Source organism: Cibotium barometz, chromosome 43, assembly GCF_041138505.1.
Source record: "Cibotium barometz isolate CiBa-2024 chromosome 43, ASM4113850v1, whole genome shotgun sequence".
Classification (NCBI taxonomy): domain Eukaryota; kingdom Viridiplantae; phylum Streptophyta; class Polypodiopsida; order Cyatheales; family Cibotiaceae; genus Cibotium; species Cibotium barometz.
The window spans coordinates 14480503-14552591 of NC_141088.1; the positions used below are offsets into that span (position 1 = coordinate 14480503).

The 72089-nt window shown below is 37.1% G+C and overlaps 4 protein-coding genes and 1 pseudogene across 4 annotated transcripts; 1 reads left to right on the top strand and 4 right to left on the bottom strand.

Annotated features, from left to right (window-relative positions):
* The first annotated feature begins 6832 nt into the window (after positions 1 to 6832).
* On the top strand, positions 6833 to 9374 carry LOC147613564 (uncharacterized). The gene is made up of 4 exons (XM_086781189.1): positions 6833 to 6957; positions 7501 to 7689; positions 8823 to 8862; positions 8980 to 9374. The coding sequence occupies exons 1-4, from the start codon at positions 6955 to 6957 to the stop codon at positions 9045 to 9047; spliced, it is 300 nt and encodes a 99-aa protein (XP_086637315.1). The 5' UTR covers positions 6833 to 6954; the 3' UTR covers positions 9048 to 9374.
* Positions 9375 to 33095: 23721 nt separating this feature from the next.
* LOC147613565 (uncharacterized) lies at positions 33096 to 38149 on the bottom strand. The gene is made up of 3 exons (XM_086781285.1): positions 37075 to 38149; positions 36936 to 36980; positions 33096 to 33302 (listed from the first exon to the last, which is right to left on the bottom strand). Exons 1-3 carry the CDS (start codon positions 38147 to 38149, stop codon positions 33298 to 33300), a joined length of 1125 nt encoding a protein of 374 aa, XP_086637411.1. The 3' UTR covers positions 33096 to 33297.
* On the bottom strand, positions 33508 to 34812 carry LOC147613566 (uncharacterized; annotated as a pseudogene).
* Positions 34886 to 36550, bottom strand: LOC147613567 (uncharacterized). The gene has a single exon (XM_086781134.1). It carries the CDS (start codon positions 36548 to 36550, stop codon positions 34886 to 34888), a length of 1665 nt encoding a protein of 554 aa, XP_086637260.1.
* An 11630-nt stretch (positions 38150 to 49779) lies between the features above and the next one.
* LOC147613568 (uncharacterized) lies at positions 49780 to 51471 on the bottom strand. The gene has a single exon (XM_086781190.1). It carries the CDS (start codon positions 50935 to 50937, stop codon positions 50278 to 50280), a length of 660 nt encoding a protein of 219 aa, XP_086637316.1. The 5' UTR covers positions 50938 to 51471; the 3' UTR covers positions 49780 to 50277.
* Positions 51472 to 72089: the final 20618 nt, after the last annotated feature.

The following is a 72089-nucleotide window of genomic DNA, read 5'->3' on the forward strand; positions in this document are numbered from 1 at the left end:
GGGAGGGGAAAAAGTAATAACACCTATCTTGTTTAATCATGTAGCATGTGGAATGCTTGGATTGTGATAGAGTTTTGAAGGATTAGTTCTTTAATTGACCTCTACTTAGAATTGGAGCAACCATCAACAAGCTTTATCTCCACTTCTAAACGTTTGGCTAGCATGCCAAGACTATCGATTCTCTCCTTGGTTATCTTGCTTTGGGTGTTAAAATCCTTGCTAGAGGGTAAGGAGGTCTAGAAAGCATTGAAGTAAAACCACTAGGCCAAGAGCATAGTGTTTTATTGTACATATTATTTTGCATACTAAAGTTATTTTTAGGTACAAGATGAAAGTATGTACACCATTTTCTAGAGTATGTTCTAGAATATATACACCCACAATTTATCATCCATGCTATTGGCTCTAGATAAACACGTAGATCCTTACAATCTATCATCAATGTTGTTTCCTCTATATAAAACTGTAGAGCCCCATGATTCATCAGTTTTACCATCTATTTCATTTTATCTCATGAAGAGAGGCATAAGGTGTCTTACTTAACACTATCAGCATGCTTTCCGCCAATGTCTAAATCAATCACAGAATGTGTCCAATGGTAGGAATTACAGATACGCTATTGATTATATAGCAACAACATAGTTGATATTGTATTTTTAAATTATTTGAATATGAAAGTCTAGTGACAATAGAAATATTTCTAGTTTTAACAACTAGAGAAAAGTAATAAATAGTCTACATCACTACAAGAAGAAATCACCATACACTTTTGTGAAAGAAAATTTAAACGTGCTTGATGGTGTTAAATAAGTGAACCAAAGTTCCATATTCTGGTATGAAAGTTATATGATTTTTTTCTTTTGTATAGCATGTGAAACATAAGGGTTCTACTCCATATTCTTGTATGAAACTTGCATGGATTTTTTTCTTTTGTATAGCATGTGAAACATAAGATTTCTACTCCGTACATGTCAATTCTTGTTATATCATGCTTTTCACATAAACACATAAATGGTGACATGTACCATGTCATGCATATGCACATATTTGATTAAATCATATTTCTTATTCAATAAAAGCACTTTTTAAGATAGTCCTTGCTTAAGGAATTATGTGTGAAATAATTTACATTTAGCTAAGTATGTTTAAAAAATGTAAGGATTACTAAAAATAATTACACCTAATTATATATTCTTGATTTCACAAGAAAAAGTTATTTTTTCATGGAACACCATAGACGCATACATTATCAAGGTCTAGTATATCTTTTATGTAATATCTACTTATAGTAATACTTATTGATTTTAGATGTACAAAATGAGATGTTTTGGAATCTCATAGGGAATTATTCTAAGTTATTCATATTTATTCTATGTAGTTTATTATATGTCGTATTGACTTCTAAATTGATTTAAATATTTTCCATTCCCAAATTTGAATAAGAAAACTATACTTACTTTTAAGAAAACTATAGTTACTTTCAAGAAAAAAATTATATACTTCATAGTGACTTTACATATACTTCCTACCAACTTTTTTATATATAATTTGATATGTGTGATATCATTTTGCATCATTTACTTTGTATTATAGGCTAGAAACCATTATATACTTCATAGTGACTACATATACTTCCTACCAATTTGTTGTATATGATTTGATATGTCTCATGGTGAATTTTTGCAAATCAACTCAGAAGTGAGTGGAATTGGACATTTGGAATCTAATCTTCGAGACCTTTCCAATGATATATAGCATGATGGAAAATTTTGCATATTCACGAAGTCCCCAAATTTGGTGATGACATGGTTGAATATGTAAAATTTTCCATCATCATGCTATATATCATTGGAAAGGTCTCGAAGAGTAGATTCCAAATGTCTAAACTCCACTCACTTCTTCTGAGTTGATTTGTAAAAATTTCACCATGAGGTCATTTTTGTAGAGAGAGAATGTGTACAAATCCTCAAAGGGCCCAATTTGAGTCCAAATTTTCTCTACTGGTACAAAAAGTCATGGCCAAGATTATGTTCTTAAAACTTTTTTTAGCACTAAATTTTTTTAAACTAATATCTTATGTTGAGACTATTTAATTGATAGAAAATTCTTTTAAATAATATAGTTAAAGAGAAATGATTTCTTTACAAAGGTCTCTAAAAAGCAACAAATGTTGGTACATATATGACATATTTGTAAGAATATGCTTATCTATTTAGCACATTAAAACCTAAAATACTAATTAATTTAATGAAGGTGATTTTTTAAAAAATCTTTGTATGTTGTATTCATTAAAACATATCTTAAGGAATATGCAAAATAATTATTATATGTTTTTTGGCGTGTTCCTCAATTTGAGTCTGAATTTTTCTTATTACTGGTACAAAAATTCATGGCCATGATTATCTTCTTAAAACTTTTTTTGGCATTATATTTTTTAAAACTAATATCTTATGTTGAGACTATTTAATTGATAGAAAATTCTTTTAAATAATATAGTTAAAAAGAAATGATTTCTTTACAAAGGTCTTTAAAAAGCCACAGATGTTGGTACATATATGACATATTTGTAAGAATATGCTCATATATTTAGCACTTAAAAACCTAAAATATTAATTAATTTAATGAAGGTGATTTTTTTTTAAAATTCTTTGTGTGCTGTATTCATTAAAACATATCTTCAGGAACATGCAAAATAATTATTATATGTTTAATTAAATTTATTAAAAGGAACATGTCAAAAAATATTCGTTGTAGATTTAAATCAATAAAGTATCATATGTAAAGGAACATAAGAAAAAAACTTTCATTTTGATGCTATAAGCTCATGGCATTGCATAAGCACCAACAAGGGGGGCGAACAACAGAGGTCGACCATCAAAGTTCTTCATGTGACTAAGGGATGGCACATAATAGTAGTAGGCGATGTGTAGCTAGCATATCTAAGGAGATGATGGGTGGCCTGGATTAGGGCACAAGTGGAGACTACTCCGAAGGTGGCTAATGGGTAGTAGACGTGCCAACAAGCTGACGATCTAATGGGCACTAGTGTTGACGTTCAAAAGATAGAGATGATCACACAGTAAGGACTTCTTTGATATACCATTTGTTAGTACAAGGTTGATGAGCTATGGTGGCTTGAAGAAAACATGTTGCTCATAGATAGAGAGAGATTTTTTAAGAGAGAAACATTGTGCTCATATAGAGAGAGAGTTTTTAAGAGAAACGCTATGCGATAGAGAGAGAGAGAGAGAGAGAGAGAGAGAGAGAGAGAGAGAGAGAGAGAGAGAGAGAGAGAGAGAGAGAGAGAGAGAGAGAGAGAGAGAGATATTATTGTTGCTTGATTAATTTTCAATGAAGTACATCTATCTTTTATAAGTATAAAGGTTCTCTTTCTCACATCATTGCTTATGTCACATCACACACAAATATCTAGCATTAAATTTAAAGATTAAAAGTGCACTTAAATAAAAGTGCGCTCATCTAGCATTGAATTTAAAGATTAAAAGTCTTAAAATATCTAGTTATTGAACCAATCAAGCAACATAATTTTTCAATAAAAACTAGTTGATTCGATCCATCAAGCTGGTATGCAAACTATCAAGTGATTGGGAAATTGGCTAGGGAAATCGACCAACTAGCCAGTTTGCTAGCTAAGAAAGTCTATGGTACTGATTGAAAAGTTTATAGCAGTGAGATCAAAAGTAAGTATGCTAAACAAATGTGGTGACAAACTAATTACTTGTTATTTAGGCATTGAAACCTAATTACACTAAAACATCATGGTGACTTGTTTAATGTAACCAATTACGTTAAACCAAAATGGTGGCTTGTTTAAATATTAAAACATAGTTAAAACCTAATTATGTTAAACAACCAACTTACACTAAATTAGCACCAGCGACACATGTTGTGCAAGGGGAAACAATGAGAAATGCGTGACATGGTCATTCTAATTAATCATTACAACCTAATCACACTAAATCAACACCGATGATGTGTGTTGTGTAAGAGGAACCAATAGGAAATTGGTGACATATTCTAATTGACTTTTAGTACATAATTCTAGGAGGTTTTCGGTGAGATCAATGCCTATGCAAGTATCCTAAAGATCGATGGAATGTCAAGAAGACATATCACCTAACCTAGGAGCATAATAATGAGGATGATTGAGCCATTTTATTCACTCAGCTCCATTCTGTAATTTGGTCCCTAGCTCATGACCTTAGTTTTTCTCATTAGTATATAGAGGTGGATGCCATCCTATTTAATATGTACATATTCTTTTCTCATGTGCATTTACACACACACACACACACACACACACACACACACACACACAAGATTTCCATCCTTGTCTTATTTTGTTTGCTTACCAAAACATGAATTTAAGCGTAGCACATTTAAATACTTTTAATGGTTTTAAGTTTTAGATTGAATAAATAGTTTCAAGCTTTTATTATCGTTTAAAGCACATCTATACAACACTCATCTATAAACAAAGCACATTTAAACATCAATCATCTATATTGTTTGATATATACTAAAATAAGTAACAAATTTGAGAGTAAATTGTAATATTGATCATGTACCAACATCTACCTCAACGTAGCTCAATCAACTAATGTTAACCAAAATAAATATATCCCCAACATCTCTAGTAAAGTTAGTAAAAAATAGCTATTAGAAGGAGGAGATGAGAGTACCTAATAGAAAGTAAAAGGAAATGTAGACATAGAAGGGAGGTGAGGAGTAGAGAGGACTATTAATAACAACCCTATTAGAAAAAGAGCCATTATAAATGCCATTTAGTAACACAAAATGCTTATAGCTATTTGAGTTGCTTAGTCAAGTTTAACACTTCTAGAGCAACATAAATTGCTTATTGTTGTTTATGCCACTTAGTCAAGTTTAACACTTCATTGTTTATTCCACTTAGTGAAGTTTAACACTTCGTTGTTTATTCCACTTAGTGAAGTTTAACACTTCTAGCAACATAAATTGTGTATAGTTGTTTATGCCACTTAGTCAAGTTTAACACTTGCAACATCACAATCCTAAATGTCGTTTAGTAACACAAATTGCTTATAGTTGTTTGTGCTGCTTAGTCAAGTTTAATACTTCTAGCATTACAAGCCTAAACCATTGGGTAAAATGTTGTCCTTATAGTGAATTACATCACCATTGTGTTATAGCCACCACCAAGTAGTGCTAAGTAATAAATTTGATCTTTTTGTTAATTGCATCGTTCAAATTTCATATAATGAATTTGCTCTATTTGCCATCAATATAGTAATATGTGTGTTATGAAGGAAAAATGTACACTATAATACAATGTGTACTATATTATTATGTGTGAGGAATGAACATCTTTTCTTGGTTTAAAGCTAGGTCACTAAATAATTTGCTAGCATGTGCACTCCACATAGATTAGTGCAAGCATCTATGTGTATGTGCATGTGTGTGTTTGTTTGCATGTGTATGTGTTTGTATGCATGTGTATGTGTTTATATGCATGTGCGTGTGCATGTGCAAGTTTAAGTGCATGTGCATGTGTGTGTGTGTGTGAGTGTGCATGTACCTGTACATGTACATGTGCATGTGCACATTCGTGTTGTGCGCGTGCCTATAGAACTTGAAAATAAATGTGTTTTCTTCTTATTACCTAACTAATTCTAACTTCTAGTTCTATAGCCTTTACACTTTTTTGGAAGGTGTCAAAGTATCTTATGACTAAAGTTGGCTCAAAGACATCATGACCTTATCCAAGTACATACTATAAAATGAAAAATATCCAAGAGTCATATTTATCTCATATGTGCAAGCCTTATACTTGAATAAGCATCATTGAATTAAAAATCTCACGAATATGATTATTTTATTTGTATAAGTACACAGTGTTTTTCCTAGTAAATGAAAAATACTCAAGAAGCAAGTTTGGAAATCTAATCCATAATCACTTTTATAAAATTCTTTATAGCGTGACAGACAAGTATAACACCTTGGCAATGCTCTCTCTCTCTCTCTCTCTCTCTCTCTCTCTCTCTCTCTCTCTCAAACATACACAACCTCATATAGATCACATGACTCTAGGTGTAAGATCTCATTCTTTGAAATAATTTGATGTGATAGCAAGAAAGTATATTCTGATAGTGATCCTAATGCTAGTGATTTCCTTTCAACTTTAAATGCAACTTATAATTATTGGGTGTCTCTTGTCCAATTTAAGAATCTTTGTACACAACCAAAAGGAAAAATGATTTCATTCCTGTCTAATGGAGTTTATTATTTGTAATTATTAAGGAAGTTAGAGACAAAGCCTCATAAAATTATCTCAAAATTTTCAAAAAATTTGGATCGAACCTACTTACATAAGATACTTTGCTTGTTGAGGGACATAGGTATGCCTACATCTTTCCATTTCAATGTTTTGTGCCAAAAGGAAAGTAGCACTCCTTCACATCCCATGAAGTGAGGGCATTATTCTTCTTGGGGGGTTCCCACTAGATGGTCCCAAGCCCAAAAGCATTTGAATTGCAATGGTCTCCATAATGTGTGGAGCTTGGCTTAAAAGGATCACGTGAAGTTAGATCTTTCCGAATATGTGGGAGTTTAGGTGCGATTTTCTAGTGAGGTAAAGATCCAAATGATAGCGGGGGTTGTAAGGAGGATGCTTAAGGTGATATATGATGGGGCAAAGTGAAAAGTGCAATGGAGAGGAGCATCATGTGAGCTAGAGAGCACCCAGTGAAAAGAGCACGTTGAGAGTTACGGCTCCATGGGCTCTCTATAAAAAGAGGAACTCGATATAGAAGGCTTACATAGGAATATCATCATCCCCAAAGGGAAGCACTTGTACACGCACTTTACTACTCTTGGCTTCTATATTGTACTATTTCCTTTACTGCAAGAACTTGCAAGAGGGACTTGAGGGCAGTGAGTCTATTATTCGTCCAAATGGTGAGCTCTCTCACTCTTTCTCTCTATCTCAAACTCAGTTACACATAATGCTAATGCTTATTCGAATTTAATCATCATTATTATTACATATAATGGTAATGCTCAGCCAAATTTAGACATTATTACACGTAATAGTAATGCTACGAGCATTAAATTTCAGCGAGTTGTTACAAGGTTTTTTTTTAAAAAAAATCAATTTACTGAGCACATGCGTTAATCATGTGACAAGATGGCAAGTGATCATTTTATGTAAAGTTAGAGAAAGATTATAAAAGGCAAGCAATGAATAAGTAGGTGCAGGGTTAGAAGCTAATGTTCTTGGATGGGTATGGTCTACTTTGTGGACCATGGTGTTTAATGTATAAGGGGGGTGTAAGGAAGGGAGGTGTGGGTGTGTGTGTGTGTGTGTGTGTGTGTGTGTGGTCTACTTTTTGAACCATGATGTTTAATGTATAAGGGAAGGGGGGTGGGGTGATTTAAAAATTAATAATAATGAAGATTTTTTTTTTTTTTGGGGGGGGGGGGGGGTGAGGAATTTTTCAGGCCATGATCTTTATCCGCGTGAAGAGGAAGAAGAGCACGTACTTCGTGCACTGCGACCCCTCCGAGACCATCTTGGAGGTGAAGGCCAAATTGCAGACCCTGAGTGACAATCCCATTTACACCCAACGCCTCATCCTGCTCGCAACGCACCAAGTGCTTGACGACGCTAGGACCCTAGCGGAACACAAGGTCTCTCTCTCTCTCTCTCTCTCTCTCTCTCTCTCTACCCCACCCCCCCCCCCCCCCCACACACACACACACTCACTCACTCACTCACTCACTCACTGCCATTGTCCTTGCCTGGATTAATTAGCGGCTCAAATGACACAGTTTTGGGTTATCAAGGGCACATCTATTCTAAAGCTTCATTAGGTACATCTTTTCTACTACCTTAGGATCAAAATCTTTAAGCTTCTTTATTATTATGAAGGGCACACCTATTCTACTAATTTAGGATCAAAAAAAACTTTCCTATTAGATTGTGAGGAATGAGAGGATTCCTTAAATTCTCTCTCTCTGCACACCTATTCTACTAATTTAGGATAAAAAAAAACTTTCCTATTAGATTGTGAGGAATGAGAGGATTCCTTAAATTCTCTCTCTCTCTCTCTCTCTCTCTCTCTCTCTCTCTCTCGTGGGGGGAGGGGGGGTTATGGATCAGCCAGGTGAATAAGGCACTCGAGTTCAATTTCGGCAAGTGAATAAGGCACCTTGAGTTCAATTTCGGCCCATCGGCCCACCCAAAAGGGGGGTGTTTTCCTAATCGTCCAAAAAGAAAAACTTCACTCTCTTTCTCTCAACTTTGGTTGAGTAACCTTTCAAGAGTTCTTGGGATAGTTTCCTATGACGTTGAAACAATTCCTCTCTCAAAAGAAGAAGGGGGAAAGATTGTGTTTAATAAATATTCTTCTTGTTTTATTTAGCATAAAGTATATTTATTCTATGTATAGATTGTTCCAAATAAGTATTCTTCTTGTTTTGTTTAGCATAAAGTATAATTATTCTACAGTGTTAAAGTATATTTATTCTATCTGTGTGCGCTTGAATTAGAAACCTCATGGAAAGTCTCAAAATTGGAGTGCAAATATGTGTTGAGTGCCATCCTCTTTGCTAATAGTTGTGAGGAAATGAACATGTCAACATTAATAGAAACCATATAAAATGATAATTTTGGCGACTAGAATTGGTAGCATTATCAAAGCTAACAATCAGCATTCAATGTAATCAATTTATAAATGTCAATCTTTTGTTGATTTGTTTCTTGACTTATTGAGCCAATGATATATATAACCTACTTACTCTTGGAAATTTTAAAAATGTAGGTCGAGAATGATGCTGTGATAGCAATGACACTTAGAAAAAGTATGAGCCTCTCTCTCTCTCTCTCTTCAAAACTTTGTTTCTTTAACTTTAATTTGGTGAACTCACGGTCCATTTATCATATTGAACTTATGAGATTCAATATTTATGGTGGATTAGGTACTGGAGAATGGGAAGATATTGACATCCAAAAAGCAACTTACCAAGGTTTATATCCAGACAATTAGATGGATTAGTATCTTATTAATTATTGATATATGGCAACTTTAGTTATGTCACAATAACTTGATGATATTTGGACTTCAATACATATATCAGTAGTAGAAAATGTACAAAATGGCAACTCCTCTATAGTTTATGATAACATTTGAAAGATGTTTTTAGGCTTGGTAGCTAGAAGGTCACTCTAAACTATATACTTGTAGCTTTTAGGGTTTCATGCTTCATCTTTAGAAGGGGAAGCTTGTACATCAATTTTGTATTTACGCATAATCGGAAAGGATTTTAATCGCTATATTGAGGTTTATCCATAAGATTATCATATTATTTTAAAATTCATGCTTATTTATGAAGATGATAGCTGTTGATATAAATTAAGGCTAGAGGTAATGGCTATGCTCTTTTATGGTGCAAACAATTTTGAGTTTTGCAACATGTTAAAAGAATTTTAAGTGTTGATATAAATTAAAGATAAAGGCAATGGGTATGCTCTTTTATGGTGCAAATGATTTTGTAACATGCTAAAAAAATAAAAATTCCAATGTTGATATAAATTAAAGGTAGAGGCAACGGCTATGCTCTTTCACGGTGCAAATGATTTTGTAACATGCTAAAAAAAATTAAAAATTCCACACCAACACTTTTGCATAGCCATAAAGTTGACAAGCACAAAAATTTTAGGAGTTTATGTATTTTTATATAGTGTATGAATGTGTCTTCTTCTAGAAAGGATCGTTTTTTGAACATTTTGTGGCAAAGTAAATTCTAGTAACCTAAAATTTTTTCATTAAAAGTTTATGAATTTTATAAGAACTTAGATTCAGCTGCATGTACACATTATTGTAACTAGTCTTTTAATCTCTTTGATAATTATACTTAGATCTTTTCTATATCTTATCACCTAGATAAGAAAATAAATGCTCTAGTCATTCATTTGAGGCTTGTACCAAATGCTAAAATGGATACAAATGAAAAAACTATCTATGTTATCTCCCTAGGCTTGTGTTTCTAAAGAAAAGGGATAACCAAATTTTTTGAAGGATCTAAAATGATTTTGTGTGTTTGGAAATTTATGAGAATAAAAACAGTAGGTAATGCTGTAATAATATAAACAAGCCTAGGGTCGACTTTAATTGCTCTCCATCTAGCATACATAATTATATACAATTTGTATATCTAATTCCCTATGAGATACATCTAGACTTGTTATGTTCATCTACATATATACAGGGTAAGAGTCTCTTGATTTTTAGAGTATGATAAGAGAGAGTAAGAGTCTCTTGATTCTAGAGTATGATGAGAGCTCTCTTGATTCTAGAATATGATAAGAGCTCTCTTCATTCTACAATGGTTCTCCTTGTTAACACAATCATTATAGATACACAATCTCTTTCATAGACAGTAATTCTTTTGGTATGAGATTAACTTCATTGGTTCTCCTTGTTAACCCAATCATTATAGATACACAATCTCTTTCATTAGCCTGTAATTATTTTGGTATTAACTTCATTGGTTCTCCTTGTTAACCCAATCATTATGGATGCACAATCTCTTTCATTAGCATTTGTAGTAGTTAGCCACATGCAACTACACTTTTGTCGTTGCGGCTTGATAAGACCTAAGGTGTCCCACTGGGTATGGGGAGGAGGACTTGCTCCTCCCTCTTCTAGCTAACACCTGGAAGAGCTAGCACCAAGTTATTGTGGGTGTTGAAAACACCACAATGCTACCTGTTCCTACTTCTACTACTTCACACCCTCTTATCCTACATAAACTCAAGTGTTCTTTCCACACTTAGAGTTTTCATGAACCATTGCTCACTTTTCGTGCTTAGAATTCTTTGTCTCACATTAAGTGACCACGCTCAAAATTCTTTGACTCACATGCTTTTGAAGGTGGTTTAATAGTTAAGGCTCATGGATCAAGGCCCAAGGTTCACAAGGCATGTACATTCTCACCAATCTAAATTATAAGGCTCCTCATTTGTGACTTTTTTGGCTATAAAATTAGACACATTCTAGAAGAGGTAATGAGTAGGCAATAAGAGATTAACACAAGCATGAGTCACACCATATGATCTAGAAAAGTTTACTAAGTTAGAACATCAACATAAAGATCCAAGGAAACTAGAATTCACACATCAAGTAGAAAAGCAATAAGTTACAAGAATAAGGATATCTCTATCATCTAAGAAAATATTTTATCTAAAAATTTACCTTACAAGTGAGAACAAGTGAGCAAGGAGTTCACAACATTTACATCCACTTTATTATCACATGTTTCCCTTTAAAAATCTAATGGCATGACATCACATTCATATTTTTGCACTTCACAATAGCATATACATCATAAATATCACAATACCCTTTCCATTTTCTTCCTTAATAGTATCAATTAGGTTTATAAGAATATCAATGAGAAGAAGAAGCTCTTCTACGACAATCCCATTGATAGTGTCCCATTTGTTAGCACCCATAGGAAGTAATATGACAAAGTTCAGGAGAGCTAGGATTTCTTGCCATGTTTCCTGCATACTTCTTTCATAATCTTGCAATTGATCAAGCTGGAATTGATCCATCCTTACCATGAGTTGAGGCATCACCACATCAAAGTGCATTGGAGATAGCCATACATGGTTGTGATTCATTAGAGGCTAGGATCATGAGAAGAAGATGTAACCACCATTATAAGCAAAGTCGGCCTTCAATCATGAATACTCTTGAGCTAATTCATATACTCATGAATAAGATTGATATCCTTCAATCATGAATACTCTTGATCCAATTCATATGCATGTTAAATACTTTCATTAGCTTTACTAACACACAAATAAGCCCCACCATATTACTTTGTATGAAGCATACCAAGCCAAATAATTTGTATTCCTTTCATTCTTTTACAATAATGACCCCTCTACACAATCTATCTCATAGCTAAATATCTTCTTTATGTAAACTCAAAAAATGATTTGTAAAATCTCACTGCAAAGATCTTATAGAGTAATAAATGTTTGATTTTTGAAGCACTTAAAAATTCCTTCAATTGCAAAAGTTATAGCTAAAATAGTGAAGCTAGGTGCCCCAAAACATCGATTTTGGGAAGCCTTTCCATATTAATTGTGAATGACCACTTCTAACGTTAAAGCTTGAGCTTACCAAATGAACCAAGGTTTTGAATAAAGACATTGATTTAACACTTCCAATTACATCTATCAATCTGAAAATGCCTCCTTTGGTGGTGCTCTTTGGTCCAAAAAGTTACATTTTGAGACATCTTCAGCCCCTCTCTACACAATAGTTTGATTTAGAGCTCAATATATTATCATATCCCCTTACTGAAAACAATATTAGTTGTTATGATTTATCCTTTTTAGTGTCTTTAAATCCCCCACAGCAATCTAGAAGAAGTCTTCTTCAATCAATGGTAGTGAAGACACTAAGATCGATGACTTTGAGGTAAAGTTCCTCTCAATCTCCCTTAAACTTGATGAGATCTCGTAAATGAATCTAAAATATATACAATCTCATCAATCTAAATTCTAGGATTCCTTAATTGTGACCTTTTTTGGGTGTAGAATTGTTAAATTACAATGATAAGCAAGGAACAAAACTCAATTACACAGATCCTAGAAGAGGTAATGATGAGTAGATAATAAAAGAGAACATTAACACAAGCATGAGTCACACCATATGATCTAGACAAGCTACTAAGAATATCACCATCAAGATCCAAGGAAACTAAAATTCCATTATTAATAATTAAATCACAGATCAAGTCGAAAAGTAATAACATACAAGAGTAAAGGTAGTAATAACATACAAGAGTAAAGGTAGTAATAACATAATACAAGAGTAAAGGTAGTTCTATTATCTAAGAAAACTTTTTAGCTCAATATGTTAATATGCTAATATATGCCTTACAAGTGAGAAAGAGGGTTCCTTATATAGGAGATTTCTCACTCTCTTCTCAGTAATTACATTAAGAGATAGAAGAAGCATTCACCTTCAGATTGCCTAAGAACGGATGCCACTATCACTTATCCTTCTTGGCTAGTTATGGCTCACCCTAATCCTCCTTGAAACACATCCAAAAAGAGATTACCTGGTGAACCGCAAGTGTCATGAGTATCTTTTCAATGGCCGAACTCGTAACCCTTGAGGTCTCCAAGCTCTACAACTCCTTGAGAATCAATTCCACCGCGTCTCCCACCATGAGTATTGTCACACCGTTGCGTTGCACTACAGGTCCTCGTTCCTCCTCTCACCTCACTTCACTCACACACACTGACTAGCATGCATTAGGGAGAGAGATTAGCAAGAGCAAGTCTTAATTGCACAATGGGAGAGTATGTTGTATTATGAGAGAAATTCACTTATATACATGGCCATAAGTGTTCACACTCACATCAACGAGGAGCGTATGCTCTGATGTGCCAGATGTTGGAAATAGGGTTGCACAAATACACACACATACCACAATATGTCATCAAAGAAGACAAGGAATGGTTGAAGCACTTTTTTCATTAAGGTTGGAAAAGTGGCATGTGCATTGCATGATCCAAAGGGCATCACCATGAAGCAATAGAGACCCGTCTCGTTTCTAAATGTCATCTTGTATTCATCACCATTCTTCATCCTAATTTGGGTGGTAGCCCGATCTCAAGCCAATTTTGCATGGCCGGACGGGCACTTTAGGCTCATAAGGGGCCTAATGCTATTACAATGACTACTCTCATAATATATTCATGTACATCACTTGTTAGGACTTCATCCTAACTTGCTACCACACACTCTTGAAGCGAGAATTGCCATAAATACTCCGTCACACCATTACGGGCGCCCGTCCAAGTTGTAGCTATTGGCACTATTGCTTTATATCTTGAATGTATGACCCGTTGGTGTATCTACCATGACTCCTTGATGTAAGATAATGGTGGTAACTCTTGTTAATCCTAGAATTAGATTAACATTCCCCCCTTCTTGAGATGACGATCGCGTCCATGTGATCGCGTTGATCAAGACCTTTGTGTGGGGAGAATGAACAAGCTTGTTGATGGCATTGATGTTGAATGACATTCAATGGTCTTTGTTCCTCTAGAGGAAATAAGAAAAGCTAGTTAATGAATGAAGAGGTTAGTTGTGTATTGGGAATTTCTAATGGGGTGGGGGGTTTTTGCGAATGATTGTATTTTTATATTTATGTGAGCCCTTTTTTTTTGTTTTTTTTTTGCCCACTGTTTTTGGCAATCAGCGGCAAAGTTACATGTGATTTTTGTTAGTGGGGACACTAAGAGATGTTAATAATGGGAGATAAGAGAGAAGGATCTGGAGGAACGTAGACTTAATCATCAGAACGAGATAGTGATTCTCAGTTCCTCATTTGATTCATTAAAGAAACATTCATCATTTGAAGTAATTGTCTTGTGATGATGTCCCTTTGTGTGGCAGGATTCTTGTCAAATGTTGTTGATTAGGACCTAATCCTATCTTTTTCTGCCCATGTGCTTTTAATGTTTTTATGCATAATTAAGTGCTCTTAGAAGTAGTTTTTCATGAAGTACAAGAATTGAGTCATATAGACTCTTATTGAACTACTCAGTGTTGAAGTAGCGACTTGTTGGTGAGGATTGAAAGAATTACGTCGACTTGCGAGGCTAATATAGAGATCTTCATTAGGGATTGAAAATCATTGAGTTGTGAAGATGGTGGCGTCGTTTGGAGAGGTTTGTAATTTGAAGGAAAATTTCAAGCGATGGGTTGTACCATTGATCAGGCTTTCACCCACCATGGCCCCCCATCCAGAGATGTACCTGGAAGTTGTCAATGGTGAGGCTTTGGTGCAAATGTTCTCTAGTGCATGAGTATGGATATGTACTCATGGAGCAGCTACTACATTAATTTAGCCAAAAGAATAGTAAGCAATAAGCTTAACAAATATATAGTGGCTATGGTGTGATATGGCTTAATCCATGATGAGGCTTAAATCGTGAAAGTGCAGGTTCTTAAGCCGTGAGATGGAACTCCTTGATTGTGCATATTTTGATCCTCTTTTCTTTTCTTTTCTTTTTTTTTTTCATTTTTTCATTTTTTTCATCTAGGTCATGATTTACAAACAACAGCTTCTTGTGCGCTCATTTCTCATTCCGAGAGGAGTGACAAGAGCATTGTTATTTTATTCTTGATGTGCTCTTAAGTCTCCGTATTTGATCTTGAATTTGTTGTTGAAATGATGTCGAGGTAGTAGAGAAAATTGCTGATTGTTTGCTTGAACAGACAAGCTCTTGTGTTGGTGCTGAATGCATGAGAGTGGCTGAGTGATTTGCTTCTTGTTGCTTGGGCCTCCATTTTTATCGAACTTTAGGTGAAGTTGCTGGGGTTGAAGTCTGTGTGAGGTTTTCTTCACATTGTTCAAATTTGAGAATTTTTTCCCTGTTTCGCAGCACGTTTTTGAGGGTGTTCCAAAAGGAACTTTGTATGAGAGAGTTGTAGTATTTTTGGAGTATTACAACTTTGTTTCCCTGAGTCATCCATGATTTTGTCGTTTAGACCATCAAAAAGTAGCCCGAATATGGCTTGTCATCGTTTTTGTGTTGATTTTTACGATTTTTCATAGTTTTTGGGCTCTTTTTTGGCTCGATTTTCGGGTCGAATTTTGAGGCTGCTTATCAGAGGCCAAAATGATTGATTTTGACTTCGGACAACCGGGACTAAAGTCGAAGAGCTCGATGTCAGCTTTCAGATGAGCCCTAGAGCAACTTCATTGGATATACGGTTAAGGAGATACGAAGGAGTCTGTCTCGGAACTCTGGGACCCTAGCTTCCTTGGCCCACAAAAGGGGATGGGAAATCCTTGAGTTGGTGCCCGTCCCTGACATCCGAGGCATCTGTTCTCGCTTCGAAGGTCTTCCCTTTGTATTCTAGAGAGAGCCGGAGTTCCTGAGAATGTACTTCGGAGGAAAGGTCTTCCCTTTGTATTCTAGAGAGAGCCGGAGTTCCTGAGAATGTACTTCGGAGGAAAGGTCTTTCTTTATTTCTGAAGCTTCCCGTCTCCACATTCTGGTTAGGACCTTGGTGTCTCTTTGGAGGCGGAAAGTTGGAAGAACTTCTCGGTGTCTGAAATCTCTTGAAGGATGAGGGAGCTGGCTTTGGTGGGACTTTTACGGTGAAGGCTTTGGCAAAGTCCTTCGCCATTCTGACAGCTTTTTTGACAGCTTCTGCCCCATGGACACTGGCTTGGCATTTTTGACCAGTGTATCCAAGGGTTTGTTCATTCCCCGAATCAACCTGGCCATGAGTTGCTCTTCATCTAGAGGTGGTGAATATTTGAGTAGAAGAGCAAAGGCCTCGTGATATTCCTCGATGGTTTTGCTCCCTTGCTTTAGCTCTAAGAATTCGTTCATTTTGGTTTTCAAAAATCCAGGGGGACAAAATCTCTTTCTCAAATAGGTTTTAAGGTTGTTCTAGGACTGAGTATTTCTGTCCAGACGGTTGGTGTCACAGTGGTTCCTCCATGCCACCCTGGCTGTTTCCACTATTTTCAGCCTGGTCAGCAAGAGCCATTTTGCTCCACTCATTGTAGCCTGTGACGTCAAAATATTTCGTTCACGTTGGATTTCTGTTCACATCGAATTTCCATTCACGTCATTTTTTCGTTCACGTCATTTTTCCATTCACGTTGGATTTCCGTTTGTCATTTTTCCGTTCACGTCGTTTTTTTGTTTTCTGTTCACGTCGAATTTCCATTTACGTCATTTTTTCGTTCACGTCGGATTTCCGTTCATGTCAGATTTCCGTTCACGTCATTTTTCCGTTCACGTCGGATATCCGTTCATGTCATTTTTCTGTTCACATCATTTTTTTCTTTTGGTTGCGTGAACTAGTGTTTCACGCGTGAATTGGACTTCACGTGAGAATTAAATTTTGATTTTTGATTTTTGATTTTTTTTACCACGTCGTGAACTAGTGTTTCACGTCGTGAAACGGTATTCACGCGTAAAGCTTCATGTGAAAATTAAATTTTAATTTTGATTTTTTGAGTCTAGTGGGAAATACGAATTTTTCTTTTGGGGGGGGAAATATTTTTTGAATTTAAAATGAAAGGGATATGGGCATTTTTCCAAAAAAGGTAAGTGGAATAAAAAAAAGTCAACCTTTTAATGATACCCCTTACACCCTTCATAAATGATCCCCAAAATGGACAATTTTGACAACGTATGAGCATCTTCTCATTGAATGCTCATTAGCTTTAATGAGTTATGTAAAAAAGTGATTAAGAATTAATCCAAGATTAATAATTTCATCACTAATCTTTTCCTCTTTTACACTAATCAAAAACTCTAATTAACCTCTAATCTCTAATTAATTCACACAATTGAGCACACCATTGGATAGAGCAAGGAAAAACTAATCTTTGTGCATCAACCATTGTGTAAATTAATCTAAATTAGAGGATTAATTAAACTCTTAATTATAGTCTCCTCTTTAAGGTAAAATTAAGCAAAGAGAGTCAAATTTCTCCAATTGATCAAAAAATTGATGTGATTAGGTGTTTTGATGCATCTAGATGCTCTCAAAACACTCAAAAATCCCAATTTCGACTACTCATATGATCAATTTAGACCCCAATTAATACATTTTCTAAATTTTTAGCCTCTTGAACATGATTAATCACCCTTAATGATAAAACCCAGTCCATTAAGAGAAATTAGTCAAATTCAAGGATTTTTTGATGGTCTTAAATTTTTTTTTGAAAGATTAAGCTACTCCTAATCCTTGCTAACACTCTAATCCAAACAATTTCAACAAAAAACACACAATTAAACTAGAATTAATGATCTTAGATCTATGTTTAAACTAAAGAGAGCTAACATTCACTAAAAATTGCATTCTATTGCAACAGATGTTTAAACTAAAGAGAGCTAACATTCACTAAAAATTGCATTCTATTGCCTTGTTTGATGCAACAGATGTAAACTAATCCTAATACAAACTATGTGCAAGTCCTAAGATCATGAAAAACCATAAAAACAATAACAAAATCAACAAATTAAGCAAAAAGCATTATTTTTAAAAACAAAAAAGAGAGCTATTCTACACCAAATCTCACACAAATCACCATCAAATCCATATCTTTTTCATGGGAAACCACTAATCAAGATAATGGGCAATGGGTTATGCATAGATTAGAGACATAACAATGGAAAAAGCCAAGGGATGGCTCCCCGGCAGAAGCAGTGCCAAAAATGTTATGGCTCACCCTAATCCTCCTTGAAACACATCCAAAAAGAGATTACCGAGTGAACCACAACTGTTGTGGGAGGATCTTTCCAATGACCAAACTCGTAACCCTTGAGGTCTCCAAGCTCTACAACTCCTTCTTGAGAAGCAATTCCACTGCGTCTCCCGCGAGCATTGTCACATCGCCGCGTTGCACTACGGGTCCTCGTCCCTCCTCTCACCTCACTTCACTCACACACACTCACTAGCATGCATTAGGGAGAGAGATTAGCAAGAGAAAGACTCAATTGCACAATTGCCGGGCACTTTAGGCCCATAAGAGGCCTAATGCTATCACAATGACTACTCTCATAATATATCCATGAAGTACATCACTTAGGACTTCATCCTAACTTGCTACCACACGCTCTTGACGCGGGAATCACCATAAATACTCCGTCACACCATGACGGGTGCCCGTTGAAGTTGTAGCTTTGGACACTATTGCTTTATATCTTGAATGTATAACTCTTTGGTGTATCTACCATGACTCCTTGATGTAAGATAATGGCGGTAGCTCTGTTAATCCTAGACTTGGATTAACACTAGTTTTAACATGTGTTTTCTTGACTTCTTAATTTAAAGATTTGTTGACTTGGAAGATATGCTTAACCGCACCTTGAGCGCACATAAAGGCCCCTCAAGTACACATGTCAAAAGTGTTTGGATCCACATAAGAGGATTCTTCTCTCTTATGAATACTTTTAGACTCATCCACATGCCTCCATAAGCATGGCATGTGGAGGCATGTGGTGGATAGCATACTTAAGAGAAGGATTCCTCTCTCTTATGCATACTTTCACACTCATCCACATGCTCTCTACACGCCTCCACAAGCATGGTATGTGTTATGCATCTTCTTTTACTAGAAATAGCATGTCGTGTAGACATAAGTCCCACTTCTATTTTATGACTCATCACTAATTCTATATATATTTAGCACTATAACCCTTACCGATGTATTTATAAATCATACACATGTAATTATAAATCATACATAGGATATATATAATAAACACTCCACTCATTCTCACACCCAATACATAATATTACATAGAAATCCCTTGAATCCTTCATGTAAAATAAGACATTTAAATCCGAATCATCATAAAGTTGTTGATATAAAGTTGTTGAAGATAAGCCACCAAGCCACCCGCTTCTCATACGAGCTTTCCAAGCTGCCATCAACTTTATGAGAAAGTATTCACATAAGCATTAGCTTCTTGTACAAGCCCCTTCCCCCAATGAGCATTGTTGGCATACTAAATGTCGGGTCCCTCATGGTGGATAATCATGACTCATATATATATCATACATTTCAATAAAGAAGCCTTAATAAAAGGAAAGTTTTGGTATATTACAGGCCCATAATGTGGCAAAGGTTGATAACATGATAAAGGATTATGACATGACTAAGGCCAATGATATGGCCAAGGCTTAAGGTTCAAGGCTCAAGGCTCAAGGCTCAAGGCTCAAGGCTCAAGGCTCAAGGCTCAAGGCTCAAGGCTCAAGGCTCAAGTCTTAAGGCCCAAGGCCCAAGGCCCAAGGACCAAGGTTCAAGGTCCAAGACCAAGGTATGAGCCTATGTCTTATAGGTTAAGAGTTTACTAATTTCTTCCTCTTTCACTTTCCCGTTGTAAATGATGGTTTTTATGGCCCATTCTCCAGTTCTCTCCAAAACTCTCTACTCCCTCACATTCATAGTAGATAAACTAAGAACAAGATGCAACCATATGTCATGTGGAACTTACTAAATGGATGCACCCATATCTTCTTTCATAAAGCTCTGCATCATCGTACTCCTCCCGATACACTGTTACATCAGCTCAATGCATCCATATCTTCTTTCATAGAGCTCTACATCATCCTCCTTATACACTGTTACATTAGCTCAATTATTTTCCACTATGTAGCTATACTCCTCTCTCTCACATCTATGGTAGCTACATAAGCATAAGGATAGAGTAGAGAAGAAAGAGCTGTTGACATTCACGGTGGCTCATAATGATCAATGAGAAACATTGTTAAGCATAATGATGAGAGATTAGTGTTAAGTGAAATGAGATTAGCTTAAACATATGAGATTAACATAATGACAGAGAATGAGAGCATATCTCTTGCATTAGTGTGCCTCTTTAAATAGGCAAGTACAAAAGTGATTACAATAAACTAATCAAGATTAACTACTAATCAAATCCACAAATCTCTCCAGGATTCTCTCCCATAGATTCCTCCTTGAATCTCTCCACACTCCACTATTCTTTCTCCCATGATTCTAGCTTTCCTAGATACAAGGTGGACTAATGCACTGAGTTTGACCACCTACAAAAGTAGAGATTCTCTAGTAAATGACATCCTATTGAGTTACTGAATATAAATAACCTTTGATCAAGTCTAGACCATATGTCCCATTATCCCCTAAGGCTAAATACATGAGTTTTTTGGTACATATTTCACCACCTCCCCTCAACAAAATATTCATAGCAATGATGATATTATGATGGCAATGCTAGACCCATTAGGATCTCCCAGTTAGGTTTATGATGCTAGTTACGATGACCTCTTTGGTTTCACAATGCTAGTTACAATGACCATGCTGGTAGTATGACTATGTAAGTGGCTAGTTATGCTTACAATGCATACATTTATGCTTATAATGTGGGAGGAGCCAATAGGTAGGATTGGCCCTTGTTGATCTATAAGGCCCAATTATCTTCAACACAATTGGCCTCATATGAGACCTCTTCTTGCTTGACTTATTCTTCACTTGAATCTCCTTCTTCAAGATAGGCCTTTTGAGCCTTGTTCTTGTAAAAACAATCTTTCTCAACATGATTAGGTTTTCCATAGAAATCACATGATTTCTTTGGAAACTCCTTGTTAGTGGGTCTTTTGAAAGAACCCTTTTTTATTGAATGAACCATTCAAGTAGGCTTCATCTTGGAATGTAGGCAAAGTGGTGCTGGTGGTGTTTTACCTTTTGATCCTCTTTTCCTCTTCCAAATGATGTCAGCTAGTGTTGGAGAAGGCAAGTTGGTGAGGCTAGCGACTATGCTGCCATAGTCCTCATGGGGAAAACTTTTTAACAATAATGCAATACATACATCTTCTTCCATATTTAAGTTAATCCTCACGAACTATGTGGTTAGGCTTCTCATCAAATTTATGTGAGAGGCAAGTGGAGAAGGCAAGTTGGTGAGGCTAGCGACTATGTTGCCATAGTCCTCATGGGGAAAACTTTTTAACAATAATGCAATACATACATCTTCTTCCATATTTAAGTTAATCCTCACGAACTATGTGGTTAGGCTTCTCATCAAATTTATGTGAGAGGCAAGTGGCTCTCCCTTGTTTAACTTAAGTTTAAAGAATTGAATTAGAAGGCTGATCTTGGAGCTCTTAGCTTGAGCAATAAACAATGTGTCAACTCTTCCCAAGCAAGTTGTCAGACTATTAGTAATAGGTCATTAAACATCGGCAACTAGATGTCAGCACAAGCAGAGCAGCATAGCAGATACATGCAGCAACATAGGTGGCAGTAGGTGGACAAGGCAACAAAACTAACGACTTCTAGTAGTGCACCGAATCCGAAGTGGTGCGCGAAGCTGATGTAGATAGATGGAGTGGCACATGAAGTTGATGTTAGCAAACGGCTTCTAGTTGATGAAGTGGCTAGATTAGTTAGCTGTAGAAAAGACGACACATGGTAGCTATAAGCTTTGCATGGCTACAGTATAATTGATGTAACTGATGAAGAAATCAGTGTGAAGTGTTGCACAGTAGCAAATGTAGAGGACTATGTGAGAGTAGTAGACGGGAGCAGTAGAAAACCAGGATTTGATACCAAATGTTGCCATTCACAGTGGCTCATAATGATCAATGAGAAACATTTTTAAGCCTAATGATGAGAGATTAGTGTTAAGTAAAACGAGATTAGCTTAAACACATGAGATTAGCATAATGACAAGGTAATGATGGAGGATGAGAGCGTATCTCTTGCATTAGTGTGCCTCTTTAAATAGGCGAGTAAAAAAGTGATTATAATGAGCTAATCAAGATTAGCTACTAATAAGATCCATAAATCTCTCCATGATTCTCTCCCATATATTCTCTCCTGGAATCTCTCCACACTCCACTATTCTCTCCTGGAATCTCTCCACACTCCACTATTCTCTCTCCCATGATTCTAGCTTTCCTAGATACAAGGTGGGCTTTGTACTTTCCATCTGCTCCCTTTTTGACCTTTGACTTCACCTTTTAAAAATGACCATATAAATCAACCTTTGACAATGTATGCTTAGTCTATCCTTTTCTAATGTACATGATCCTCCCCTTGCTCTACTCAAGTTTCACCCTCACACATTGCTTTTTTCAATACCTCCATTCAATGTGATGAGGGTCTAACACCTAACATGTATTAACGTGACCTACACTCCATACCAATATGGTTGGAGCGGTCCGTCTAGGTTGCTCTATGAGCTATAATGTTGGCTTTATCTTGACACTTTACACACTGGGAGAGTGAGGTTACAACTAGGAGTTAGGAGAGTGAGGTTACAACTAGGAGTTAAGAGCCATGCTCTCATACTCTCTACTACCTTTAGCAGATTTCAATTAATAGGATTATGGCTTGTTCTTTGCTTTAGACTCAGAGGCTTTCAGCTTGATCTTCTTATTTGCAAATGGCTCAGTGGCTATGTTCCCAATTTTTCCTAAGAGCTTTTTCTTTTCCCTCACACACTTACTCCACACGTGCTCATTTGGTCGTGATTCATCAAGGGTTACATTTTTTTCAACTCTTGGTCATGAATTTTCCTGCTCATATTGGCGGCATTTACAAATGTTACATATTTTTGGTGAAAATATTTTGTCAATGTGACAACTTCGATCTTGATGAAGATCTCACATACAATGCACATATCACTGATAATGTAAATGCCCATGTTGGTGGTGAATCCCAATGTTGCTATGGAAACACATGTTGTCCACAAATTAAATGTGCACACCAATAGTTTCAAACAAGGAAATCTTGGTGGTAAATTCAAGAGCTCCATATGAACAACCCTTAGGAAAGTCATTTTACACCATAAATTTTAGAAACCCAAAGACTTTTCAAAAAATCTTATCTTTACCATCGTCTGCTGTGGTGTCGCTTGTTTGTTCAACACAGCGCTCTCGCCTGTGTCTTCTTCCTCTTTCTTGATGGTGGAAGCTCCATGTTTTTCTACTACTGTTGATGATTTGATCAAGATGCTTCTCAAACATGTCCAACTTTGGTGAACTAGCCCCCACTCCTCTAGGGCTCAAAATATTATCTACCTCAATTGGCTTGTGGACTGACCAAGCTTGGGAAGCGTGGCACTTTTACACATGAGTGATCATTGCTAGCACTTGAAAACTATACATAATAAATGAGAAAGAATACTAAAGCTGAATGGGTTTTAGATTTACCTAGTTGCTCATACAATTGAGAAGTGTCCATTGATGGACCAATAGGCTTCACTTCACTCGTGCAGATGGCTACTAAAAAAAATATAATAGCAGGTTTTTTAAAAAAGTGCTTTTCAATGCCATTGGCAAACAGGCAACAAGTGGTATCCTCATGGTATCTTACTTAGTACTTTGAAGCATCCAAAAGCAAGTACGGAGAGAAATCTCTTTTTAGGCAAGACAAAAATTTGCTTTTGAGTATACCAAAAACTAGTTGTCATTTAATTGAATTGGGGTATTTGGGACTTTGTTGATTTGGTGTTTTTGAGGCTAAAAGCACCCAAATGAGCAAAGTAACAACTACTTTTGGGTGCTTTAAAGCATCCTAAAGGTCTTTTGAGCAAAATGATTACTACTTTTAGGTGCTTTCAAGCACCTAGACTCTAACATGAAAGGTGGTTTGGGATCTTAATAGCACCCAATAGCATAAAATGATCACTATGAAAGATGGTTTTTGGTGCATTAAAGCATCTTTTACCTTGGTTGTGCTTACAAGTACCCAAATGCACCACATGGACCCAATATCACCTAATAGTATAAACTGATCATTGTGAAAGATGGTTTTTGGTGCATTAAAGCATCTTTCACCTTGGTGGTGCTTATAAGCACCCAAATGCACCACATGAACAAAGTGACATTTGCTTTTTCCATTGAAAATAACGACTATTGCTTTTTGGTGCTTTCAAGCACCTAGAAGCTATCATAAAAAGGTGCTTTTGGGAGCTTAATATCACCAATTGAACAATGTAAAAGCTACTTTTTGGTACTTTAAAGAACCTTTCACCTTATTTAGTGCTACTTTGGTGGTTCTTTACAAGCACCTAAAAGCATTAAAAGCTCCATTGAATAAATATGCTTACAATTGTCACTTTGTTCGAAGCTACTTTTTGGAGGTGCTACAAGCACCAACAACTACATTAAACAAAGTGAAAGTTGATTTAGGGTGGTTGAAAGTAGCTTTCCCTCTCCTTAGTTAGTGGTTTAGGGTGCTTTACATCACCCAAAATCATGAGTTGACTTCAATGAAAAGTGGTTGTGTTGGTGCTTAAAAGCATGCAACAATAGAGATGAACAATTTTTGAGTGCTTATAGGGCACCTTTTACTTTCTTGACTACTGTTTTGGGGTGCTTTGAAGTATCAAAACAAAGTAATAGCTGCTTTTGGGTGCTTGAAAGTAGTTTTTCCTTTGTTGATTTTTGTGTTTTGGGTGTTATAAAGCACCCAAAAGCATCACATAACTTAAATGAAAGGTTCCTTTGGGTGCTTTCAATTGATTTGGTGTGCTTTCTGGTTGATGACACCATCCTTGAAAGTACTTTCTACAATGAATTTTAGCATGTGCTATAGTGCTAGAAAGAACTTCTTTCAATGCTGGAAATCACTATAGCACAGTGCATTCTAGCATGTCTATAGTGCTAGAGAAAGCATAACTTACAATGCTAGAAATCACTAGTGCTTGAAACAGTGCTAGAAAGCATTGCCTCAATTCTAGAAAGCTCTAATTCAGTGTTAGAATCCACTGCCTCAGTTTTAGAAAGCTTTGATTCAGTGTTAGAAAGCATGGCCTCAATTCTAGAAAGCTTGGCCTCAATTCTAGAAAGCTTCGATATAATGTCATCCTAAAAAAGACAACCTTTGCAAAGTGTACATAAGATGCATTAACATGCCTTTTGATACAACCTTCTTCGCACAATCGGAGATGGGAAACATAAAACCATCCTACGTGCAACATCTGGGATAACTTCATTAGAGCCTTCATGCAAACACCTTGCTTGACTGCTAAACAAATGGGCAAAACATAAAAGGTGGTAGGGGCATCGAAACATGCAAACACTCATAACCTTCTTGTTGCCAAACTGTAGTCCACATGCCACAAAATCAATAGCAATTTTAATTATTATTGTTAATTGGCTAGAGGAAAGTGGTGGTGCAAGAGCCCAAACATTGTTATTCTCCACCTGACTAAGAACCCCCTTGGAAAACTCCGATTGACCAATAGCTTCCCAAGTGATCCTGCTAAGGCATCCCACTCCAAATATAGAACAAACCCATTAACCACCTTATCCCCAACATGTACAGGAGGAACAAAAAAATGAACATCATCAAGAACCACTTCTACAAACTTGCATCTCCATGTCCAACGAGTCCGTATAAGCTCCAAGAATCTATACAATATCCATGCTTGCTTGTTTGTCTAGAGGAGTAGCTCATATAGCAATAAAGGTGTTGAAACAATGGTGGGAGAGTTACAAGAGCTATCACATAAGGCCATATACTAAGGGGCTACATCACTTGGATTGAAGACCTAAAAAGCCTTAAGTTTAAGGCTGAGGCTTAAGGAGATAATGAAGTTAATAATATAAGGGACCATAGGAAAGCGGAATTGAGAACCATAAGGAAAAGCCTATGTGATTGGAAGGGAAATAATAAGTTTAGACAACTAAGAGAATCTAGAAACCATTTTTCCCAATATTAACCTTAATGCCATTTGGGTGTGCATCATTCAAATAACTTGAAATAAAACCAAATAATTTTCTCCTTATCCACAAGACTACAACGACTTTCTCCTCTAGGCTAAACAAAACCACACATGTCTACATCCCTCATGGAAGCCACATTATTAACACCCTTCCCATAAATTGTAATAAATACACATCATTTCTTGAAGTTGAATTTTTTATAAACATTTTGTAAGAGAATTCTTATAATTGAGCTCATACAAGATTTTAAAGCTATGGCTACTCAAGAAGGTGAATCCACAACTACTTAAAATAGGGTTGCCACATCCACAATTCACTAGACTTTAATTCTTGAGTGCTTAGATTTTGGATATACTTGTTGAGTTATAAAAAAAAATTAGGTGACTATTTATAATTGAGTTGTAAATTTTACATCCAACAAGCATTGCCTCTTTCCTCTAGGAACTCAATAAGAAATTATCTATTCCAAGGTCATAGATACATTTGTACACCTAATTCCTTTTTTAAAGCTTATGATCCCAAAAGTGGTTTCATATCCCCCAACATCATCATGATCTTCTATATGACCATAGCATTCTACATTTCAAGTTTGTGCAAACTCTATTGTCTAGCTTTCATCACTCTAGGTATAATAATCAACCTACACTATGAAAAGGTAAGTGGCTTTTATTCCATCTAGTTTAGAACAATTCATTAAAAACAGTAATAATTTCCTTAGTGGATGGGGCATCTCTTTCCTAAAAATCAATCAAAGTTTAATAAACTTTCCACCATACCATTCAACCTTTATGAATATTATGGTGCTTTGCATTTAACTTATCCAAAAGAAAAAAATGATACCTAATTCCTTTCCGCGTATTGGAATTCATCGTAACAATTTTGTTTTTTCTTGCAACACTATTTTTTAATGCTTTTTTAAAGCTTATGATCCCAAAAGTGCAAAATCTTCATTGTGAAAATAAATTCCTTTTTCTTATTTAATGACTCTACCATTTTTAAGGGTATATAATTTTGGCACAACCAACTTTATCATAGATTTACTTTCTTTAATAAATTGTAAGCATTTGATCTTGGCTCATTGGAAATTTGTTGATAAAGTTTACATGGTCCACCACCACCACTTTCTTGAAAATTGTGGTGTCTTGTATTTTGCTCTTATATAAATTGTAAGCATTTGATCTTGGCTCATTGTAAATTTGGTGATAAAGTTTACATCGTCCACCACCACCACTTTCTTGAAAATTATGACGTCTTGTATTTTTCTCTTATACTAGTCCTATACCACAAGATCCAATAAAGCGAGAAGTAAAAATGTGGAGATGTGTTGCAATATTAATGTTACAATGATGATTTTGATTTCTTTCTTGCAATTTTTAGCATTGTCCAGTATCACTTAAACTACTTTGCTTGCACCTAGTTATTCTATGACATCCAAAATGTCACATGCAATGAAATCCCCACTAATTTTATAATTATTTTTGTTGACTAACTTTAAAAGAGCTTCACTCCTAGGCAAATAGATTGTAATGAGAGAGAAAGAGCCCATATAATCTAGTTTTCCAAACTACAATAACCTAATATAAGATAAAGCATGACTAAGGTTATATATTTAGGCAAAAACCATCGATAAAAGAAGTAGTTGATGAAATTTTTATAAATAGTAATTGAATTAAAATAACACATGCAATTTCTGGTTTAGTAGGTTTCCAAGTTTTTTTCTTTGATTGATTATAAGTGTTTGAGAAGAAATATTGGCTTGTATTTTAAGCATTCTTGTTTAGTAGGTTTCCAAGACTTTTTAAGCCTATTGGACATGATTAATGTCAATTTTAACAATTTAGATGCATAAAAATAATAGATATTTTCTCAATATTTTTAAGAATGAGATTATATGAGTATTAGCCCCTACTTCTTTGATTGCTTAAAAGTTTTTGAAAAGAAATCTTGGCTTGTAATTTAAGCTTCCAAAAAGGACTTTTTTTCTATGGAGTTTAAATGTATAAAAATTAATGTTGGGATAGAGATTTTGTATTACATTCTGAATGGTGTGCTTAGACAATGGTATTGTGATTTGATTTTAAAACATAGACTTTCGCAATGAATAACCACCTACTTATGGGGTGTAATACTTCAAAGATCATATTAATTAGATCATGGGGTGTAATACTTCAATACTTTATGGAGTGTAAAAAGTCAATGGTCATATCAATTAAATCATGGTGGTCCTTGAAATGTTATTGGCACACCTTATTGTAGTTGTGCTCGCATAGTAGTACTATTGTATGAGTTTTAACTATTTTACTAGCCTTTGAATTTGATACTTTATGCATATCATAAACAATAGTAATTTATAAAAAAACATGTTATAGACTCTTGGTTCTAGGTTCTTTTTTTTGTGGTGCAAAATAATGTGGTTGATGGTATATTTATAGATATTAACTCTAGAAGGTAGTCTTTCAATCCCAAAATTTTTCTATACTTTCACTTGCATCATAAAGATAGTGAGTATGCATTATTCATTTTGGTTTTACATCTTTGGCCTCTACCTATTTAAAAATTAGCATTTACATGAACATGACAAACCTTAACCACATCATATTTTTCATAAGTGCTTTCACCATATCTTCTCAAGAAAGAGGCCTTCTCTTTAAAATCTCTCTTTTTTCTTTCCTTAAGTGACTACGAGATCAATTCTCTTCTTACCATATGTTTTGGTAGGTTTCTTCCATTTGTAAAAACCATATGCATTGCTAATTAATGATATAAATGGACCTCAAATAAACACATTACAAAGAAGTAAGAGTCTTATAGTCATTCTTTAGTACACTTCTATACACATAAGGATAGGAGTCTTCTTATACTTATAATTCTTCAAAATATCTTAACCAATTCTAAGTTCTTATTTTTCTTTTGATTGGGGCTCATCCCTTGCTTGACAATCCCTTTGTAAGCTTAAGGGTTCTCTCTATATATCTTGGGTCTTCTCTATCTATACCAAGGTATATCGTTTTCTTAGAATGCTGCTTTCTAGCTTATCAAAAATGACTTTGAAGTTCTAATTTAACCTTGGTCATACTTTACAGATCCATACCTAGCACATCCAAGCAACTCCTCTATCTAAATTATGACCAAGGTTAAATTAGAACTTCAAAGTCATTTAGCACATCCAAGCAACTCCTCTATCTAAATTATGTCTTGAACATTCTCTCTCTCTCTCTCTCTCTCTGTGTGTGTGTGTGTGTGTGTGGACACTTTTAATCCTTATTTCTTCTCTAAATTTAGTCTTAAACTTCTAATATCTATTCTATGACCTTAGCTTAGTCTTAAACTTCTAATATCTATTCTATGACCTTAGCCTATTACTAATTATTTTAAAATTTTGCCTGAACCTTCCAATATTTAGTCTATGACCTTAGAATATTACTAATTATTTTAGAATTATGCACATAAGTCTTTTCCTTGATAATTTCCTAGAGAGAGAAAATTGTGGGTTTGCACTAAGTTACTAATGACAAATTGGTTCCACATGAGTCTTATTTCCATCAAATTTTTCCCAAAAATTTGGGTATGGATTTACATGTCTTGGGATAAATAATGTGCATCCAATATCCTTAATTTATAGAGTAAATGTTAGCTCACACAATGGAGCTAGACTCACCAACACACAATGCTCAAAGACAAGGATATGTAGGTGTAGAGTGTGAGAGAGATTGACAAGCTCAAAGGAGAGAGATGAAGCTCTCTACACGTACAAAGAGAAAGTACAAAACGAGCAACAACCCTAAACTCAAAATAAGGTCGCTTATATACTAGCTAGTGCTATGTTCACACCTAGATGGCCATGGGGAAAAACCTAGTGGGATAAAAGTGCCCATGGTGTACTAGTACATAACCTCACAATGTAGTACTACCATATATTTAACAAACCCCCCTATAGTACAAATATGATGTCTGTAGAGATTACATATCAATCTCTAAAAGGGAAGAGGCTCAAAGCTATGTGGAAGACCTCAAACTTTTCACATGATAAAGCTTTAGTGAAAAGATTTTCCACATTTTCATCTCTGTTGCAATATATTAGGTTGATTTCTCATACATAGAGCCGCTCTCTGACATAGTGGTAATGCACTTCAATGTACTTGGCATGAAAGACATGATTCAATGTACTTGTCATGAAAGACATGCAATATATTAGGTTGATTTCTCATACATAGAGCCGCTCTCTGACATAGTGGTAATGCACTTCAATGTACTTGGCATGAAAGACATGATTCAATGTACTTGGCATGAAAGACATGCAATATATTAGGTTGATTTCTCATACATAGAGCCACTCTCTGATATAGTGGTAATGCACTTCAATTTACTTGGTCTTGGCAAGTATGAAAGACATGATTCTTTACAAATGCCATTGCGCTCTAATCCTTTGGACTCATCTAGATACGTATAGGGTTAACTCTAAGGTAGGGTTAGTTCTCTTAACCTAATCCCTTGGACTAAGCTAGATGAGTATAGATTTATATGATAAAAAATTAATGATTCTTTAATAATTATAAGATTCATATATGATGCTAAAGGGTAATCAGGTGATTTTTTATTTTTAGGATAGGGAATAGAACCTTAGCAGAAAATTAAATTAAATCCTAATCTTAGTCTATCTCAATATATTATATGCTTCGATGAGTGTAAAGGGTCATTTCGAGCTATTAAAGCCTTACTGCACCTATAGCCTTGATTTAAACTTACCCTCAAGTGAAAATAGAACTTCCTAGTATACATTGAATTAAATTAAACAAAGAAATATTAAATTATTTATTAATTTGAAAGCAAGGTATCTAATTCAATTTGATTATAAAAGAATTTATAAAGAAATGTAAAATTTTAAATATGAAAGCTAACTATAGCTCTTTGGCCTAGCTTTGAGGTTGGAGTAGGGTTAACTTGTGAGAAGAAGATAAGATGCATAATCCATTAGAGGTCCATGAGTTTTTCTTGATACTCCCAAGGTGTTGCAATATTCCCAAGGTGCAGTACTATGTTTGAATTGAGTAAGAGTGTTGTGTAGGTGCTAAAACAATGTTGTTAGCCCATTTTGGGATTAAAAAGAGTTGCCACTATAATTCTAGTAAAGACAAAAACATAAAAAGCATGCACGATCAATCTATGGAGCAACGATGTCCAAATCTACAACTTGGACAGTGCCCAAAAATGGTCTGACAAAGTATTTATGGCAATTCTCGGTCTAAAGAGCGTGTGACAACAAGCTAGAATAGACTCCCTCTGAATGTACTTCATGTAAGTATTAGGAGATTAAGCATTGTATAAGCAATATGCCATTTATGGGCCTTGCATCCTCGACCACCATAGTTTAAGTGTGTGAACACTTATAGCCTTGTATATAAGCCCGGGGGATTCACTCTTCATTAAAGGGGGACGTCACCTGCGTGCATGAACTTCAAGAAAACCCCCTATTTAAGATCCATGTAGGATTATAAAACACCCCTATTTAAGCTTATAAGGTACAAGAAAAAGTCTAGTGTCCCCCCCCTTTCCTTAAACCTACGTCAAGATGGCTATCCTATTTTGTCAAACAACAAGACTATAAGACGGCTATCGTATTTTGTCAAACATCCATCTGTCATCCGCACACCCTCCGCACACCCTCCGCACACTTGTTACCATACATGGTTAGCATGGTGGTTCTTGATTCAAGCCTAATAACGATGATAACATCATTTGTTAAAGTTACATCTATCAAAATAGATGTTCTTGATTCATGCCTAATAGTGATGATAAGAGCACTCATTTGTTGGCACTACATCCATTACATGCTAATCACCTACATCGACATGCTAACCAAGGCAACATTATACCATTTTGCATACGTATTGGCTGTACATCTACAAAGAGTATACATATCCACCAATGTATTTCCATACGTAAAGCTCTTGAAATACTATCAAGATGTCTTTTCAAGTAAGCCTAGCCTCCTTCCTTGCCCAATACATATTCTCCAAGTATGTTGGAGGAACAGATACGAGGTATGATGATCCTTTTAATGGACAAGGCTATAAGTGGCATAGCTTGGGCATCCCTTAATCCCATCTCCTCTAATCCTCAATGGGAGCAATAGGTGTAGCTGGCCTTATCGAAGCTAGCTACATATCATATGCATTACCTCCTTACAAAGGTGTAGTAGAAGCAATAACTAGATCTACAAGACAAGCCTCATCACCTCTAACATAGCCCCATATACTCTTACCAACTAACGCATTATTCACCATAAAACTCCACCTGGAATACTTGGTTCCATTCAATTTATCCTCCCAGGCCAAAACTTCAAACACGTCTCCCGAATTTAGATTCGGATTTTGATTCTGAACCATCTTAGATGTATGCATAAACTCCACTGATTCACATGCTGTGAATGGTATTGCACCAACAAAATCACATTAACCCACTAGCCAATGCTTGGTTAAACAATGCACAAACCTCACTGAACTTCCAATGCAGACCTGTACTTGCAAAACATGAACTAATTTGAATGTTGTATTGCCAAATACAGAGGTAAACAGCTCCAAATCCTTTCCCATAATTGGCAACAGTCTCTAAACCTGCTCAGAATAGTGTAGATAGCAACTACATTCACTGTTATTGGGGCGGACAAGCTAGAAAGCTGTAGTATAAGAATGATTACACACTAACATAAACAAGTGTCTTCTCCCTTAAAAAACAAACACTAGAATGAAAAAGCTGAAAAGCATCTTGGATGTTTAATAGCAGCAAATATGAAGTTACACAAGAGTAACACCTGAACAATCCATGAATCTAAACCAAAATTTGATAGAGTAGAAAACATAAAATGCATCTTGAATGTTTACTAGAAAAACTAAAAATTAAACAAGAGTAACACCCGAACAATCCATGTCTATAATCCATAAGTTTAGCATTGACACATCTATGGGCATCTTCTCATAAATGCTGCATCATGCCACATAGCTTGCCAACAAATTTATCCTACAAAACAAACATAAGCTCCCTGTCAAGTTACATGCTGCAAACCTAGGATCCCTATGTGATAAGAAGGATTGAAAGCACATTAACAAAAACATATGTTCCCTTCATCTACATCAGAGATTGGAGCAGTAGGGCTGCAAATGGACTAGGAAGGAGGGAAGGGAAGGGAAGGGACAACTTCAAAATGGATAAACTTTACAAAAATTTAAAAAATAGAAAATGTACCTTTTCTGCCCTGCACATATTCATTGAAAAGTTTGTAGTCATTCTCATCAAGATGGTATTTCTTTGTTTATCGATCATAGTTGAGATTGGCCAAGGCTATTATAGATTCCAAATCCACACATTGGTTGTCAACAAGGTCATATGTGTAGGTCCTAGTTCCCTTTGCTTGTTGATACCATGACAAATGAATTTGAACATTCAAAGGCCTATCCAATAGATCAAAGGGGCCTCTTGTCTCTTTTAGACAATTTCCAACCTTTCTCCTCATGCTTGCCACCCTTCCAAGGTACCACATGCCGTTTACAGCACCCTTACTAGTATTCCCAGCTTTTCCTTTTCCTCTTGTCTTTTTGTTTGCATTTATTGATGTGCTTTCAAACAATACTGCACAATCAGATCCTATACCAAGACATGTTCCTGTATGAATCATTGCCTTCTTCTCCAAAGAAAAATACACTCCACTTTTCACCCTTGTTAATCTATCTTTAGATAGTGTGGGATTTCCATTCAATTGGCTGACAAGTGTGCTTTTAGAAATGGCTTTCCCATCCACTTCAACAAATGGCGATATTTCACTAACCACCTTCTCCTCCTCATCAATTAGACAATCAATCACATGACGAAGCTCACTTTCACTAGTAATTTCCTCATCCACCAGATCACCTCGAACACCACTATCAAAGTGATTATCTTCATCTAAAAGTAGAACATCATCCAATGATTCATCTTCATCCACATATTCAAGATTAGGGTTGAAGAGTTCTAAGAGATCTCCCTCCTCCCATGAGTCATTCCAAGAAGTTTCATCGTGCATACCAAGTGTCTCACTTATGGCCTTTGCTTCTAATAATCCCTCTTTCAATGCAGATACCATATGGTTGTCACTACTCACACAAGCATAGTCTCCCAGGTTGGCCAAAGGAGTGCCATTCTCCTTTTCCAAAGTAGCCCATATATTTTCTTGTTTAGAATGAGCTGCTGGAAATTTAAGAATTGAACCTGCTTGAAACTCTGCTATTCTATTAAGTGCTCCGGTACTACTCAGCAAATCAAAGCCATCATAGCATCTTTCATTCCGAACCATTCCACCCACCTTGCTGAAAAAATTCTCACATGCATCCGATCCCGTGCAAGAAAGGGGTACGTGCAAGTGAGGATGCTTTTCCCTAAAGGTCTTTATCAAGAGAACCACAAAGTGACATGACAATTGAATGTCAATGAATGTTTCTCTACTGATAAAGTTTTGCTTTAGGGAGTATGCATCATGCTTAGTGATCCACATGCGCCAAATCCTACATATAGAAAGAACCATGAGTATTAGCCACATCAACCTTGGAAATACGTTCAAAATCCTTTATTCATATATCACTAATAGCAATGGTAGCAACTTCTGCATACCTGAAAAAGAAAGACACCTTTCCTGCAGCTTTCACACGACCATACAAGTCTAAGGTAGGTGATAAGAAAATATCAATGTAAGATGCTACTATTGATAAGTACATACGTGTGCCCAATGTCCTCTCTTTGTGAGCACCATAGCCTTCTTGTAATAACTTCAAACACTTTTGTACTTTCTTTGCAGCAATCCTTTGTGCAGCTCTCCAATTTTGTCTATCCTTCCTCTCAATATCCCCTTCTTGCAAGCCATGTTCATCAACCTTGAATAATTGATATACAATTGCTACATGATTCAAAGTCACAAGCTCTCTACCAAGTACCAACCTTCTAGATGCACTATCCAAAGGATTGATAAGTTTCTTTCCATTATGGATATAGTCTTGATCATGCAAACCACTGATACTCCCATCAAATGTGATGTGTGCTGTAAAGGGCCAACCCTTCCAAGGAATGCACAACCTGGGACCTTGACAAGAAGAGTAATCTTGCAACATCAACTTTCTGCGCCTACTATCCCCATCTGAAGCATGTCCTATCAATGGACCTACCACATCCCTTAGAAAAATGTTCCAAGAAAGCTGAATGCTCTCCCACTGTTCTCTGACAAACATGGAATCAAACCTATTACATGTCAATTGCACCAATATAACTAGCTTTGGCAAGAATTCAAGAAGAGGATTCACTATCAATACCCTTGCATAATGAGCAATCACATTATGTTGAAAAGCGTCCACAACTCTAAGATATCCATCTTGACCATCACCAACTTGCACGACAAAGTCTGGAATGCAAGTGTGTTCTAGCTTTTTACCACAAAAGCCAACCAAATTATCATCACGTGCCACCCATCTCACCATTCTTTTCACAACTGTTTCATCCTCAGCTAGAAGAACTGGCACACTACCCAAGGGTATACCTTTCTTCATCATGTGACAAGTGTAAACTTCTCTTGCATGTTGAAATATATCCTCTTGTAAACCAGTTCGAAAGAAAAGTGCTTTTCTTGTGGACCTCATTGTGGTGGACATGTGTGGACCTCCAAGGTTAAGTGATAAGAAATTATGCAACCTTGTCCCTCCCCATATCTTGACAGTCTCAAATAATTCCTTTGTTGTATTGGAATATCTCTTCCCTTGACCTACTCTTGAAATGTTTTGTGAAATGTCAACAAAGAAGTTCCACAATGCCTTCTTTCCCTCAAATAGACCTAGCTCATGAGCATTGATTATATCTTGACAAAATTTTCTAACATCTTTCCTCACCATGGCTTCCATAGTGCTCTCCCGAAGACTTCTAACCTTCACGCTCAATGCAACAACTTCAGTTCTTGTGAATGCTATCTCCTTCTTCAATACCCGAACCATTGTGGACTTTGTTTTTGCTACTCTCAATAACTCTAAATGAGTCAAATAATCTAACCGTCTACCACCTCCTGTGTCTCTTGATCCACGAGTGTCTGAAGATCGAATTTGTCGATACACTCGCATGCGAAAGTCTCGTTCTTTAGGAATAGTAGCACATGCACCACATTGCAAATTATCAAAGTATGTTCCCTCCAAACATATCCGCTTGCAATCCTTATGACGGAAAGTGCCATTAATTTCAATGAACTCTGTTGTCCCCATCATAATTGTTGCCTTAGTTGCTGGCTCATTGTGCCATTTGCCACCTCCCTTACTATCATCCAAAAAGGGCTTCAAGTCAACCACATTCCCATCATAGTTATATGACCCTTGCCAAAAACCCCAACACAAGGTTGCAAGCAAGCTACTCCCTATGAGCAAAGGAGGAATCTGTTAAGTTCCCAATAGACTTGATGGAGAGAGAGCCAAAAGCCATATGACTAGCTACACCTAACATCTCTATAAAAAAACAGAAATAGTGATTGAAAATAGAAGCTTGAAAATTTGCCTAATGGAGAGAGAGCCAAAAGCCATATGACTAGCTACACCTAACATCTCTATAAAAAATCAAAAATAATGATTGAAAATAGAAGCATATGAGAAATACCTGATGGCTTTCGTGATGCATTGGCAGTTTGCAAGGTGTCATTGTCTATAAGAAAACATTACAATAGAGCACAAGAAAAAATGTTCACTTGGAAAATACAAAACTGATGGAAAACACAGCTAGAACATGTGAGTTTTACCTTTAGCGGAACATTTCTTGAAAAAACCACTTAGATCTCTTTGCTTCTTATCTATAATTGTCACCTTGGATGGGCGACCACCAGCCCTCTTCACTTGATTACTAGAATCAATGCCACTAGCCTTTGTGATATGTAGCTTGGATTTCATATGCTCAATCATGCATTGTCGTAGAGATCCTGTCTTTGGAAATAGTGGTATCCACTTGTTATCTAGCATGCAGCTTATATAGACTTTTGATAGAGTGCTATAATCTCCAATAGTCTCTGTTACTAGTTGAAACACCACATTACTCTCACTTGCAAAGGTTGAAACCTCCAACATTGCTTCATTTACTTTTTCTTTTCCTAATTCCATAATGTCATCCAATGAACCAAGGCTGTCTTTTCTATGGCTCTCTTGCTCACATAACCCAATAATCCTCATATGGGATGCTGAGTTGATGTGTGAGTGTGTGTAATTATACAAAGTGTCAGGACCCCCTTGACCATAAGAGCAATCACACTCCTCACACCAAATCTGAAACAATGCTTTACCATCCTTGTCCTTTGACATGAGCTCAAATCTATCATGTCGGCCTTTTGCTCTTAACTTTTCTTTGGCTATCTTAATCTCCCTCTGCCATTTTTTGACCTCAGATGGTGTTTCAAGGTGACTCTTCAATCGATTCTTAGAAACACTACCACACGTAGTCGAATCATCCACCATATTGTAGCTTTCACACCCTTGAGCAAGATCATGCATACATAAATCTGGAGACACTGTACACTTTGGCTGCATTTTATTGCTATCTCCAACTGAGTCCACTTTTTGGCGTTTGCCTTGTGTATCATATTCCATTTTCAATTGGATGGTTACTTCTGCAGCATCAACTATCCATCTCTCCTCTTGCTTGGCCCCTATTGGAATTTTCCTAGATCCTCCCAAAAATATAAACTCATCTATGATGAGATTATCAAGGATGATCTCTTCTCTCAAGTCCTTGTAGGTACCACCGGTTTTAAGATGAACATATCCCAACACATGATTTTCAGCCATACCCTCATCTAACACAATCACAATATCATGCCTCTCCATACTCCTATAAAAGGGCGATAACAAAAAGGTGCCCAACAAGATAATCTCAAATGGACAGCAAAACCTGTTGTAAAGTAAAGAAAATGAGGAAAAAATTACAGCAAAACCATCATTAACATGTTAAAAATGAAGGATGAAATGGACATAAAACCTGGAGCAAAGTATGGAAGAATTAGAGCTGCTTCAAGCCAACAATCTCCTTTCGAAGCTTACAGCTACTCTAGCAACTAGTAACAAATTACAGCACCTGTAAACAAATTCCAACCAAAAACATGTGAGTTGAAGTAGAAACATAGGCCTTCTCAATGCATTATTTGCAGTAGCAGCAAAACCTGTTGTAAAGTAAAGGAAATGAGGAACAAATTACAGCAAAATCATCATTAACTTCCAGGCCCAAATAGTAGAGTAATCTGCAAACTCCAATGCTGAAATACCAGTAGGGATATTCGAGGTAACGGGAGGTGGGAGATAGTCAAACTGGAAGGTACGATGTACTACCTGCCAGGGCAATGGAGGTTGAAGAGGCAAAAGTACAGGGCATAAGATAGGGCAAAAGTCACGTGCAGGATAGGAAACCCATTTTCCCGCTCTTCCCCATTTCCCCCCTCCATTTTTGGGGATAAAATTGGCTCCATTTCACCATGGTTAAGAAAACATATGGTTAAAGTTACATTCGTGGGTGAGTATGGTCAACCGTGTGAAAAGCCCTCACTCATGGGATAGGCCACATGTGTACACATACTTGGGAGGGCAAGTAATTTCTACTTTTGTTGGCAAGCCAACTAACCTAATTACTTTATAACATCTTTTCCAAGCCCAAATCTATCATGGTTTCCTTAGTTATTAGGTTCACCACCGCTGATCCATAGTGTATTAAGGCATTTGTAATGGTGTCCTTCAATGCACATCTTTGCTTTGATAGTTCTAGGGTCATCGTCTCTCATAGATTGTCCCAAGACTTACACATAGCGGTCACATGACTTCCTTCCTATCACAAATTCTGAATGAAGGGTTCTATTAAGAAATTCACTATTCAAATAGCGGTCACACAGTCGCAATATTGAAAAGACACATGTATATTACACTACTATAGACACTAGAATAAAATAGTAAACCTATATTAAAGAGAGAATGATTTAATGATATATTTGTTTTATATTATGAAAGACTATTTATATCATGACTTACAAGGTTGGATCTCAAGTTCCTTGATTTGAACCACCCTTAAAACCCATATTCTTGGATCTACAACATTGGGACTCCATGTAGCCTTCCATTACTCCATTTTTTATTTAATCCTCTGATAGATAGTCTCTTTGTCTTTGGGTGATTGGGCAATTTTGCAAAGTGTGCAAAGCAAAGTGTACTAGAAAGATAGAGTAAATATTTACAAATGCCAAAAGAGAATAAGGACAACTTAGGAGAACCAGCTTGTGGTCAAAATCAAAGAGTGAAAGAGTGAGAGGGTATAGGTGTGGGTGTGGTGGTGTTCATGTGGCCATGTTATGCTTAATTTGCTTGTAGGAATGCATTACTATGGAACATTTCTTACACCTTTTTCCATAGCCTTTTCTCTTATTTTCTCTAAACATTAGCCCCTTTAATTAGCCACGATTAGTTCTTTGATTACCATAATTAACAATAAGAATCACCATCAATGAAGGAGACCTAGTGTTAGTTTTGGGCTTAGTTCATGAACACCCAGTGAGACTGACTTATCAAATGAGTATTTGTGTGTCATTTCTACATCTACATCTAGGGTAAAGATTAGTACCCCCCCTCCCCCTCCCCCCCCCCCCTTAACTTAAATTTAAGATTAGCCAAAACATAAAAGGGCCCCCACCCCTAATGTATAAGCTTATGCATCATCTGCAAAAAACCCCCCTAGTGTACACTCACGTGATATCGTAAGGTTTCCCTTCTGAATCCCCCGGGTATATAAGTCATTTTTATAATGCAAGATACTCTCCCATTATGCAATTGAGTCTTTCTCTTGCTACTAATTTCTCTACTCTTTTTCTCTAATGCATGCTAGTGAGTGTGCGTGAGTGGTGTGAGGCGAGAGGAGGGATGAGGACCCGTATATGTGATACTTGCGGGAGGAGATGGTGATGGAAATTGCTACCCAAGGAGGTGTGGAGATACTGAAACAGTGTACTTGAGTTTGGCCATCGGAAAGAACCCCAAACGGTTGTGTCTTGCTAAGGTAATCTCTTGTAAATATTTTTCTAGGAGAGGCCAAAGTGGGAAATAACAAATTCAAGTACACTCTCCTTCCCTAGACAAAAAATCATGTATGTCCTAAGGGCTAGGGGGCCTTTATATCCTTGAAAATGATGGATAACCACTCCATAAGTTCCCCTAGCTAACTCAAGGTTGGTATCCCACAATGTCTAAGCAACTCAAACTTAATCTCATGCATCCTCTCATTTCTCATGCATCTAACTTTTACATCAAGTTAACTCCCTCGCGGTTGGAGTCTTCTTTAGTCTCTATGCTTGTCCCTTTATATTTTACACCCCAAAAATTAGTCCTAAGGTTTTTGTATGTGACCATTCAACAACCTTAGACTTTAGAAATTTTCCATTCAACCTTAGCTCAATTAAAATGTGCACTCTCTTGGAAACCAAGAGTTGCTACATCGCCCAACGATATGTCATGATACCACACCACATATGGATAGAGCCGCTAGCACCCTTGGAGGCACACACATCTAGATGGGCTTATAAAGGCTCTGGCATGGTGGGAGAAAATCTCCACCCTACCTAACAATCCCTATAGTCTTTCATAAAAGACAAGCTTGGGGGAATTGAAGATAGGAGGGGGCCCTTTGGACTATATATCCCCTTTCATCTTCCACACTATACATGTGGGATTACTTGGCCTCCCTTTTCCCACCTTGTAATCCCTAATATCTGTATAAAAGTTGTACCTCCAACATTCCCCTCCAATCCAAGGAGAGAAGTGGCCCGGGACCATGAGCCAGGGCTATGATAACATCTTGGAAACCAAGAGTTGCCACATATCACATGCTGTGTCATGATACTACACCACGAATGGATAGATGGTTGGCAAACATATGTGCCCAACGTGCGTTCTAGAGCCACTAGAACCCCTAGAGGCACACATTCACATAGACTTGTGGAGCCTCTAGCATGCCAAAGCAAGTCCCCACCGTGCCTAACTAGCTTCAGTCTTCCACAAAAGACAAGCTTGGGGGAGTTGAAGATAGAAGGGGTCCCTTTGGACTATATATATCCATTCATCTTCCACAATACCTTTGCATGTGGGATTACTTAGCCTCCCTTTTCCCACTTTGCAATCCCCATTACCCATACAAGATTTGCACCTCCAATTTTTGCCAAGGCTAAGGCTCACACATCCTAGCACATTTATTTGCATATGGATTTTTCTTGGAATAACTTGTTTATTTTTTATTTCTTTCATAAAAATTTCTAATATTTTTTTTCTTTTCAAATCTAATGTGTGGAGGCGGATGCAGATGCCATTTTGGTCAATTAACCTAAATTTTATTCTTTTGATTTTATTTTTATTGTCTTTGACTCCAAAGTTACTCTCATTGAATGTACACCTTCTCTTTTAAAAAAATCGCATTTTCTCAGTAGAAAGTTCACTTCAAAAAATAATGCCTCATTTAAAATTATGGCATAGAAAGTGGGGTCTTGCAGAATTAGTTTAATTAATTTCATGGTATAATATGGACTTTTGGTAATGAGTTCCTTTACTTCTTGTAGAGGATTTCGATCACATGTTTTCATTATGTTTGAGGGTGTTAAAGCCTTAATTTCATCAATAGACTTAGCTCTTAAATATTCCTTGGTGATTTCCCTTTTCTTTATCTATACCACATGTTATCACTATCTTTGAGGGTGTTAAAGCCTTAATTTCATCATTAGACTTAACTCTTAATGACTCCTTGTCTATTTCTCTTTGCTTTATATGTACCACCCTAGGAACACACATTTTCCTTGGAGTTGTTGTGCCACCTTGTGGGCATGGGAGGATCCTTAAATTGCTAGATGGTTAACTAGATTCTATGAATTTAAAGATTTGATTTGATAATGTACATTGAAAAGCCTTTCTAGGCACTCAAAAATGGAAACATTTTGACCCATCACTAGGACCTTGTCCTTATGCATCTATTACAACTACCTAGGTACCCACCATTATCTAACTTTCTAACCTTGAAAATTACTTCTCCTTGATTTCCTTTTGTCCCAAACCTCCATCTAGGGGATGGTTGAGACTCGTGGGACTTTTATGCTCCATAGTAGTCCAATGATTATGAGAATATGGTGATAGAGAGACATTTCTCTAGTGATAAAATAGTTAGTCTTGCAGATCATGCAATATGCAACTTGCTTGCTAGTGATAAAATAGTTAGTCTTGCAAATCATGCAATATGCAACTTGCTTGCTAGTGAACCTTAGAGTTATTAGCCAACCATAGTAGTAAAGGTGAGAGAACTCACTTCATCTAGGGTGCTTACATTCCAAAAACCTTTGGTTTTTTCTTAGCTTTGAAGCTTGGTGACATGAGTACAAATAGTAGATATAAGGTTAGTGTTAATAGTGAGATGGCCCATAATGGCCAATAGAGCCTCATGACATTTCAAGTGATAGTGCCCATTCCATGGGTATATCCAAAAGGACCTCTTTTCAAGAGAGTTTATAATTAGGCATAGATTGGATAAATAAAGGCCCGTATGCTTTAGTTCGTAGGGCAAATGAAAAACGTGATGTATGGTTTCCACCTTTTTATTGCACCTATATGCCACCTAATTTTTGCATCTATATGTAATATATTATTTTTGAAATATTTACATTTTTTGGGGTGTTAATAGATGAACATAATGTAAGTAATCAACCATTCATGCCTACCCATAGGGCACACTATTTCCAAGCAACACTTGGAATTAAAAATGATGCTCATATGATATTAATATGCCTACAAGGAACAAACATACACCTTGAAAGGATACTTAAAAATATATTTGATTGCAAAAATGTTGAGAGAGTCTTCTCTTCCCTAGATCTTGCAGGGAGGGAGAGTGAGAGAAAAACTACCATGGAGAAAGATAATGAGGTTCTATCACCTCCATCGAACCTAAGAGAAAGAGAGAGAGAAAGAGCATCTACGAACCATGCACGAGATAGAACACTTGTGCCTATGTGCTAGGGTTTCCACACATGTAGAAAGAAGAGTGCAACAGAATCGCATGCACACACAAGAAAATAGAACGCTTGTGCTTATGGCCTAGGGTGGTTTTGAGAGATTAGAAAGAAAAGTGTGATGGAATCACACGCACACACGAGTCCTAAACTACTTTTTGTACTATGTACAAGAAAGAAGTAACATACAACTGAATCTCTAGTATGATGAATATGGTTGAGTGAAAACATCAAATGTAACCTTCTGACCCAATGTACACTCCTATAGAGAAATGTGTTGTGAGTCTCCAACACTGAGGAAAGCAAATGATTCTGGAAATTTGGCTACCCACATATGTATATGTAGCACCAATGCTACTAGTTAGTTTTTTTTATTGATGTTGAGACAGGTCCAGGACATGCCACATGTCATCGGCACCACATCAGTATTGTCGTATGAGCATTGTTTTATGTCAATGCTATGTGGTCATTGCTATGTGGCAATGCCAAATGGCACCTATACCTACCCATGGGTCTATACATGCTATCTTATGTGTACCACAAGTGAGGTGTGTCACATTCTCCCTCCCCCACTTGCATTACATCTATCCTCGGCTACACAGTGTCCATATAAAGTGCCCTTCCTTATAAATTGTATATATAAAGTGGCCTCAGCTACACAATGTCCATATAAAAAGTTCCCTTACATAAAAGGAAAAGATTCAAGTAAATATCATCCAAGATACCCAAGATCTCGAACACTACGAGACCACTTTGTGTTGAGTGTGAAGGCTTACATTCTATCCTTGCCAAATGTCGGCACAAAAACCTACAAAGAAGCTTGCAAATGCCTGACTTTTGCCTAATCCAATATTTTCCATCTGTCCAACCATCCATGAAAAAACATTGTAGGCCACTACATATCCTCTAGTAGCCCATAGGAAGAACACTACAAAGAATGGCTTGAGAAAAACCCACCATCCACACTCCAGCCACCTAATACATCTGCTTAAATGGACCAACTACTTAGATGAAGCACAAGAGCTGCTTGCACCGTTTCCCTTTTACTACTAAACTTTTTGAGTATCAAACTTGGAACTCTCCTACATCTCAAGGGCCGTAGCAAGTCAAATTACATCCAAAAAATCACAGAGCTGATGTGAATAAAATCATTATGCAAGGATGATTTCAAACCATCCACAAAGTGCTCACTTGATCCAACTGTCGAGAGCATAAGCTGAAGCTTCCAAAAATATTTTAGGTAGTCAGTTGCTTGCTCGCCCTACTTCTAGGTGTAAAACAATCTCATTGCCACAGTTTGCCTCGTGATAATAGTCCACATGAAGAAAGTTCTTTAAGACTGGCCCCTGCAACAATCATCCCATCAACTGACGCAGTGGTGCCTAAGTACTCTTCCCACCAATTAGAGGGCGGCACCTGGAAAAGTCATACACACCAAATGGATCTGAAAAACATCAAAACAACATGTTGTCGCCAATGTGGCACCAATGTTGCATTCATCTTACAAGTCTAGTTGGTGTTGACTTCTTCATCCATCTTCATGTTGAGCTTTAGAGGCTTTAGAAGCTTCAATAATAACTGAGCTCATGCCTCATGAGGCATGGAAGAAGAACTCAACAAACCGAGTCTCCCGATGTCAAGATGTTTGAATAATTTGGTGAATGTGAGTGGGAAAGAACTGTACAAATAATTTGGTGGAGAGAGGAACTTCACAAAGGAGACAATTGATGACACGAACAACATCTCTCATGCTCATAACGTGCATAGGTGCATAAATTATGACTCTCGAATCGAGAGCGAAGCTCATCCAGTACACGTTTACTTGCATCTAAAGGAGTGAAAATTCCTCCTCTAAAAAGTTTTACTACTTTATCCTCAAAATTGTCATGCCCTTGTTGAAGAGCACAAGTCTCAGTAGAATCTAAATTGGAAACACTAGAGGCGCTCTCATGGTGTCAACTCTATCCCCGATCAAGATGGTTAGACATGGTCTCCATGCTTGGTTTAAGACCTTGAAGTAAATCTGTAAGATTTGCAGGATCCATAATAATGATGGTGATTAATGAAAACATTTCACATTGCGAAAGGGTGGGTGGAATAAGGAGAGTGACCCTACACCACAAATACCAGAAAGAAGTCGAATAATGACTTTTTCCAAACCTCGACTGTTACTCTTGGAGCCAAGGGACTCTACCCTATCTAAGTACGCAACGCATACGGGTGCCAGAATAAAAACAAAATATTTAGAGGTTCACTAGGCTGTGATACCAACTATAGAACACTTGTGCTTATGTGCTAGGGTTTCCAAAGATAGAAAGAAGAGTGCAGCAAAATCACATAGTACACATAAGAGTCCTAAAGTAATGTGTATATTACGTACAAGAAAGAAGTAATACAACTAAATATCTAGTCTAATGGATATGCCTGAGTGAAAATGTCAACTGTAGTCTTGTGACCCTATTGTACAATATGCTCCTAGCTAGCACTTCACTTAGAGCTAAAGTCCAACACTGAGGAAAGCATGGCAATTTGACTACCCATATATATATATATATATATATATATGCACCAATGATGGTGGTCAGTTTGTTTTATTGAAATAAGAGAATAATCCGAAATAAATAAGAGCATGTGCAAAACAAAATGTACTTGTGAACAAGTGCATAGCATAGCAGGGTTTGGACCACAGGGTAAAGCTTTGGCAGCACCCTACCCAACCATTTCCACTATTGTAGAGTCCCTTTGGAAACTAATTACATTTTAAAATTTGTTTTTAACTAGAAAAAAGTTTTTCTCCCTTCAAATTGAGACCGATTTTTCATCCGTTGAACCGATTTGAGGTAAATTGAACCTATATTTTTTCAAACCTTACCATATGGTGCCTCTGCATAAAATAAAGCAACCTAGTTATTCATTCCCACCTTTAACTCTCCTACATGTAGCCTCAACTCTCATAAGGGGTGATATTTCAAGGGTCTTGCAAGTGGGGACTTTTAACCATTACTTATGGCACTTCGCAAAGATTAAACTTAGCTCTTTAAAATGGGCAACATTTCACATAAAATTGTTAATCTTAAAAATAGTTCACTTTATGTGAACTTCATTATAGTAGCCACGGCCCATGCACATGCATGTTCCCAAAGACTAAAATGTTATAGAGCTTGTTAAAATTAACCCTCATCATTAAGAGTCAACTTGAAAATAAAAGCTTAGAAACTAGTTGTTCTCATGCTTCCCTCTATGGGGACAAGAAAACTATAATAGACTCGAAAAAAACTATTTTCTTAAACGTTGGATATAAAATTAGGAAATTATAATGAAGAGTTCCCTCAAATTTTGCAAATATTGGCACCTTTCAACCTAAAAATTTGCAAGTATTTTTTAAAATTTGAAGGTGACGTTACACTAAACCCGGGTTTTTTTAGAGCACCTTATGATTTATCCCACATTTTCTACCGGTGGAAGAATTAAAAATAACTCACCAAAAAACAAAATCTAAGCCACTCGTTGCAGTTGTCACTTCACTAATTCTATTGGTAGTGTGGTGACCGTAAGTAGCCAGTCACAATACCACTGACGCCCCACCTAGCCCACTAGTGGTATTCTTCAAGTCACCAACCGCCCACCTAGTCCACTAGTGGTATTCTTCAGACATGGAAATAGGCTCAACGCATGTGATCGGTGGACCCTTTTGAAAGCATGTGAACAGTTTGTGAAATGCTTAATGCACCCGACTTCATAGGGTTTAGAAGTTCATGTTTTCCTTTTCTTTGCATTTGAAATCTGACTTTTTTTAGCTTATGCTTGAAGTCGTTCAAGACGCACTCTCTACACTAAAGCATGAGCAAAGAGGTGGTTGAAGTGTGTGCACGCTCGGAGTCATTCAATAAGTTCAAGTTGCTAGTGCATGTAATCTCTTTAAATAAAGATATTTTGAACTTTTCAACCAGGTTTTTCCATTATTGGAAACCTTTAAGACCCCACCCTCGTCGTTGTTGTAGACTTTGTAGAGCAAACACTTGGTGTTTGCTCACCCAATTGCTTGCTCTAAAATCAAAAGATGGATGTTCGTTCGTGGTTTAAAGCATCTCCATATGTGGAGCTTTCATGCTCTAAGAAATGGAGCATGGAGGAGTATGGAAGCAACATCAAAATTGGACATCCACATGTAGTGCTTGAGATAAAATGATTAAACGATTTCTTGGGGCATAGTTAAATGATTTTTTGGAGCATGGCTAAACACACTTTTGCCTAAAAGGGGAGAAAGGAGAGGTAAAGAAGAAGTGAAGATCTAAAATCAAAAGACGGATGTCCATTCATGGTTTAGAGCATCTCCATATGTGGAGCTTCTCCATATGTGGAGCTTTCATGCTCTAAGAATGGAGCATGGAGGAGTATGGAAGCAACATCAAAATTGGACATCCACATGTAGGGCACGAGATAAAATGATTAAATGATTTCTTGGGACATAGTTAAATGATTTTTTAGAGCATGGTTAAACACACTTTTGCCTAAAAGGGGAGAAAGGAGAGGTAAAAAAGAAGAGAACATCTTCTTGGAGGCTCACCTCTAAGAATATCTTCTATGGTCTTCTGTTTCTCCAAGATCAAGAATGGTATCATGTGGAAGCACAACTTTGTGCATCTTTCTCTCAGCTTAGGAGAAAAGATGTGGTTAAGATGGTACATATGCATACAATCTTGGACTCTAGAGTTCTTTCCTTGGCATGTGTCCTCACAAATGGTGCCGACTCGAAGTGCAATCCACATGTAGCGATTGAGGTAAAATGATTAAACGGTTTCTTGGGGCACAATTAAGAGCATGGGTAAAAGCATTTTTGCCTAAAAAGGGAGAAAGGAAAGGTAGAAAAAAGAGAAGATCTTTTTAGAGGATGATTGGAGCTCATCTCTAAAAACATCTTTCGTTTCTCCAAGATCAAGAAAGGTATCATGTGGAAGCACATCTTTGTGCATCTTTCTCTCATTTTAGGAGAAAAGATGTGGTTAAGATGGCACATGTGTATGCAATCTTAGACTCTAGAGTTCTCTCCTTGGCATGTGTCCTCACAAATTGCAATGGTACCAACTCGAAGTGCAATCCACATGTAGTGCTTGAGGTAAAATGATTAAACGATTTCTTGGGGCACAATTAAATGATTTCTTGAAGCATGGCACAACACATTTTTGCCTAAAAAGCAAGAAAGGAAAGAGATGATCTTCTTAGAGGATAATTGGGGCTCACCTCTAAGAACATCTTCTATGATCTCCAAGACAAGTTTCATGTGGAGGCACATCTTTGTGCATCTTTCTCCTATCATAGGAGAAAAGATGTGGTTAAGAGGGTACGTGTGTATACAATTTTAGACTCTAGAGTTCTTTCCTTGGCACCTGTCCTCACAAATTGCAATGGTGCCAACTTGAAGTGCAAGGATGGGGGGCTCAACTGTTACCTACAGTTTGAGAACTATAGCTCTCGACCTCTTTAGTGGACACATGAACAACTAGAGAAAAGTTAACAAAAGCCCAATTATTTGTTATACGAAAATAACCATTATTCGAGAAAATGGTGTCTGAGCTTATCATGCAATCAAAATCAATTTAGACTCATCCAATAGGATTTCATTGGATAGAGATACATAGCAAAATAGTATAATTTTGATTAAAATGTATGCCTTAATTGCTTGATCTGTGGGTTTGTTGAGGAGCCAAGAGGAAATGTGTAAGTTTCCTCCCCCCAAAAAAAATCCTATTCTCCTTGATTCCAATGCGAGTAGAGGGTAGAGGGAGGCCACTATGTTCACATGGTCAAACACTCGAATGCAGAAGGATGACCAAATGGGTTGGGGCCTTATTTCAAGGAAGGATTTTTCATACACTTCAGTTGCATAGAGATGTTTTTTTTTTCGAGCATTGTCCAGCTATTAGCCTTTTGTGCATGCTCTGATAGGTTCAGCCGCCTACATTTGGTTCCACATTGGCACATGCTCCTTGTTACCTGCATGAGCAGTATGCTACCAAATAATTATTTTTAAAAAGACCACCGAGTCTTGGCCCTTGGGCCACCAGACTGCCGCGTGGTCCAAGCCAAACGAGCACTGCTCTCAAGGATTGCTATTATTGCTTCAAACTGTAGGCCCAACACAATTAACACTGCTCTCAAGGATTGTGCCTTGTGTGCTTATTATAGCTTCATAAAGCTTGAAGAGAAATGGGATTTCCCAAACCATCTCAATTGTAAGAGTTTAAGAAATCACACACAGTTGATGCAAGACAGAAACCACATCAGACAAGTATACTACTAGAATAGATTCATTTCATTGGGTGGGCTAAGTGGGGTTGATTGCCCCACTACTCTCTCCCTGGGGGCAAAAAAAAATAGTAATGATTGGATGAAATTATAGAAAATGCTTGTTCAAAATTGTCTTGTCCTTTTGAACCCATGGTGAGAAGGATTCATGTCACATGGGTTCAAAGGATTCATGTCACATAGGTTCAAAGGATTCATGTCAGGTTCACTCAAATTTCCGGCTGCGTCACAGCAAAGATAGACTGGGCGAGGAATAGATCATTCCCACCATGGCAAACATGCATAAGTTAACAGCAGAAGACATCACAAGATTTGCAATGCAGAACACGGGCAAGCTGTTAAAAAGCCCATAGAATCCACATTGAACACATGAAAACACGATCTGCCCCGCCTTTTCATGATTCAGAAGCACAATTTTTCAAGCACAGACGGCTTGGATAAAAGAATGGCCTGATCTGAAAGAATCGTGTTACCAAGAGCTCTAAATCTGTAGTACAGTAAGGGCAAATGAGAAAAATACAGCTTGAGGTAAGCCAAAGGGCATATCTTATGTTCTACAAAAATAAGGGAGGGTGCACTGCCTGCTGCACCAGGTCTCTGTCACAGATTGTCAAGCCACGCTAGCCATGGTTATGGAACCCCAAGGAGCACAAGAAAAGCAGCAAGCATCAGCCATATCATGTGGACAAGGAGGAGTGACTGTACGGCAAGGACACCCTTGCCACCAGTCCCTTTGCTGCCGAAGTCACAGAAGCCTGTGTATTCGACCTCAATGCCGGCACATTCTGCATCCGCTGAGCCACACCAGTAAGTGATGCCGTTTACGCCACAGACCGGGTTCGGCCTGAAGCAGCTCACAGGGCAGGACATGGTCTCCTTGCTCTCGTTGTGCAGTCCGCCAGCCCCTACTGATGCAGCTGCAGCTGCAGAAAACGAAGAAGATGGTGAGGATGAGGATAATGATGATGACGACAACCATGATGATGATGATGAAGCCCCAGCGGCTTTTCCTGTTCTTTCATCCACTACACTGCCCGGCAGCAAAATCAACGATGGGGACGATGATGGCCATGATGATAATGACCACCATGATGATGATGATGATGTTGCAGAAACCCCAGTATCTTTTCCTGCCCTTTCTTCTACCACACTTTCCGGCAGCACTTTAACAGAGCTCCCATCCCCAGCCGAATTAATGCTGCAGCTGCCACAGCATTGCACAATCCTAGCCCTAAACAGAAGAAGCAGAACAGCAAGAAACCCCATCAGCATCTCCCCGCCTGCCGCCATCGCTATATCCTTGACCTTTCTGGTTGAGTGCTTTCTCCCTTTCTTTACCCGAAACGAACAGAAAGCCGGAATCCAAACAAGCAGAACCCCTCCATCTCAACTCAAAATGCATCAAACAGACATCGAAGGTTCACCGAGCAGAGCGATTGGATCTCTCTCGAAATCTCTGCTCTGCAGCCACGATTTCTCTGATCTTCAATCCCTGCAGCAGGCCTGAGAGGAAGAAGGAGTGATGGAGCGATTAGCAACACGGGGCATGAAATGTACGTCAACAAGGGGTGAGGCGAGCAAAGCTAATGCGAGATCGAACGGATGTGGAAACGAAGGGGACAGAGCCAGGGGCATGACAAGAGCGAGGTAAGGGCATTAAGCTTTGTGGCTATGGCGGGTAGACAGACCCTCTTACAAAGCTTTCTGGGTATGTCGGGAAAGCACAGAAAAAGGATGAGCAGGATGGTGGAGAATGAGAACTGTTTGTTTTGTTGTTGTTGTTGCTTGTGTGTGCACTTTTATGCCAACTTGCAAGCTTGCCTGGCCATGTCCAACTTGCAAGCTTGCCTGGCCATGTTCAAGTGATGAACACATTTCTTTTTTTAGCTTTAATCTTATTAAAAGTCCCTTTATTTAACAACAAAACGCATGTTTGCACATGTTTTTTTTTCTTCTTATTTACAGCACATGTTTACACATGTTTTTTTGCTTATTTAAATCATTTATTCTCACTTTCACATATAAAAACAACTCCTTCAAAACTAGGCGCTCGAAAAAAAACGGCGTTCCAGTGTATTTGTATCGATCGTAATTAAGAAAAATCGACTCAGATTTTCAGTAGCCTTTACTTTAAGGAATGATTTTTCATATACTTTAGAGCATATTGTAGAGATTTCGAAAACAAAAATCGGATAGATTTAAGGTTGTCTGTATTTTGACTAGTTGAAAAATATATCTATTTTTTGGCAATGCCTTGGACATTTAACAAAAAAAACCCTTTTCAATATTACAGCCAATATGACAAAAATTAAATGTTTCTTTTTTGTAAAAAAATCCTATTTATGGTTAACTTTAGAAATTGTATAGTTTGATTTATTAAAATGTTTACAAAAAAGAATGTTTAATTTTTGTAGAAATCTTATTTAAGGTTAGCCTACATTATCAGGAAATATTTTTAATAGGTAAATTGCAAAAAAGAATGTTTCTTTTTTATACAAATCCTATTTAAGGTTAACTTGAATTATTAGAAAATATTTTTAATAGGTAAAATATATTAGCATCATAATCTAGGGTCAATTCTAAACAAGAAAGGTGAAAACAACGAGGGTGAATTTAATGAAAATTTTAAACCAAATTTAGCAAAAATAATTATATTTTTAAAGATAGTAGTTAATGCATGCTTTCATTGATGTGTTTATGATGATTTCTTGGGTGGAATAACTAGGATTGGACCTCAATACCTATCTCCTACAATTATAGCTAGTGTAAGCTCTAAATGGCTTTCATACTTGACATGATAGATCATGCTAAAGATATCCCTAGTTGTTCTTGCATACAAGTAGACCCAAAATGTGGGAGTTTGCAATGATGGACAATGGTACCATTGATACTAAGCAAGCCCTAGCAGTATATCCAAAACGTGGGAGTTTGTGAGCATGGACAATAGTATTACTATACTAAGCTAGCCCTAGCTATTCTTTCATACAAGTCTAGCCAAAATGTGGGAGTTTGCAAGCATAGACAATATGCTATCAATCTTGTTGTGTGTAGAAAGACACAATTATGCATTCAATGTAAAGTCATTAACAATTTTGACATGAAAACTTTTATTTCTTCTTTAGATATACCTCTCATATCTTGCTATTACATATATCATATTATAACACATAGCATTGTAACGAGATCTTTCTAATTAAGTCTTCCGAAGATACAAATAATAGCGGCATTAATAAAACAAATTAATCTTGATGAACAAATAAATGAAAATAGGATTAGAAAAGTAGCATGTAAAAGAGAAGTTAGGTTAATTTTTTTAGCATAAAATTATGAACTTGAAAAAGAATGAGTGATTGTTCCATTACCCAAGGCAATTGGGCGAGTAGTTAGTAACCAAATTGAATCCCCATGAAACCTTAGCTAGGTTTTTTTAGCCCACAATTGGTTGTCAATTAGTTAAAATTATTGTGATCCCTTTGCTTCTCATGAAAAGCTATCCTTTTTTAGTAGTATCATGCCAAAGAGATCTAAAACTAATTGTAACCTTCTCTCACATTAAAAGAAACACTTTTTGTTGATTTGTCAAGTATGCAAGAATTTCCCTAGGGTGGTAGGAATAAATTGGCATGTACTAAAGCTTTCTTTACAGTTGTGAAACTTACTAGGTAGAGTAGATGTGTATGTTGGCATGTGTTACAATTACCTTTATATTTACGAATGTACGTACGAAGGATATGTGTAAATTTGTATGTGTTGAAGCTTGCTTCACATTTACTAATTTACTAGTGGTGATGTAGAGTAATGATAAGTTAGCACACATGTGGTAAAGCTTCCTTTGCATTTGCTAACTTATCAATAAACAGTAGTTGTACATTGATGTATATTGAAAATAAAGTGTATGCAGCTTTAAATTTTTCTCAATGAAATGTATTATAATGGTAAATAATTTATAGCATCATAATGTAAAATTATGCATTCAATGTTAAAAATTATCCTTGCTTTTTAAATTTATTTCATGAAATTTTTTTCATCTTTGCTTTTTAAATTATCCTTGTTTTTTGAATTCATTAGTCATGAAATATTTTTCATCTTTGTTGATTATCCCTTAGCTTTCAATTGTTGTAATATCTATTGATGTTAATATACAATAGTATAACCTTGCTTAGATTAAAAATACAAAATAGTATAATCGTTATACAAAATAGTTTATTAACATTAATATGTAATAATATAACCGTGCATATATTAAAAATATATTATTGTGTTGTGTCTTGAATTTAGAAAATGGTCCAACAAAATAGGTGTATGTGGAAGAGTGAGAGTATGATGATAGGATAACCTCACTTGTAAGTTATGGTCATAAGTTTATAGGTATACAAGGACTAGAATAGGCGTATGTGAAAGAGTAAGAGCATGATGGTAGGACAACCTTACTTGTAAGTTGTAGTCATAAGTTTATAGGTAGTGCCATAAGGATTAAAGAAAATTTATGGTGGGATGAAGTGTAAAAGTTGTGGTCATAAGTTTACAAGTAGTGTCACAAGGATTAAAGAACACTTGTGAACACGGTGTAAAAGTGGTGGTCATATGTTTACAAGTAGTGCCACAAGGATTAAATAACATGTATGTGTCATGGGCATGAATGTAGAGCCTCCTCCATACTTGCAAGTCATGTTAAGTAAATTTTGACTCAGCAAGGAATGAAAGGAAAGGCAAAGAGAAGAAAGAATGTTAATGGCATCTATGCATGTAACATAGCAAAAAGACTATAAAGACCAAGAAGTGCTACCGAATGTAGGAACACCTAATAACATTTCAATAGGCAAGTAACACAGAGCGATGCAATGCATACATCTTCTAAGAAACATTGGAAGGAACAAGAGTCATTGAATAAAGCTCTGAAGCCAAAGTTAGGATTCCCTCCACGTGAGATCAGGTAAGGGAGGAACATCTAGCTTCCATTGGTATGATCACCATTAGGCAAGAAACTAAACCTTTAGAAAGAACCAGAATGATAGCTCGAGTCAAGCTAATTGTACCAATCCATTTAGGATGGGGAATCATGAGCCATGAACATGGAGCCTCAAGCATACTAGTAACTCATGAAACCTCAAGCATACTAGTAACTCATGGAGCCTCAGGCGTATTAGTAACTCATGGAGTACCAGTATATGGATACCCGCGCGATGACACACACATGCTTCATTCCTCCTAAGCAACAAGGAGGAGCATATTTTGGGGCACCGGCATATGGTTATGTGGGACCATCCTACACTCATGTACCTCCCAGAGTTGAACCAAGACACAATTGTAATCCGAGCTAGTAATAGATTCAGTTAAAACAAGGGCCCGAGCTTATATAGCCCCTGACATAAGAAGAATCACAGATGTTGTTATGTGGTAGTTAGACCCATAAGAGAAATGAGAGGGGAAGTGGAGAACAACCATCCTCCTAGGGATAAGACCCTCTTTCATAGCCAAGGTAATTTCCAAGTTCGATGAACATAAGATCCCTATCGACATTTGGTTACTTTCAAGCAAAGGGTGATAGAAAAGGGTGATACTAGAACAAATATTGATGCTTTCAGCTTGACCTTAAAAAGTACTGTTTTTCTTTGGTTTCAAATGCTAGAGGATTCATAAAAAGAAACCATGGAAATCATAGAAGACTTGGAGCTAGCATTTACAATGGGATTCTCCAAAATAGATGTCATATAGCCCCTCACATAAGAAGTATCATAGATGATATTCTTCAAAATAGGTGTCATATATCCCCTCACATAAGAAGTATCATAGATGTTGTTCCTACGGTAGTAAGACCCACAAGTTAAATGAGAGAGGAAGTGGAGTATAGCCATCCTCCCACCAGGATAAGACCCTCTCTCATAGCCAAGCTGATTTTCAAGTTCAATAGAATGTGAGATCCCTTTTTCCATTTGGATGCTTTCAAGCAAGTCTATATAATAAAAAGTGTGACCGATCCCAGAATGAAGATCAATGCTTTTGTCTTGACCTTAAAAAGAAATACTTTGGTTTGGTTTCAAATGCTAGAGGATTCACAAAAAGAAACCATGGAAACCAGGTGTCAAGCATGTCAATTCATGCCGCTTGAACACAAGCCTATGAGAGATTGCATCAATCGTCTCAAGAACTTAAACAATAGGTGCCCTCCTGAGACGAGAAATTGAGATAAACCAGGCTTATCTATTTGTTCTTGGAAGGGTTGAGAAGCAAGAAACTACATGATGTGCTATATGTACCGAGGCAAATGAATGCTAGAATTTGACAATAACTTTATGGGCATCCCATCCACAGAAAGCCTAAGGTCAAACCCATTGGCCAAAACTAAGCCTAGTGTCAAAAGCCATGATTCAAAGAAGGCTAAGCCCAAGAGTGCGGAAGACATAGCAAATGCTATGATCAAAGCACTTAAAGGGGTATTCAAAGTATCTCCACGAGAGACTGGCCATCCTCACTGGGATCCTAGATGTGAAATGACATGGTGTGATATTTGTAGAAGTAATCACACTACTCATAAATGTCCGGTTCTAAGAGCTAGAGTAAACTAATGGTGTGGTTATTATAGAAGATATGGAAATCATGAATCATCTAATCGGTACCATGCCTAAAGAATGATGAGAATGGTGGGAGTGCCAACATTACCATGCCTTCTCAACCCCATTAGCCTTTTTAGTACCACCTCCAAGTGGTACTAATGCAACCTTATGTCAATAGGAACCCAATCATTATTAGGTATCCTTATAGGTACATGGAGATTAACTTAAAGAACCACAAGTGTGCAATACACACTAGGGCCTCAAGGTTAAACTCACACCCCAAAGGGAAGAAGAAGCCTCTAGAAGCCAATGCAGAGCCTTATGCCATCGTATACCTCAATGAGGAAAAAGAAAGTTACATTGACAAGGAGAGCTTGCAAGCAACGATGGGGGGAAGCATCCTTAGATTCCACTTCTAGTAGGGATCCCCTCACTCAACATTATGTCTACTACCGGAAGGCCAAAAGCTTGCACTGCAAAATTAGTAGACAAGGCAAGCCTTGGACAACAGTGGGATGCTACCCATCTTGGATGTGCCGCCATGGGGCATGGATCTCAAAAGATGTTGTGAGGCCCTACTAATTGAGTGCAGGCAACATATTTCCAGAACTCAAAGAACCACAAGTGTGGAATACGCACTATGGCCTCAAGGTTAAACTCACACCCCAAAGGGAAGAAGAAGCCTCTAGAAGCCAATGCAGAGCCATATGCCATCATATACCTCAATGAGGAAAAATAAAGTTACATTGACAAGGATAGCTTGCAAGCGGCGATGGGGGGAAGCATCCTTAGATTCCACTTCTAGTAGGGATCCCCTCACCCAACATAATGTCTACTACTAGTGGAAGGCCAAAAACTTACACTGGGAGGCTACCAACAAGTAAGATTGCTACACATAGGCTGAGGCCAAGGAGCAACACACTAGGATGAGACCAGAGAGGCACACACATTTGTGATCCCAACACAATGGTCCAGCCAGTTCAAGACACTTTCCAAAGAAGCTAGATAGATCTTAATAGAGGAGGCAACCCCATTAACTTTAAAGCTGAAGGTGGCAGATGCCTATGTAGAGTTGATAATCTATAGCACTCTCAAAGTACTTCAAGTTCATAATTCTAAATCAAAACACTATGAAGAACAGCTTCAAGAAGCCCAAAGAAATCATAGGCAAGCTAAAAAGAGAAACTCAACTTATTCAGAGCTCAAAGGACTTACTAGAGGAGAAGTATGAGAACAGCTTATGCAGTCTTATACCCAATAGCAAGCCTTTCTTTTTGCTAAAACACAAAAAATTGACACCTTACAAAGCCACTTAGATAGGGCTAATGCTTATTTAAAGCAAAAGAAACCAATAGGAAACTTAACATATAGGTAAACAAGGCTTAAGGTTGTGCAAAGGTAGGCCAGCACGTTCAATTAGAAATCGGGCAAAAAGCTCTTGAAAGCACAAATGTGTAGGCTCATCTAGAAGAGGATGATAGGATCAAAAGGCTTGAGGTAGAAGCGGTACTTTTGCAGAATCTGGAGAAATTCCGTCTTTGGATACTGGAAAGCCCAAGTATTCAACATGGTTGAATCTGGAGAAATTCCGTCTCTGGATACTAGAAAGCCCAAGTATTCAACATGGTTGACAGAGAAAGTGCATTTGCTCTTTTTTGCAAAGAGTTGGTGCTTCCTTAGAATCTCAAGAACTTTACGGATGTGAGCTTCATGGTCAGCTACATTCTTTGAGTAAATCAGAATATCATCAAAGAAAACAAGAACAAAATCATCCAAGTATTCTCTAAGAATGTCCTGCATTAGGCGATTGAATGTAGCTGGGGCATTTGTCAATCCAAATGGCATGACCGTAAATTCATAGTGCCCATAGCGAGTATTGATGGCTGTCTTCGAGATATCTTGATCATTAATCCTTATCAGGTAATACCTTGATTTGAGAATTATCTTTGTGAAGATATGGACTCCATTTAGCCTGTCCACCAGAAGCTCATCAATTCTGGGGATAGGATACTTATTCTTAATTGTCCGTTGATTGAGACCTCTGTAATCCACACAGAGTCTTAACGTTCCATCCTTCTTTTTCTGAAAGAGAACTGGCACTCCCCAAGGTGAAACACTGGGTCTTACAAACCCTTGTTCTAATAGCTGCCTAAGCTATTCCTTGAGTTCAATGGCTTCAGGGAGGACTGGCATTTTGTACGTGCGTTGGGCTACTGGCTAAGCTCCAGGGGTCAATTCTATCTCATGATCTACTTCTCGAATCGAAGGCATCTCAGTTAGCTCTGCTGGGAATAAATCATCATACTCACTTAACCATTCTAGTTCTTTAGCCTTTAACTTTGTGTCAACCGGATTAATTTTGACAACATAAATGACCTGCTTCTTTTTAAGTCCTTTCAGTAACCTAGAAGCTTTTACTAATTGTAGATCTGGGGATCCGAAAATTCCAGTTCCTTGAACTTTGTTCCCATGGTCACAGAAGGAAATGGTTTTGTGACAGTGAATGTCAGCTTGATTTTTGTGGAGCCAATCCATTCCAAGGATTCCGTCGAAAACTCCCAAAGGTAAGACTCTGAACTGGCAGTCAGTTACATTCGCATCTAGATTAAACTAAATACAATCTATCTCATGGTGAGTGAAAAGAATCTTCCCACTGGCCAATTCAACTTGCATAGGTTTCCCTGATTTCTGTTCTAAGACTAGCTTACGCAAGCATCCTAGGGAAATAAATGAATGAGTACTGCCTGAATCAATCAAAAGCTTAAATGGCTTATCCTTATACTCAGCTGGAGCATGGATGACAGAGAATTGACGATTTGGTCGCCCTTGGTTTTCAATCGCAGCATAAATCTGACCTCTTTCCTCTCCCACTACTTCTGCTATCATAACTGCTCTAGCTGCTGATTGGGGCAGAACTCTTTCTCTTAGGTTACCCTAGTTCTGGAAGGGACTTTTGAGATTACTCTGAACAGGGGCAGATGGTTGAGCTAGAGTCCTCCTAGGATTACCTTGATTTTGGCAAGACGGGACCTTGATTTTGGCTGATACGAAGGGGTTGGTCTCTGCACTCTGGGTCCTTGACTTCCCTATCCTCTTGACATGGTAGGAGTTAGGCAGTCTTTAAGCTAGTGACCGAAACCGTGACACCCAAAACACCTGTTCTCACTTCTAAGCTCATCCCTCTGAATACTTGAAAGAGGTGGGGCTCCTGAGAAAGTGTTTTGAGCGAAGGGTCTTCCTTCACTTCTGAATTTCCCAACATCTTGATTCTGATTAGGGCCTTGCTGCCACTTTGGGAGTGGAAAGTTTGAAGCACTTCCAGGGGTTTGGAACCTTTTAAAGTTTGAGGGTGCAGGCTTCGGCAGGACCTTAACAACAAATGCTTTGGCAAAGTCCTTTTCCATTCTAACAGCTTCTGCCATTGAGACTGGTTTGGCATTTTTCACTAAAGTGTCCGATGGCTCATTCATCCCTCAAATGAATCTGGCCATCAGCTGCTCTTCATCCAAAAGTGGAGAATATTTGAGGAGAAGGGCAAATTCTTGATGGTATTCTTCAATCATCCGGCTATCCTGCTTCAGTTCCAAGAACTCATTCATTTTGGTTTCCAGGAAGCCCGGAGGACAGAACCTCTTCTTAAGGTCAGCTTTAAGATCTGACCAGGTCTGGGTATTTCGGTTGAGATGGTTTGTCTCGCAATGGTTCCTCCATGCGACCCTGGCCGTTTCCACAATTTTCAATCTGGTGAGAGCCATCTTGCTCTTCTCGTTATAACCGGCTACATCAAAATACTCTTCCATTACCTGATCCATTTTTCCACTACTTCTCCTAGCTATTCCCCTTCACCCTTGAAGGGACCAGGTTGGGATCGGTGCAGGGCTTTACGAATGTCTGGATCTAACTCTTCATCATCGGTAAGAGAATCTACCTACCTACCATGGGCCGCGCACCTCATGATTCTGACAAAACGATATTTTTGTCAACTTAACTTTTTATGATTTATGACTATTTAATTTTTGAGATTTATTTCTTAAACAAATAAATATTCCATCATAATTCTTGAAAACAAGATTCTTTCTGATAATTTTATTAACCAATATTCACAACCACGAAAAACATTTAGGATCTTTTGTAAAACATCATTTATTATCAAAAGTTTTTGATATATACATAGTCTCAGCTCCAAAAGTCACTGCCTCAATCGCGTACACATAAAAAGTGATGGGGAGTTGGGTCTCCATGACCAACAAATGATGATGATGATGCCCATGGATATGATGATGATGATGCTATGATGATGATGGGGTATGGAAGAGGAATGTTTTCATGTAGGAATGTTTTCATGTCATGTCATTTTCTTTTCGCAATGTAGAAGCTATGCTCCCTATGAGCGATGCTAATTTCTTTTATGTACTGTAGAGCTATACTCCTTATGAGTTAAGCTTTTTCTTTCATGTAATGTTAGAAGCAAGGAAGGGCATTATGATATGCCATGATCAAGGAAGGGTGTTAGAAAAAGTGATCTATGTCATATCATAGACAAGGTCAAAGGGATGTGGATGAATGTGGTGAAGGCTAGGAGTTATCCCACATGCAAAGGCAAAGCCCATATGGTACTTGGACCTATATAAAGGGTCATTTCAATGTAATGTAACACAACAACTCATTCTCAAGTACACAATCTCTTGGTCAAGTAAGTGCATCTTGTGTTGCTTTGTATTGCTTTTGTCATTTGTTTATAATCATGTTTAGCATTATGTTTGAGCCTCCATAGGCTAGCCTAGTCCTAGATCCATGATTTCCAACATGGTATCAGAGCCTGGTTGGCTATGGCTTAGCTTAGTTTAGTAGTTTTGCCATTTCTTTTCAATATGGTGCCCGCAAAAGGAAGTGCCATTGAGTAGAAGCAATAACAAAATTATTGCATTAGTCTTTGCACCATTAGGGATCTGGTAGGTTCAGCTCTCCAATAGCTTAGGTCTATCTCTCTTAGCTTAGCTTAGTATTTTTCACATCATTAGCACTAATCTCTTTCATTAGGATTATTGTGTTAGTCTCTTTAGTTTAGAGCCCTTTAGACTCTCAAAGGAGAGATCACCACGGCAGCACCTGCGCACAACAAACATCATCAAGATAAGAGTCCATAGACGAGCGCTCGCTCTGCCATACAAGAGGTACTTGGAACACACACCGCATGAGGAGAGAGAGTGAGCATCTAAAGAATAGATAAGCAGCTCGGCAACAAAGCAAAGACTAGCCGGCAGTGAAGGCAATACGCTGTAGAAGCAGCATCATAGAGACGGCAGCATCAGAGGCGAGTGATGAGCAGCAACGAATGTGCCAGAAGTTGCAGATACAGCCAGCTGGAAGAGGGACGCTGCAGATAGAGACACCGCCTTGCAGAGGTGATCATGAGAAAGCACTGCTGCTGTTCGTGAGGGAGCTGAGGCTGTTGGGGCTGGGTATTTGTACAGAAGAGGAGCAGAGAGGTGAAGGCCGCCTTTGGAGCAGCTCAAGCCGTGCGCAGCTGAGGTATACACAAAGGGCTTCTCGAACGCTGACAAACCGAAATCAGCGCAGCAATAATCGGGCGGTGCCGGTGGGCCGTTTTCATTTGAAATAAAGAATTCTTATTCTTTATTATTTTGAGACTAAGGTTTCAAAAAAACCTTTAAGAGGCTGTTCATATGGTACGAAAGAAAGAGTGTTCTTTTACTCTTTTTGGAAAATTCTCTGCATTATGAAGATGCCTCAAGGATGGGAATGCACGCATAGTCTATGAGCAATGTCAGGACGAAGAAGATGCTATACAAAATGAAGATGCAGATGAAGATGCAGACAGAGATGCAAAAATGGATGGAGACAAAGACAAAGATGTCAATGAAGATGAACAAGATGCTGTCTATGTTGATTATTATGTCATGTCATAATGACGAATGATTTATGCCCTCTCTTACCCAAATGTTTATGAATGGACACCTCTAACCACCGATGATGTAGGTTATGTGTTATTATGATGCCCACAATATCTCTCAGTAGGCCATGTAGCCCTCAAGGGGGGATTGATGGGGAGTTGGGTCTCCATGACCAACAAATGATGATGATGATGCCCATGGATATGATGATGATGATGCTATGATGATGATGGGGTATGGGAGAGGAATGTTTTCATGTAGGAATGTTTTCATGTCATGTCATTTTCTTTTCGCAATGTAGAAGCTATGCTCCCTATGAGCGATGCTAATTTCTTTTATGTACTGTAGAGCTATACTCCTTATGAGTTAAGCTTTTTCTTTCATGTAATGTTAGAAGCAAGGAAGAGCATTATGATATGCCATGATCAAGGAAGGGTGTTAGAAAAAGTGATCTATGTCATATCATAGACAAGGTCAAAGGGATGTGGATGAATGTGGTGAAGGCTAGGAGTTATCCCACATGCAAAGGCAAAGCCCATATGGTACTTGGACCTATATAAAGGGTCATTTCAATGTAATGTAACACAACAACTCATTCTCAAGTACACAATCTCTTGGTCAAGTAAGTGCATCTTGTGTTGCTTTGTATTGCTTTTGTCATTTGTTTATAATCATGTTTAGCATTATGTTTGAGCCTCCATAGGCTAGCCTAGTCCTAGATCCATGATTTCCAACAAAAAGGCGATACTGCGATGGAGACATGCTATGATATACATGATTCATCACTGATAATGGTGCTATAGTTCTTCTCCTAAGAATAAAGCGGCTAAGAAGTCTAAAAATACGGCAAGAAATTCTAAAATTTCGGAGTGAGTGATTATAGAGTTATACATAGTGAACAACTCCTAGCCTTATCAAGATCATGGCTAGCGAGATATTCTGTCTGAGTCTCTGTTGTTGATTGGTATTGACGTGAATACTTCGCCCTCCAGAGAACCACATATACTGATGTCGCTCTATTGGATTATGACGAGCGACTCTCACTCTGCTTCCTCGGGTTGTAGCAGAGTTGATGAGATTTTCGAAGGCAAAGGCGATCATATCCTGACTCTGGGAGAGTCCAAGAATGCTAGACAGATTTGGGGTATCCATCTAAAAATCCAGTTCAATTTATGAGTTTTCAATTTATGAAGTTCATTTCAAACATAATCTTAACAAGTGAAAACATTATTTCCCAGATTTACTTAAAATTTTTAGGCAATTTTTGCTGCTGTTTCAAAACAATGCTCTGATACCAGCTGTGAGACCCCTCTGCCCCCTCTGCGCACCGGATTCCCGGTTGCTAACAGCAGCGAAAGTAGGTTCCTCTTGCGTGGGGTAGGGTTTCCCACTCGAGGCCTCGCCCTTAAATGTCTGGATACGAGACTAATTTGCTGGTCATTCCGAAATCGAAACCGGGAAAATTTTCCTTGCTTGAAAAACGGGGACGATTCCATCTTTTTGATTTTCTTATTAACGAATTTTCTAACGGAGTCAAGAGACTAAACTATCCTTCACTTGATAAAACCAGATAGAAAAAAAACTATCACGGACTTAGTTTGAAGAAACCAGCGCTTTTTTCTTAACGGAAATCAAGCACAACCATTGATCTAATCATTTGAGGAAATCAACGTTTTTTTTTCCTAATCGAAGTCAGGCATAGCCATTGATCTACTCATTTGAGAAATTCTTCAGGTTTTTATTTAACTACTCGAATTCTAAACGTATTTCTATTATTTAAATTTAATTATTAAAACTCCACTGATTCTAGCCTAACCCTATCTAGCCCATGGGTTAGCCACCAACCACCACTAGCCACCAGCCACCAGCCACCATTAGCCACCAGCCACCAGCTGGAATCGGTAGAACTAGACAATCTCACCCACCCATAATTGAATTCCTTTCGTAACTTCTGCTTTCAAATATGATACACACACTCCTCTTTAAAACTTTAACATATAAAATAATCCATTGACAAACAGTTATTGGTTATAGATGTCATAACTCAAAAATTCCATCCAGTCCCTTGTTTCTCAAAAAACAATATCACTATGGACTCTTCGTTGAGACCAACTGGTCAGCAAACGAGATCTAGTAAACAGATTACAATAATCATTTCATCCATCATACATATCTTCCATGACATACGCATGAGTATCATAGGCATCGCGAGCCCGTGCATCTCCTGGTCAGAACCCTCCAGGATTCTCCTTAGGTATCCTGGCACTTCACTCAGGGACCGCTTCGTCGGCTCTCACCCATCGTACCGAAAGCGCACCATTTTTAACCATACCGAGGCTGGTCACGCTTTGCCGCGTGAGCTGTCATTTGAACACTCCTACGCCAACTGTTGCAATCGAACTTCCCTTAGAAAAACATATACCAAATGCTCCCTCCACCATTCTGGCATAAGACAATTCTTTAAGAAAATAGGGTTTCTATGCAAGTTTTCAGTTTGATTTTCTTTTGAATACAAGGAGTATTTCTTGAATCAGTATCCCCAAAACTTCTTGATCGAAATTCTGAATTTCATACCAGAATTCCTTGAATTCTATAACCTTGATCCACAGATCAATACGAAGGGTCTCAAACTTAGTTTCAGATTTGGCAGGAGTTTTGAGTGTATTTTTCTAAACTGGTCACATCTTCTTTCCTTGAAAAACTAACGAAAGAGTTTGGTCTTGGTCATAGTCTGATTCAAGGTTTGAGTCAGATAAGATTTTCCTTGAACTATCTTTTTGGAAAAGGTTTGATAATTCAGTTACTATTTTACTGAATTTCTTTCTTTGAATATTCACTTAATTGATTTCTAAATTAGTTACGAATTCCAATAAGAAATAAATTAATCATTTATCTGAGTATTTCAATCTTGATAGATTTTTTAAATTTTCTTTTTACAATTCGTGTGAATATAAAACGATAGAAATTTCTCTCTTAGAGTATTTAATTATTCATTTATCAAATACTCATAAAATTTAAACATAAAATTTAAGAGAATTCTAATTTTGATATAAAAATTCTTTATGCATCTATTTATGCATAAAAATCAACTTCAATGGGAATAACACTTTTATTTTTAAAAAGATTTTTATGCATCTATCTATGCATAAAACAAATTTAATAGGAATAACACTTTTAAAATAAAAAGAATTTCTTTATGCATCTATTTATGCATAAAAATTAATTTTTATAAGAATAACGCTTTTATAATTAAAAAAATTCTTTTATGCATAAAAATCAATTTTAATAAGAATAACACTTTTATAATTAAAAAAATTCCTTTATGCATCTTTCTATGCATAGAAATCAAATTTAATAAGAATAACACTTTTATAATAAAAAAATTTTCTTTATGCATCTTTCTATGCATAGAAATCAAATTTAAGAAGAATAACACTTTTTTAATTTAAAAAAATTTCCTTTATGCATCTTTCTATGCATAGAAATCAAATTTAATAAGAATAACACCTTTATAATTAAAAAAATTTCTTTATGCTTCTTTCTATGCATAGAAGTCAAATTTAATAAGAATAACACTTTTATAATAAAAAATTTTCCTTTATGCATAGAAATCAAATTTAATAAGAATAACACTTTTGTAATAATAAAATTTTTTTTATGCATCTTTCTATGCATAGAAATTAAATTTAATCAGAATAACACTTTTATAATTAAAACAATTCCTTTATGCATCTTTCTATGTATAGAAATCAAATTTAATAATTAATGTCAGTGATATCCATGCATATTTATAGGTGAATATGTACATGGAGTAATTAGAATATTTCTTTTAGATGCAAAAATGGTGGGAATTACTCTTTTGGAATAACATAAAAATAAACTTTCTTTTTCACAAAATTCTAGAAAATTTTACAATAACCTCCTTTGTATGGCTGACCATTTCTCATTTTTATCTTTCTTCACTTAACTTAATTAACCCAATTTAGAATAATAGAACTCTAATGTACACAATTTTCTACATTCAAGAGAGTAAACAATAAGAAGAGTTTAATTAATCACTTAATCTTTCTAGGATTAAGAAAGGTTAGAATGTAAAGAGGCCTTTTCATCAAAGACATAGCATTTGAATTTAATTCAATCATTTGCAAAACATAAAAATCAAGAAAACCATAGATTTTTCATTAAAATTCATAAAGAAAGTAAGAAAATTAGCTTACATGGAGCTTGTAAGCTCTCCTTTTGCGGCTCTCCTTTCGCGTGAGGGATTGAGGGTTCTACTCTTGTTTGAAGCAGTAGTGGCCACCAATTCACTTTGAAGAGAATTAGGCCAAAAACAATTGAATTATTAAAAAATTCAATGTAGATAGCTCAAGAGTAATAGTGCATAAACACCATTTAGCTTTTACAAAGGGGGAGGCTTCTATTTTAAGGAAAAAGTGAGCATCTAACCAAGCAAACTGATTTTAGAATTTTTCAGATCAATTTGGTCAATTTTTGACCATTTTTGGCTCAATTCAGCTTACTTTTTGGATCTAGATTTGAAACAGGAGAGAGGAGAGATGAAAATATCTCATTTTATATTGATTAAAAATTAGGAGTAATGATGAGAAAAAGGCGCCTACTTCATGAGGGAAGATCCCCACACTTTGTCAAAATTTAGTTTTTTAATTCTTTTCTTTAGTCCTTAGTCCACTCTTCATCTTATGTGAGTATTTACTCATTTTTGGGGGGTTTTTCTTTTATTCTTCAATTTATCTCCTTCCTACATTTGGATTAATCTCATTGGCCTGTCAAACCTTTATTTGGACCTTAATGCAAATTTTTTTGAAAACATGGACCCTTAGGCTAAGGTCTTTTGTGCACATTATAATTTATTTCGAATGCACCTTAGAAATTTCTTTTTAAACTTCTGTTTCAGGAGAATTTATTTTAATAAGAAGGGATATTTTTTCATCCAAAGATATCTAAAAACTGAATTATCTCTCTAGAATATTTTTTCTCTCTAGGTCAAAACAGGTAGAAAAAAGATCTTTTATTATTCTGAAAAAGGGGATTGATTACAGGGAAAGAAACTGGACATCTTGAGAGGCTGGGGAGGAATCTTACACTTTCTAGAGGGTGCACAATCTGTGGCTGAACAGCCTCCTGTAGTGGAAGAAGATGCAGGGCCATCTTCCCCACACAAGGAGAGCAAGGTGCTGCTAGAGCTTGAGATCAATCTCTTGAGCACCATTGTGGTGGAAGGTGAAGAATACTTATTTCTTCATGACCTTGAAAAGACAACTGGCTTGAGAATGGATGAATTCTTGGGCATTATATGCACGCGATGTGAGGTGGTTCCAACCTCGATCCTCATCTAAATAGTGTTATATCACCCCTTGGAGAATCTATCGCAGAGATAGTTGCTTTGGTCAAGGATAGTGTGGTTGAGACCACGGAGCAAGCCCTAGTTCCAGAGGAGGAATTCACAACCTTACAAGACAAGCTAGAGGGCTGAAAAGAATACCCCTACTACTGGAGTGATAGAGGAGACCATAGCACCAAAAAAGATGAGGCTAAGTCCTCAATTGACCTCTCCACCCCCACCAGCACTTTGGCAAAAGAAGACATCGAGCAAGAGGTAATAATTGACCTTTTACAACTTAGAAACATTTGTAATTATGTATAGGAAAATATTTTGATTTTTCCTTTGATTGCAGTCCTTTGATTGCAGAGGGTGGTTGAAATTGACGCATTTGCTGGGAGAGGCGGCGGGGGCAGCAGAGACCAGGCCAAGGTCCATAGACATGATGCCGCATTGGTGCACTATCTTAGTTGGCTTCCTATGGATGGCATCTCCATCATCCACAGGGACTACACCCCTCAATTTGCCTTCACTCTCTTCTTTTTGAAAGCCCTCTCTAAGGTGCTTTGTGTAGCCTCTATGGCGCAAAGCACCAAATGTATAGTTTTCATTAAAAAATCCCTTGTCTTCGATGTTTTTGGTTTTGGATTTAGGGGTAAGCTTCTTGCTCGTATAGGTATAGCCAAAAGCATAGGCACAAAGGATCCTCACAAGAAACAGCCCAATCACTCCTTGAGCACACTCTGCCCAATAGCAAGAGAAGAAAGCTCAATATTGTAAGAAAGCTTTTGTGAAGATGATGTATCACATCTTATTTTATGAATACAATACAATTTTTACAAACTTATTTTTATCAAGTATATCATTATTTTTTCTAGTTTGTACCATCAATTTCTTTGTAAATGCATCAGAAATGACCTTGGGAACCTAGGGAAGCAGTGCCAGAACAGTGGAAATTTTGAACCTGCACCGCTGTAGAGCCCAAATTCACACTATTCTGGCACAGCTTCCCCAGTCATTCAGGATCAATTCTGATGCATTGGTTGACAAACAATGTATTTTTACACATGATTAAAGGTGTTTTTATCTTGTAAACTACTATTTTTCATACTCAATGTACTCAACTTCATTATAAATGCATCAGAAATGATCCTGGAGTGGCTAGGGGAGCAGTGCACCAGACCAGTGCAAATTTTGAGCCTGCACCGCCGACTGCAGAGCCCAAATTTGCATTATTCTGGCACAACTTCCTCATCCCTCCAGGAGAAATTTTGATGTATTGGATAACAAACAATGTATTTTTACACATGATTAAAGGTGTTTTTATCTTGTAAACTACCGTTTCTCACAAAATCAATGTACTCAACTTCATTATAAATGCATCAGAAATGATCCTGAGTGGCTAGGGGAGAAGTGCCAGAACAGTGCGAATTTTTAGCCTACATCGTCGTTGTAGAGGCCAAATTCGCACTGTTCTGGCACAGCTTCCTCAGTCCTCCAGGAGCATTTCTGATGCCTTGGATCACAAACTGGCACATGATAGATACTCCATGTTAAACAAACATGATGACACCGAGACATTGTAAAGCGAAACTTAAAATTTAAATTATCAGAAGGTTACAAATGAAAGCCAGATAGGCTTGTTACAAAGGAAGGTTTGAAACAAAAGAGAAAAAAGCACGTTAACATCTAAGATCTCTAGATTGTATCGCGCTCGCCTCGAATACGCTGAGCTAGTGGCATGTCCTTGGTAGAAATGGTAATCCTCTTTGCATGTATTGCAAGGAGGTTGGTGTCTTCAAAAAGCCCAACAAGGTAAGCCTCGGCGGCTTCTTGCAATGCTTCAAGGGCAATCCCCTACACACGGAACTATGTTCTATATCGTTGGAGAATCTCCTTGACTGTGCGAGTGAAAGGGGCTCTTCTTAGCAGCAACTTAGTGTTTCTCTGATAAAACTTGATTTCTTATAGAGCCCTATGTCCTTGGTGCATCCTTCTCCTTGGAGCTCTCTGTGTTGTGTCGGTGCGTTGGCGAGGTTGGGACTTCCTTGGCTTGAAGAGCTTGACCTTTTTGCGCTTGCGCTTGCGCGCACTTATAGTAACCTCCCCTTGATCTATCTCATAGTCTAAATCCTCCTCCTCCTGTTTTAATGACCATAACACAGGTATTAACACTACGATAGATGATTCACAAAAAGCTAATAAACATGATTCCAAGAAATGTTACAGGTGTAACGAGATTGGACATACACATCAAATTGTCCACGAAAGTCAAAGTTTATTTCATTAGGACTCAATATGATCGATAAAGATAAAGAAGAAGAAGAATACCACGAACGATTACTCAAACTCTTTAGTGATTATTTAACACTTTTTGGTAAACTCAAGGAGAGTTTTTTTCGAATCAAAAGTAGAACATCTTGAAGGAATTGGTCCTTCCATCTTGAATTATAATTTATGAATTTTTCACTATGTATTAATCTTGTGGTATGGGACACAAGATTAATCCTGTGTGAAGGATTCCAATGCATACTTATCTCTACATATGTGGGATAATTTTTGGTGGTATGGGACACTAGAATTTATTACACATAGAAGTCCTTGATATAATGTATTTTGTTAGGGAACATACTTGAATTTATATAGTATAAGACAATTGATCTCCTTTGCTCGCATAAGCAAACAAGCATCTGAGGTCAGTTGCTTATCTAAGCAGGAGGGATGTTACATAATGTCCACCCTTTAGTTGTACAGGGACACCCGAATGTTAGTGTGCCATCCAAGTGAATTGGTATCATGGGTGACTCCACATTAAATACTAATTATCTAGCGGTATTAGCATAGCTTAAGACCATTCTTGACGGGTGTATATTGTTAAAGTGTAACAAGTAGTACCATGCTTGACAACTGTATTGTGGTCAAGTGGACTATGCTTGACAATAGCACATGGTCGAAGTGAAACAAGTGGTTTATGCAACTGATATGCCATGCTCAAGTGGCAACTTACACCATGCTAGATGATGTGTACATAATGATACTCTCATCATAGTGAAACAAGTGGTGAATATAGGCTGTGTTTGTGCCTATCAATGTATCATATTGAGATTAATTATAAACTAGAAAATTAATCGAGATATGTTTACAGAAATAGGTGATGAGCAATGTGTGTGTGTCACACATAAGGGATCTTGTCTATATCATATTATTATTTTTTATTATTATTTATGATTTGATGATGGTGCAAGGATCGTCAATTTAGGTGTCACACGAGATTTTGTTGTTGTTACATTTTCTTTACACAACTGAGGACAGTTGCTTCCTCACACGAGAGGACTGTTACATGTAAATATTTTATCATATTTTTGATGAATTAATAATCAAAGAAAAATATGCTTGATTTAATGTGTGTAGGAATCGGCTTAGTGGAATGTGTAACAAGATTAATATATGTGCAAATGTTCACAAAGTTATTTTATGTAACAAGCCCCATTAGCATTTATATTTGGGCAAAGGTTTTTATATGTACAAACCTTAAGGATTTTGATATGGTTAAAAATATGTAAAGCAATACCCCAAAAGTGGGAAAGACAAGCCCAATTTGTACGCACATCTATTCCTAGCTCCTTGGACAATTTGTATGAATAAAATTCTCTAAATACTCATGTCGTGGAAGTAGAGCTACATGGCATGGGAGGGGAGATTGCACCCAATCTTGTCTTGATGGTGATGTTATTTTATTTTCTTTGCTTTGTGTTATGCTATGTTATTTGATTTCAATTTAATTCAAATCTTTGTTTTAAATTTTAATATATTTTATGAGTTTTTAATTATTTCTTCAAGAAGTGTAAAAGGGTCCCATGACAGATGTAGAGGTTTGTTGTAGAGTTTTTTATGTTTTTGTTATATTCAAGTTCATCTCATAGAGATAAGTTTATCTAGAATTGAGCTTATTGTTGAATCTCAACTATGGTTGGGATATTGGTTTGTGAATTTGTGGAACACCTCATATCAGATCTGTGTGGATATTTTCTATAAGTCCATAAATGATGTTATCAATTTCTCAAGATTGGAGTTGACTACCCATGAATTGAGATGGTAAGGATGTTGCTCTCAAGTTTCTGTGTTTTGGAGAGTTGATTCAACTAGGGTAGATTTGAAGGTTTGTTGAAGTGGTTGTGTTGTAGTAGCAGGTTCTAAATGAGTGGGTTGTTCTAGCCACCATTAGGCTTAGAATGGTGGGTTTTGGGTCCACTTCATGTGGTTATGTTGAGGGAGGTCCCTTGATTCATTTGAATCATTGGAGAGCAAACAATTAGGTAAGAATACCTCTATACAATTGACTCATGTTTGAATCATTTGAATCATTGGAGAGCAAACAATTAGGTAAGAATACCTCTATACAATTGACTCATGTTTGAGTTGGATAGAATCAAGGGGAACATAAGAGCAGATAGGTCAATTTGTGCCTTGGATTCAGGTAGAATAAAGAACAGAGAAAGGGTTTCTCTGAATTGTCATCGGGAGAGCCAACCTGACATGGACAAAGCTGATGCCAATATAATTGTAAAACTAGACCTGTTGGAGTTTGAAGTGGAAGGTTGTTATACAACCAAAAAGAGTGGTCAAAGT

Coding starts and splice junctions, on each gene's coding strand:
- LOC147613567 (XM_086781134.1), bottom strand. CDS start 36,550: ATGGGGACAACAGAGTTCATTGAAATTAATGGCACTTTCCGTCATAAG.
- LOC147613564 (XM_086781189.1), top strand. Junction 7,690..8,822: donor GGACCCTAGCGGAACACAAG/GTCTCTCTCTCT, acceptor TTAAAAATGTAG/GTCGAGAATGATGCTGTGAT. Junction 8,863..8,979: donor AGCAATGACACTTAGAAAAA/GTATGAGCCTCT, acceptor ATGGTGGATTAG/GTACTGGAGAATGGGAAGAT.
- LOC147613568 (XM_086781190.1), bottom strand. CDS start 50,937: ATGGCGGCAGGCGGGGAGATGCTGATGGGGTTTCTTGCTGTTCTGCTT.
- LOC147613565 (XM_086781285.1), bottom strand. CDS start 38,149: ATGGAGAGGCATGATATTGTGATTGTGTTAGATGAGGGTATGGCTGAA. Junction 36,981..37,074: donor CAAGAAATGTTCCGCTAAAG/GTAAAACTCACA, acceptor GTTTTCTTATAG/ACAATGACACCTTGCAAACT.